Source organism: Gossypium hirsutum, chromosome D08 (assembly GCF_007990345.1).
Source record: "Gossypium hirsutum isolate 1008001.06 chromosome D08, Gossypium_hirsutum_v2.1, whole genome shotgun sequence".
Classification (NCBI taxonomy): Eukaryota; Viridiplantae; Streptophyta; class Magnoliopsida; order Malvales; family Malvaceae; genus Gossypium; species Gossypium hirsutum.
In genome coordinates this window covers 59,923,762-59,995,850 of record NC_053444.1, presented here as the reverse complement: position 1 = coordinate 59,995,850, position 72,089 = coordinate 59,923,762, and the positions used below count along the sequence as shown (strand labels likewise).

Genomic DNA, 72,089 nt, shown 5'->3' with positions numbered 1-72,089 from the left:
TGTAACACCCCAAACCCAGCCTAGACGTTATGGCTGTATCTGGCAATGTCACATGATAGTGTTTTTGAAACCTCGTTGCTACGTTGAAAACATTCCATGTTATTATCTTTAGTAAACCTTTGTTAGAACTTAGGAAGTTGTAACATCCTGAATTTTGGGCCTAGAAGAAATAGGTTTTGAACAAGGGATCAGTTAGGAGACTGCACATAATTAGTTAGTTGTGCAAGAAAGTGACATAAATGAATGTTTGCTTCAGTGGTTAAGTGATTTAGGAGTGTTTGGAAGTGTCTGAGAAGTCAGGGGGTTCAAGTCTTGGCTTTTGCAGAATTTTTAGTTTTGCTCTTAAATGAATATGGACACTGGCATATAGGCCTTATAAGTAATAGTGTTTGTTTTATATCACAAAAAGAGCTTGTGGTCAAGTGGCAAGGTGGTGTGTTGTGTAAATGTGAGGTGTAAGGTTCAAGTCTTGGGGTGTGCAATGCAGTATTTATTTTGCTGCTTGAGCTGGATAGGTGGTAGAGTTGGACTGAAACACAACTAAGGGGGAGAGTTTGAATGATGTTTGAACTAGTTATAGAGAGAATTGGGGAAGGATATTTGGAGAGATTTGGGGAGGTTGTTGTTGTGGAGAGATATATACATATCATCTCATTTGTTCCTTGTTCTAAATGGGGAGATCGGCGAGGTTTCCAAGGTTTTCGTCACTTTCTCGAACCTGTATTGCTTCCATTCCTAACTCATGGTGGTCGAGGTTGATTGGCACATTGCCTGGGAACCAAGGGTGCGATGATCATTGATTTGCGGAATAAGAGTGTCCAGATCGAAAGGAATCTGCAAATCGCATCAGGTGTGTAAACTCCCCACTGTAACTGTAGAACGACAAAAGCCAAAAAGCTGAAATATGACATTTGAGACCACACGAGCGTGCGATCGGTCGTGTGGAAAGCTGAACTTGTGAATCATGGATGATAAACTGTAGAGGCCTCCATGAGCATTTCCATGGGCTTAGGCCGTAATGGGCCACGTTGGTCCGAAATGGGCCGTGTGGATGAAATCTACGATTTGTGGCAAATATTGGACTGGGATATGTAGATCTATGATATGTATGACTATGATTGAGCATGACATATTGCATGGGGTTGGGTTGTTATATTTGGAGGAAGTGTAGTGTACTGCTAAGGTCGCACGGGTCACCCAAGACGACTGTGAACCTACTGGTGGCTTTGCCACATATACTGTTACTGGCAGCTTTGCTGCGATACTATTACTGGCAGCTTTGCTGCGATATTGGTGTGTTGGCTGGGTGGGTTGATTTTATCCCTACATGGTGTGTTGGTGGTACAGAGTGGTGTGTTGGCTGGATTGGGATATGTTGCATTATTGCACTGCATTGTTACTGTATTGGGCTAAGGCCCACACTAATTCTGTATTGGGCTAAGGCTCACACTGATTATGTATTGTGCTAAGGCCCACACTGATTCTGTATTGGGCTAAGGCCCACACTAATTCTGTATTGGGCTAAGGCCCACACAGATTCTGTATTGGGCTAAGGCCCACATTGTTACTGTATTGGGCTAAGGCCCTTAGTGTACTGTCACTGAATAGGGTTCAGGCCTAGACTGTTACTGCATATTGTTTACTATTTGACTGGCAGGGGATTACACACTGAGTTTCGTAAACTCACCCTTTCTTTTATTTACTTACAAGTAATCCTTAGCCATAGATAATTCGGTGCTGCGAGGGACTCGGAGGTGGCCACACAATTGCTGCTATTCACACTTACTTTTATTTTACTTTAAATTATAAGTTGGGTTTTTTTTTGTAATAAGGCCTTTAATTTGGTTTTAAATTTTTAATTGGGCTTTTGCTTACATATTTTATACTGCTAGTTAGGTGAAAACAAATTTTCAAAATATTACTGTTTTCAAAGACACGAGATTTAAACAACAGAGTTTCAAAAGCTTCCGCGATTTTAAATTAACTTAATATAACAATAGTAGTTAACAAGGAAAACGTTTTGACTAGTGATTTTTTAATTAATAATAAAGGGGTTTACTCAGAACTTAGAAACAAATTTTTACCGATGAGTCCGAATTTCGAAAGACACTTCATTGTGACACGTCAGATCCGACTATAACGTCTAGGCCGGGTTTGGGGTGTTATAGAAGTCGTCTTTATTCATTTAAAATATTTGTTTTGAAACATCCCTCGTTGCGGAAGTTTGAATAAAACAGTCTAAGTGATCATGTGTTTAGAAACTACTTTAACTTTTTGAAAACTAAATTTTCTACGACCAGCAAGTATAAATCCATAAAGTAAAATAAATAAATAAAAGCCCAAAATTTAAAACCAAAGTCCCAGAGGGTCCTTAAATTACAACCCAAATAATCAATAATAATTAAATCATAACACATAAATTGAAAACCATGAAGTCCAAAAAGTTTCTATGGTCACCGCTGAGTCCTCCGTCGCACAGATCCTTCTAAGTCTAGGGATTACCTAAGCACATTAAACAAAAAGGGTGAGTTTACATAAACTCAGTGTGTAATCCCGCAGAAACAAAAAAACAATTAGTATTCACAGTGCACAGTTGAACAGTCTTGGGCCTAAGCCCTTTTCAGTATCAGTGATAGTTTGAGCCTTAGCCCATCTCAGTACAGTGTCAAAAATGCAGTAGGGCCTTAACCCATCACAGTATCAGTAGCAGTAACAGTTATGCAGTAGCAAAATCCTACCCATCCAGCCTCTACACACCATCTTCGTCCAACCTTACATTCCATGTGGGGATATAATCAACCCACCCATCCTTACACTCCAAGTAGTACTGAATGCGGCACAAAACATTAGTTTGCAGCTGAGCTGCCAGTAAATTAGGCTTAAAGCCTTCCAGTACACTTCCTCCGAATAACAACCCCCAACCCAATGCAATGCAACATACAATGGATGATATGCTATTATGCAATTTCAATACATATATTCAGTTCAGATATTAACATGCTCAATACAGATATCATTCAGTCAATTTCACACATTTAGGGGTTTAAGTAGCACTTACCGACCTTATAGTAGTTTCACAGTCAACTTGGGCAACCCGTGCAACCTTAGAAACATTTCGGTAAAAATAGGCCCACACGCCTGTGTGCCTGTGTCCACTTGGCCCAAATTGGCCTTGGCCGTGTGATCCATATTTCATGTAACCCATGCTAGCTAAATATTCATATATGTTTTCACTATTTACTTATATGTTCATTCAAAGCTGTCTACTTGAGTTATTGTCCCTAAATTATTTATATCTTGAGCTACAGAATTCCAAATTAAGATCCGCTTGATGTTTTCGAAACTAGACTCAAATACCTTTCTACCATAAAATTTTTAGATTTTATATTTTATCAAATAAGTAAAGTAAAATCTTCAAATCAATCCTGATTCTGCTGTTTGATAGCTTCAACCTTTCCTTACTAAAAATTATTTATCTCTTAGTACGAAATTCAGATGATGTTTCCGTTTGTTTCTCTTGAAATTAGACTCGTTAAGGATTTAAACATATAAATTTAAGCCCCTAATTATTTTTTTACAATTTTTGATGATTTTTCCAAAGTCAGAACAGGGGAACCTGAACCCATTCTGACATTGTCTCACAAAATTCATTATATCTCATAACTTATAATTTCATTGCTTACACTATTTCTTCCATGAAAAACTAGACTCAATAAAGTTTAATTTCATGTTTTATTAAATCTCTAACTCAATTTCCACTATTTTTTTATGATTTTTCAAATTTAAACTACTGTTGCTATCCAAAACTATTTTAGTGCAGAATGTTGTTTTCCAAGTTTATAACACCCTTATTTCCTTTCTCTACAATTTTTCACATCATTTTCTCTTATTTCTCAACAACAAGAAATTTTGACTTTTGTCAAATCCCATTTTCTGCATTTTAGGTATACACCTGGTATCATTTCTAATGCGTAAGCACTCCTAAGCCTCTAGAACCTAAAAATCGACCAACAAATCTCCAGATTAATCACTTAATTCATTTTTAATCAACCAATTTTGTAAGGAACTCAACTAAAAACCTAACAAAACCCTTACCTCGCTTGAGTAACCACGACTTCGCACAATCACAGCGTTGATTCAAAACCACCAGCCCCTTGATTAACTCTTAAACACCAAAAAGGAATTCCCGTTTTAGAGATTAACCAAGAATGATTAACAATAGACAAAACCATTACTTACCGAACACATGCAACCAATGATGGACAACCAAATCAATTGGAAAATAAAGAAAGAAACGGAAGGGGAAAAATAATTGAAATTTTGGTAGTAACTAGGGGAAATAATCGGCAGAGGAGGAAAAAAGAAGAAGAAAACGTCAAAAAAAGTTTGGGTAATTAGAGAGAAAACCGAAACTCTACTTTTTTCTTTGGAACAAAAAGATAATTAGATTATTTTCTGATAATCTCTCCCCCATTATCTCCTAAAATCACTTTCTATTAACCCACTAAAACACAACTACTCAGAATTTTGCCCCAACATAACTCTTAGCCGAAATTGGAGCAAAAACACTATCTCCATGCCATCACAGAGAATTGAACACAAGACCTCCTTCACACCAACACTCCACTTATCCACCAGACCAGCAGGCTCATTCTATTAATTATTTGCCAACTTTTACTTAAAAGCCTACTGAACAAAGATTATTCATAAAAATACCAAAATTTTCACAAGTCCTGGCTTGAACTTGGGACCTCTCACACACCCAGAACACTTTACCACTGAAGCAGATACACAGTAGTGTCACACCTTCGCAAGAACAAAAATAAAAATAAAAATTCTGGGCGTTACAAGACTAGTTTGCTCCTCTCCTTCTTCGCTCATTCTTGTTGTTCCAAGGCTTCTATAAGCACTTGAATGCTGCTACCCAAGGTGGTTGAAAGACTCTTTTCTAAGAGGGAAATCGGCAAAGGAAAGTAGAAGGGAAAAAATGGGAAACAATAAGAGAAAGTGAGTGAAAGAGAGAGAGATGTGTGGGATGAGAGGTATGAGAGGTATGTTGAATGAAATAACAAAGATGGGTATTTATAGGTGGGAAGGGTTGCTAAAAATAGAAAATAATTAGTAGCCATAATCTTAATTGGCTAGCCATACCACAAGCTAAATTTAACTTGGGGCAAATCTTCAAATGCATAAAAAGTAGAGGAGTTTGAATGGAGTTTAAGGAAACTTTGAGGGCTGTTTTGCAAGTAATTAAATCAGCTAAATAAGTTGATTGGGACGGTTTTGGGCTGCCAATTTTCTTATTGGATCAGTTTTCAATGCTTAGTATACTGTCACTTTCTCCTTCAGGCTTTATATTAATTTTTAACCCAATTTAAGTTGGATAAAAATTAAATATAAAGTACGTAAAATAATCATCATTTGGACCATCCTTGGCTGAAAAAATATTCAGCCTTGCTCTTGGTTCACATGATGCAAAAATTCTCCAATGGTTCAAGCCTTTTGAGGTGTTTGCCGAGCCAACTTTCACCTTTTGCACAAAACTGTCAAAATAAACAAAATTTGTGAAAAATTATTATAAAAATAATTAAAATTCAATATGTTAATAATTTAAGTACAAATTAATTATTTTATAATTAAAGTGTGAATTTAGACAAAATTTATTATGAAACTGCATGAATTAGAGCTTAAAATGTGCTAAAAAAGTCTATATATTTTTATGTTTCTAATAGATTTTGAATCTATATGAGAAAAGAATCAAAATAGAGATTTAAAAACGGAAAAGAAGCTTGCCAAAATATGGGTTTTATCGTCGAAAGTTGAATTTAGATGAGTTTCAATGAGTTCTTGAATTTTTTCGAAGTTTTTGAGTGAAAAATTGAAGAGAAAGAATATGTTTATAATTTTTTTTAAAAAAATAAGAAAATAATGTTTAATTTTTTTTCTGATTTTTTAGTTAAAAATTGTTTCATGTTACAAATTTTTTTTTATAATGACTGAAATAATTTAATTAATGGAGTACTATAATTTAACTAAGAAAAATAGTTTAAGTATGACAAAAAAAATCAACTTAAAAGAAAGTAATTTAAGTAGGATTTTACATTTATGCCTTGGGTAAGTTACAATTGGGAAAATTTGTTTAATCCACATATATCTAGAAGGTGTGTCGTGGCAGTGATATTTTGGCTGTTGACGAAATGAACCTTTGTTGAGTACAAATGTCAATATTGGCTGCTGCATATCAAATGGTAGTGAATAGGTATGCATGGTTTTTATTTTATTGATGGAAGCTAGCATTGCTCACATTGTTTGAAAACTTGGAATGTAATATAAAATAATTGGACAATAACTTGTCATCAAGTTATTGCTCTTCAATAGATATAGATAAAAATAATTAACATGGTATTGTTAAAAGAAAATCGGGATGCCGAGGTTTATGTAGAAAAAGACCATATTTTACTTATAATATTAATCAAATATTATAGTTGTTTTTAAGGTAAATTACATTAATAGTCACTCAATTTTAGGTAAACAATAGAATTTTTGGAATTATTTGTAACGCCCCAAAATTTATAATTTCGTTATTGTGAAAATATAATACAAATATTTGTCAGTTTTAGTGGTTATGTGTTTTAAGAATATTTAAAAGGTCTCAAGTTCAAGCCTTTACTTGGGCAAATTTTGGTATTTTGAATGAATTAGGCCTTACTCTTATTCACGAGGCTTTTATTTGATTCTTGGGTAAATTACATCAAAATGGGCATGCTGGTTTGGTGGTTAAATGATATGTTTTTATGGTGGAGGTCTTGTGTTCAAATCATTACATAGCCAAGGGTATTATTTTTTTTTGCTCAGATTTCGAGATAGAGTTGTGTAATAAGGGGATTCTGAGTAGTGGATGTGTAGTGGGAATTAGGGGAGAAGATTAAGGGATTTTGGGGATTATCGGGATTTTATTTTATTTTTTCCCATAGCCGAATTTTGACTCTCTTTTCCAAAAAAAAAATAAATTCTACCGTCTATTCTTCTTTCTCCCCTATTTTTGAAATTCTCTGAGTTTTTCCATCATTCTCTTTTTTTTCTTCTTCTTGATTTTCCCTTAATCCATTTATTTTCCTTCGTTTTCGCACGCGGTTAGTGCTCGCTTAGTTTCGGTAAGTATTTCTCTTCGTTTTTGTCATGAATCTCTTAACAACTGAACATGTAATGTTTTTTCTTTGCGATTTGGGCGTAGGGGGAGGCTCAGACTGGTGAATTTGGTGTTCTCGTCTTAACAATAGTTAAACGGAGGGTTATCGTTGGTGATAAGTTGAGTTTCTGTTCGTTCTTGGTTGTCAATTCGCTTGTAAATCCATTAAATTGATGTTGAGTATCTTGATTATAGGCTTTGGAGTGCTCGGGGACTATTTTAGCATAAAAAAAACCAGGTGCGTACCCGGAATGCAAAAAAAAAAAGGATTCGGCGAAAAGCCAAAATTGCTTGTTGTTTGGACAGCGACAATAGGCTAACTTTGAAAAATCGCCATAAATAATGGAAATCAAATTAGAGGATGAATAAGATAGGGAATTAAAGCTTATTGAGGCTATTTGCTCATCGAAGAAACGGTATAAGTAATGGAGTTGTAAATCGTGAGGTTAATAAACTTTGTGAGACAATGTCAGAATGAATTCGGGTTCCCCTATTCTGACTTTGGAAAATCATCAAAAATTGGAGAAAAGTAATTAGGGGTTAAAATTTGCATGTTTAAATTATTAAATGAGTCTATTTTTAATAGAAATAAATGGAAACATCATCCAAATTTTGTACTAAGAGATAATTAATTTTTCACAAAGAAGGGATGAAGCTATCAGACAGCAGAATAGGCGTAAGTTTGAAGATTTTACTATACTTATTGGATAAACCAAAAATTCTGAAAATTTTATGGTAGAAAGGTATTTGAGTCTAATTTCAAAGAAATTAACTAGATCTTAATTCAGAATTTTGTAGCTCAAGATATAAATAATTTAGTAACAGTGACTCAAATAGACAACTTTGAAGGAACATATAAGTAAATAGTGAAAAAATATATAAATAATTAACTAGCACGGGTTACATTAAAAATATATCACGTGGCCAAGGCCAATTTCGGCCAAGTGTGTAGCACCCCTAACCCGTAACTGTCGCCGAAATAAGGTTACGAGGAATTACCGAACTAGACTTAATTTCGAACGATCATAGATATACACATGTTCAAACTCTTAAACCAACCAATTATAAACAACAATGATATATTTATGTATATAAAACTCACATTTAAAAATTTACATATTTTACATGTAACCATTATGTTATAACATGCACATAATATAAAACCTTTGTAAATACAAACAATTATATATATATTAGGCCGAATATGTCATAAGCATTTGTATACCTTCATAGTATATTCAATCATTATTAATCAAATACTCAAAACCATTTATCAAAATCGCATATAGGTATTTATCCATCAAATAACTAAAGTTACTATTCATATGGTCAATTTCTCAAGCTTTAGCCGAATACAATTATGCTTAAAACTTATGCTTTAACCAATATCAAATTCACCAATACTCAAACATTTCCATGCATAACATACTAAAGTCGATCCTATATATATATGCTAGTAATATTTATTCCCCAATGTATCAAAGGTTATTTATAAGACCAGTTCCATAAACAAAACTCATTATGCAAATTACCAATTCCAACTACCATATATTCATGGCAAATCATTATACAACTTTCACATAGCAAAAGATAATCCAAATTCAATCTCAATTACCGAATATAAAGATATATCCATCCATGATCTCAAACATAGCTTACACATATATCATATCATATCAATCAACTTTACTTGTCTATCACAACCAATATGCATAATTATCAAAACACGATATCTTCCAAAACATAACAACACTTTTTCTTTATATAACATATTAAATTAGCAACTCATTCTCATATATAATAAATCAAGTCAAAACATTTTATATTAGTCTCAACCATTTACGAAACATAGCCAAATCTTCAATCATAATATTTGATCAAAGTATGAAACTATACACAACAAAACAAACAAGCCCTTTTCGCATGGCTTATTACATATATACACATCACTCAAAATATATTAAAAAGGGTAGTATAGCCTATACATGCCATAGGTTTTAAGTTTAACTTTTATAAGTATTGATAAATGGACGATAGTGTGATTGACTTCACTGACGATCCCTGAGCCCGTAACTAGCTTAAAAAGTCTATAAAATCGAGGCAAACACAAATACACTATAAGCTATCACAGCTTAGTAAGTCATAAGCAGATAAACAATTCAATGACGTTAAAAATTCAATATAACAAAACCAAATAATGCTATCGTATTCATATATACACATTCGATCTTGCAAATTTAAATATCAAACATGTAACTATGAATCAAATTCAACTTGGCCGAATACACATGTAAATAATAACATAGTTATTTTTCACTTTCAAGTCACATACACACTATTTACCGAATGCATTCATTCATATATAAATGCATATAAATACAATTACGATATCACATATACTTACCATTTGGCCAAATATAGACTTTCGCACACACGTATACTTTCATTTGCATCATATATAATTTGTATCACAAATCAAGTAGCCAACTTACCTTGTTATCATATAGTATTTAACTTATTACATACCTGTAATAACATGTATTTACATATATCACACTTACCACTTTAGAACCCAATATATTAACTCGTTTGATCACCTTTTTATCATTTATTGGATCCACACCATTACTGCTCAATAATTAGTTGAATGCCATAATGAAATCGCACACTTAGTGCCCTCGCATTAAACCAAATTGGTCTCGATATCGCACACTTAGTGCCCGTTATTCATACATCGTCGTTTTAGTTTCACACACTTAGTGTCATTCGTATAGCCGTAGCTATTTTATATTCGCACACTAAGTGCTAAATATCAACAAATCACATTCACATCTATTTTTGCTTCTCAAACATTTACACATTCGACTACCATATATATTTTCGCATATTTCATTTCAGCAATATATAACTAATATTTATTTAAAATTTACAACGTCTATTTGCTTGTAAACTTACCTTGGACAAAGACGAACGAAACGGAATGACTAATCGACCACTTTTGATTTCCCTTGTTCCAAATCCGATTTCTGCTTTTCTTGATCTAATTCAATACAAATTTAACTTATTTAACCATATATTCATTTAAATTTACTTAAAATCTCACAAATGGGAAAATTGCATTTTAGCCCCTAACATTTCATATTCTTTTCAATTTAGTCCCTACTTCCAAAAATCACAAAATACACAAAATTCATCAAAGCTATGCCTTCGTCGAATCTTCCTATAGTCCATAGCAACCTATATTTTTCATTTATTTCACATTTAAGCCCCTGAATTTTCAAATTTCACAAATAAATCCCTAATTTGGATTTTTATCACTTAATTAAACATGAAAATCAAACATCAAAGATTTATTTTTCATCATCAAACAACAATTCTATCACATTATCAACAATGGAAATTTTCAAATTCACCAACAACTCCAAAAATTAACACATGGGCTAGGTAATATACTAAGCAACGATCTCAAAAACGTAAAAATTATCAAAACCGAGTAAAACACGTACCTAATTTGAACTTCCAAAGTGCCGAACCTAAGTTTCTTTTCTTTCTTCTTTTCTTTTTGATGTTTCGGCTATGGATGAACTATGCATGGCTTATTTTGTTTTTCATATACTTTTATTATATGTTATTTTATTATTTACTATTTTAACCTTAATTATAAAACAAAATAATAAACTAATATATGTCCATAATGGTCCACTCAAGATACTAATTGTTTAATAACATTATAAGGACCTCCCATTTAACAAACCATAGCAAATAAACACCTTTAACATATAGAATGACTCTTTTACTTTTGTAATACCCAATTTTAGCCCGGGCTCACATATGGAAACATAATTTTTGAGGATATGCAATCTTAGATATGATATGCAATCCTAGATATGATATGCAATCTTAGATATGATATAAGCAATCTTAGATATGATATGCAATCTTAGATATGATATATAATCTTAGATATGATATGCAATCTTAGAATATATGATTTTGTAATCTTAGAGATTTAATTTGTAGATACCCTTTAATCTCAGCCGTTGATGTAATTGATTTGTACCGTTGGATTTGGGGAGGCTCAACTATAAATAGAGGCCTCTCCCTTCATTGTAAAAAAAAAAAGAAGAAAAATGAGGAGGAGGAATAAAAAAGAGAACGATTGGCAGTTTTTTTAAGGTGGTTTACTATTTTTTGTTCGATTATTTTTTAATTATTTACGATTTTAAAAAAAAGAGAAGGTGATACCACTGCGAATTTTATTTATTTATTTTTATTTAGCCCCTCCGCCTTTTAATGTTTTTGTAATTAAGTTTTTTTTTATTTTTTTAATTTACCCTTTTATTTATTTTAAATTCCAATTTGGTCCATTTGAACGACGCCGTTTTAGAGGAGAAGAGAAAATTTCCCTTCCAGCCCCTCTACGTAATTCGCGCGTTCAAATTAGTCCTTTTACTTTTATTTATTTGCGGATTTATCCCAGATTTTTTAATTGCAATTCAATTTAGTTTTTTTATGTTCTTTTTATTTATTTTATTAATTCATAGTGTAATTATTATTTTTATTTCCATTTTTTAAAAAATCTATATATGTATATTTTTATGAACATACTTATTTTTTTTCAGCTAATATTTTTCTCATATTTATATATATGTATATGTATATATACATATATTTATTTTTTTTTAAAATTAATTTTGATAATGTACTCATTATTTATTTATTTTTTATCTATGTATATTCCTTTTATATGTACATGTATATATATATATTTTTTAAACGAATATTTTCCTATATTTTTTTATGAATATTTTCATATTTATATGTATATATTTACGTTTTTAAGTGATTAAATACTCACCTTTTTTTTCCTTTATTAAAATATACTTATTATTATTATTTTATATATGTATGTATAATTATTATTATTTCTTTATTTTCATAAGTCTATTATGTGTTGTATTTATATATAAATTCTATAACCTAAAATTTTATTTTTAAATTATATGTATATTTTTAATCTTCATAATTTCCATGTGTACATCTTTTGATCCTTATTTATTTGGTTGCTATCCCATCCATTGTATAATTGTGTTTACATTTAATATTTTGCATGTCATGGATTAACTTTTTTTATTTCGTTTATTCATTTGCTTATATTATTTTTTTATGTCGATGATGTCTTTATTATTGTTATTATTATTATAGCATTTGTATGTATAAAATCACATTAAATCATTTTTTTACTCAAATTTAAAGATAGAATTTTTTTTTTTAAATTGAGATAATGTTCGTATTTAGGATTTTCAAGGGAATTGAGCCCTAACGTATTGGGTTCCGATTTTCTTCGTTAAATCCGACAATCGAGCATCTCTCTTCAATCAAAAAATAAAAACTCATTATTGGGAATTCAACACGTTGTGTCCTAACGTATTGGATGTGACGCATTGATTTCTCGAAATGAAGATTTTTTAAAAATAATAAAGGAAATATTCTGAGTTTGGGATTTTAAAGGAATTGTGCCCTAACATATTGGGTGTGATTTCTTAAATCTTGGATAAGTGGATGTTCTTTTAAAGTAAAGGAAATATTCCGAGTTTGGGATTCTAGAGGAATCGTGCCCTAACGTATTGGGTGTGATTTCTTAAATCTTGGATAAGTGGATGTTCTTTTAAAGTTTTATTGTACAAGTATTTTGACCCAATTCATTTTGGGGAAAATTAGAATGCTATGCCCTAACGTATTGGGTGTGGTATCTTCTTTCTCAGAAATAATAAGGGTCTTAATACGTTGCCTTTTAAGTTTTGCTAAGGATTACGTTTTTTTCCAAATTCTCGACCTTAAGACATTAATTAATTAACTAGGTACCAATTTTTGGGCGTAATGAGGGTGCTAATCCTTCCTCATACGTAACTGACTCCCGGACCCGTTTTTCTAAAATTCATAGACCAAAGCCGTTTTTTTTAGGTGATCCAATCACACCTCAATAAAAGATTGGTGGCGACTCCTAATTTTCATTTTTTAAAGTCGACAACCTTAAAACATTTGTTTTTCAAAAAAAATGGTTTCGATAGCTTGGCGACTCCACTGAGGAATTTTTTTTTAAAAAAAAGAGAGTCGAGCCACAAAGTTGATTAATTTTTGTCTTACGGTCGAGAAAAATATTTTTTTAAAAAAATCATAACATCCTTTCGCATCCATTATCTTATTCCTTAAATATTGTTTGCATTATACATTTCATGAGTTGAACATTTTTACCCTTTTAAGTGGGAGTGAGAAGCTATGCCTTCGTGAGGTTTTCACCTCCGTGTAGGGTAGCGGACTGCTTCCGGGATACATCCGTACCTATGTCTTCGTGAGATTTTCATCTCCGTGCAGCTATAGGGAAATGTATTCGCCTGAACCGAACTTGATCCATATGAGCCTATAATGGGTGAGGATGGAGGAATCTGCTGGTTCGGGTACCTTTACCCTAGAAGCCAAACTTCATATAATGAACCTTAGGAATCCACCCTAGGTAGAACTATACTGAACCCTAGTAGACATCCGATTAGGTGTTTTACTGTTTCTTGATTATATTTTATATTATATGACACTGACCGTTTGTGTTTTATTTTGTTTGCATGACATGGCATTTCATTTCATCATAAAAGGCGTCAGTTCAAATTCGGTTGCTAGATAGAAAGCTTGACATGGAAAAAGGGTTTCTTGATAAAGTGGAGGACAATGCGGCTGTCCGAACTTGGTCTGAAACAACGCAGCAAGAAAAGGGTGATAGCCTGGCCGATGGGTATGTATCGGAATTATGGGATTTTACTCGCATCAGTGTAACTCAAAACAATTTGTAGGAGTTGAAAGAAATTTGGAATCAATGGAATAATGAGGCTAGGCAGTTATTTTACGACAATTATAGGGACTTGCCTTATTTGCTTGATGTGAAGGTAGACAAACATTTGTTTCGAGCCCTCGCCCAGTTTTGGAATCCTGCTTACAGTTGCTTCACGTTTAGGAATGTCGATTTGGTACCTACGATAGAAAAATATGTGGCTTTACTTCGATGTTTAAAGTTTCAAGTGGATAGAGTTTACTCGAGAGCGGTAAATGTGCTAACCTTTTCAAAGAAGCTGATAGGTATAATAGGGATGAGTGAGTAGTGGGTCGCTGCACGAGTTAAGCAAAAGAGGGACAGCAAGTGCATTCCTTGGAAGAGCTAAAAACGGTGTTGCAAAATTGTGAGATCCAGATCAAGCACTTGAACGCAAACGAAAGTAGTAATAATGATTATTTATACAATATAATTATGAACGAAAGAATGATGTGGAAGAAAATCAGGAATATACACAAACGAAAGAATTAATTTACATCATTCCTCAGTTAATCTGGAAACCAACCAATCAACCGAACACCGTTATAGTACCCGAGCAAAGTCAGGAGGCATGGACCAAAGATTGGAGAGAATAGAGCAAATGCAAATACAGATGCAAGGGCAATTGACTGAATTTCAACAAGAAATGAGGAATCAGATGCTAGAATACCAAATAAATATGAGCCAGCTAACCCAGTTATTGGGTAAAGGGAAAAGCCTAGTGGCTCACCTTGGGGATGATAATGAGGACCCTATATATTCTCCAGATTTTACCTTGATAAGTGTCCAGGCCCAACCAGACGCATGTCCACAAGAGGCACTCTTTACTATCAGATCCCGACAATATCTGACTGGTACATCGACAGCATCTTGCTGTCCCTCTTTTGCTATCTGACTGGTAAAATCTGCCATCTTCGATCTGCTTCGCTGTCAATGCAGGAAGGCAAGATCTGCTATCTTTAACCTGCTCCACTACAAACGAGGAAGGCAAGGCTTTGTTTTCGATCTGCTTCGCTGTCGATGTAGGAAGACAAGATGTGCTCTTTCACTGATCTGTTCTCTGGGGAGCATGACCTGTATAATGAACCTAATTATGCCTAATGATTAGAATGGCATGATCAAAAATGCATCAAATGCTCCTAACTAGACATGTATGAATGGTGCTTGCATGAATGCAAAATTTTATTTTTCCGAGAATGATCCCATTTAGGTTGTCATTACTCGAAGTTTATTAAGGCTTTGTGACTAACGTGCTACAACGCCTTCTTGCTTGACTGGCTTTCTGGAGAAACATCTAGCTAGGTTGCCCCCTACTGTGAACCTCCAAGTTTAATCCATTGGGGTGCAAAAATTCATACCATCGTTCTCCCACTGTAACCCAAGAGTATATGAATTTTCTTCAATCCTCTCCTATCACAATTCAAAGATACAAGATCTAAATCTTTCTAGTCTCTTACACCATTCCCAAGGTGTCGTACCAAAGGCTCATGTGCAACTAAAGGCTCTCTTCCCTGAGGTAACCTCTTTCTATTGCCTGGTGATCATGAATTGCTTGTTGACCTAGGCTTTGTCATCAACACGACATCCAATTTTTTGATAACAAAATTCAAAGACAAAGTCCTAGTTTAGACTGTTCCTTTTCAGATTTCCAACGTTTAAACCTGGTGTGTTCTAAATAATAGTCCTATTTCAGACTCTTGTATTATTTAGAAACTTCTAGAGTAATATGCAAAGCTTCCTTCGTGAAAGTTTTATTAGTCCATTGATCATTATTCTAATGCAACATACTTGCAAAAAGAACAAAACGATGGATGAAATAGAGATAATTCTGAGCATAGCTTGAAATAAATAAATTATCAAAGATAGTAAAGAAGAATAACAAAGAGATTAATTGGGAATACGTATCTTGGAAACGAATGAAGTGTTCCGAGAATAAAAAATTTAGTATAAATAATATGAATATTAGGTGCCTCAGATATCGCAGCTTGAACTTCTCTGTACAAACTTTCTTTTTTTTTGAAGATCCATCTGTGTTTGACATGTGTTTAGGAGATCCACAGTACTCTGCCAATGCCCCAAGATGTTGCCTACCTTTTCTTCATAATTCTGGTATAACAAGATCACCACATGCCCCAATCTGGTTAAAATTTGAGTTGCTCTAATCACCTCGTGCCCCATTCTGATCAATATTTGAGCCGCCCTTTTCGGGTTTTCAACTCAAATCCCCTTTGGTTTGAAAGAGCCCTTTGCGGGTTTTCACTTTGGCCTCTCCATTTTTCCTTTTTATTATTTTTTTTGTTTATTTTTTTTTGAATCTGAACTCATAGGATTAGACAAGTCTTCGTTATCCCTTTCGATCAGAACCAATGTAAAATCTTCTTTGTGATCAAATTTCTTTGATAGACCCTTTTGGGGCATAATTTTAACTATGACGAAAACTTTGGATCTTCCTCTTCAATTAATATGAAATCCAACAACGAGAAAAATTGACTTCATGGTAAATCCAGACCACATCCAAGAAGCATCGTCATGATGTTAATCTTGAACATACTGTAAATTTTTTTTTGATATTGCATTGTTGTTCAGATTATAATGTCAATGCACACCTAAGCATGACCATATGAAGACATCTTTGAACTCTTTGAAGTAACTCAACAAGGTTCTGCTTCATTTCTTCGGTTATGCACGTTCCCTTAAGGTCACAATCTCCATTGTCTCCTCATGAGGTAAGATTTCATTCCTGTTCAATCATCTGTAACAAGTCTGAAAATAGGCTACAATCTATGCCATCTTTAAAGTCATGAGATCCCTCTAAACACAGATCTCACTAAAAGGAACTTCTGAATCCGTAACATCATCACTCATGTCGTTGATATCTGGGGACCCATAATAGGTACCAAAGAATATACAAAAGAATGTATGAATAATCATTTGTACAATTATGAATGAATGGAATAATATGGAAGAAGATCCGAAAGAATGAAAGTATAATTATTTGAAAAGAATGAAAGAATATTGGCTTAAAAAATGAATGCAAAGATGTATTTTATTAGAATAACAACGTTCAGACATGAGCCTATTTCATAAAGGAATTCTTATTGCCTCTAGGCTGAAGGCAACAAGTGTGTTTTAAACATTACTCTGAGTAATCTCTAAATACTACAGGGGCTTCTTTTGCAGTCTAATTATTTAAAACACTCCCAAGTCTATAAGGGCAAAAATCTGACAAGGTCTCTTCTTCAGTTGTTTCATCGTGAACACTTCTCGACACCCCTTCATATTCAATCATGACTGGGTACTAGATGAACCATCTATCTTGACAATACCCATGTTGATGAATTTTTCAACTAGCTTTTTGAAAGTAATGCAATTTTCTATAGAATGCCCTGTAATTCCTGCATGATAATCACATTGTGCACTTGCATCATACCATTTGGGATACGGGGGCTGTGGAGGCTTCACATGTAAAGGAGCAACAACATGCGCATTGAATAAGCTTTGATACAGCTCCTTGTATGACATTGGAATTGGCGTGAACTGGAGCTTTTCAATACCTGGCTTCACACCTAATTCTTGTCTTGATGAACCCTGTTGGTTAGCAATCGATTTGCCATATGTATTCACGCTGTTCACCTCATTTCCCTTTTCTTTTGAGGCTTGTCTTCTGTTATTTCCTCCAGCATTAATATTTCCGCTCCTTATGGCACTTTCAATCATTTCACCATTCATGATTATGTCAGAAAAGCTTTTTGTCGCACTCCCTAACGTATGTGTGATGAACGAAGCTTTCAATGTATTTATGAATAACATTGTCATTTCCCTTTCCAAGAGCGGTGGCTGAACTTGGACGGCGACCTCCCTCCACCTCTGTACATACTGCCTGAAGCTTTCATTTGATTTCTTTTCCAAATTCTGTAAGGTGATTCTATCAGGAACCATATCTGTCATATGACTGTACTGCTTTATGAATGCCTGTGCCAAATCTCTCCATGAATTAATCTGGGTACGGTTTAATCGATTGTACCACTTGGATGCTGCCCCTGTGAGGCTATCTTAGAAGCAATGAATCAAGAGTTGGCCATTATTGAAATAACCGGTCATTCATCTGCAGAACATGGTAATATGAGCTTGGGGGCTACTGGTTCCATTATATTTCTCAAACTCTGGCATTTTGAATTTGTAAGGGAGCACTAAATCCGGAACCAGACTCAATTCTTTAGCATCCATCCCATAGTAGCCTTCTACACATTCCATCGCTCTAAATTTCTCTTCCAACCATTTGTACTTTTCCTCTAGCTGTTTTGGCAATTCATCATTCATTTTCTCCTTTCTAACCATCTCATCGAAATCAAGGGTAGCAGGATTAACAAAGTTGGCTCCGGGGTTAGAGCCTGATCCTGCTTGGAGATTCAATAGCGTTGCAGCGTCACCCGGAGGATTAATGGTAACAGAAGACCTACGCGGGTATATCTCAACTTGTTGGGGGGTAATGTCTGGAGGATAAGCAGGTCCCTCATTGTCTCCTTCTTCATTATTGAACACAGAGCCTTTTCCTTTATCAGTTCCTTTGTTAAACCATTGAGTTAACTGAGTCATCATACTCCCTTGAGATTCTATCATTTTGTCTATCATTTTTTGCTGCTCATTCATTTGCTTTTGAAGTTGCTCCTGCATTTTCTTTTGGGATTGTTCTAGTCTTTCCATCCTTTGATCCATATCCTTAGTTTTCAATCGAGTACCGTAGCGGTGTTTAGTAGGCTGGTTGGTTTCTAGATTAACTGAGGAATGATTTATATCAATTAGAATCTTTTAGTGGACTTTAATGCATATGATATCATGTAATGTGAATGCATGCAATGAATGCATAAAGAGATGTTGATTCTGATTCAATTCCATTTAAAGAAATTTACTAGAAAATAAATCTCTTTACATAAAATGAATATTTATACGGCCTTACCCTCATAGGCGAGGACATTCGATCTTCTTCTTCATTCGAGCATTAAGATAAATCTCACGAACTCTTCAAAAACATCTCTTCTATCTCCTTTTTGCGCGATCCGGGCCGCAACTTGTTGCTCGCTCATCCTCGTGATGCTTGTTGGCTTCTCTTTAAGAAGATTCAACGGTTCTCAAATAATCTTTGTCATCTTGAATTCTTGGGCAACGGAGCCATAGTCCTCCATTAAATTATCATCCTTCTCTTATCATGTGTTCTTGGACCATATTCGGACAACCATATTGTCATCCACTTTATCAAGAAACCTATTTTCTTATGACCAGCTCTCTATTTAGCAATTGAACATGAATCAACACCTCTTTTATAATGAAATGAAATGCCATGACATGTAAATAAAACACGAAAAGTCAATATCAGATAAACATAGAATATAATAGTAAAATTCCTACTCGAATATCTACTAGGGTTTAGTATAGTTCTACTTAGGGTGGATTCTTAAGGTTCATTATATGAGGTTTGGCTTCTAGAGTAAAGGTACCTGAACCAGCAGATTCCTCAACCCTCACCCATTATAGGCTCATATGGATCGAGTTCGGTTCAGGGGAATACATTTTCCTATGGCTACACGGAGATGAAAATCTCACGAAGACATAGGTACGGATGTATCCCGAAAGCAATCAACTACCCTACACGGAGGTGAAAACCTCACGAAGGCATAGCTTCTTACTCCCACTTAAAAGGGTAAAATTTTTCAACTCATGAAATGTATAATGCAAACAATATTTAAGTAATAAGATAATGAATGCGAAAGGATGTCATGAATTTTTTTTAAAAAAAATGTTTTTCTCGACCGTAAGACAAAAATTAATCAACTTTGCGGCTCGACTCTCTTTTTTAAAAAAAATGTCCCCAGTGGAGTCGCCAAGCTATCGAAACCATTTTTTTGAAAAACAAATGTTTTAAGGTTGTCGACTTTAAAAAATGAAAATTGGGAGTCGCCACCAATCTTTTATTGAGGTGTGATTGGATCACCTAAAAAAACGGCTTTGGTCTACGAATTTTAGAAAAACAAGTCCGGGAGTCGGTTACGTATGAGGAAGGATTAGCACCCTCATTACGCCTAAAAATTGGTACCTATTTAATTAATTAATGTCTTAAGGTCGAGAATTTGGAAAAAAATGTAATCCTTAGCAAAACTTAAAAGGCTACGTATTAAGACCCTTATTATTTTAGAGAAAGAAGATACCACACCCAATGCGTTAGGGCACAGCATTCTAATTTTCCCCAAAATGAATTGGGCCAAAATACTTGTACAATAAAACTTTAAAAGAACATCCACTTATCCAAGATTTAAGAAATCACACCCAATACGTTAGGGCACGATTCCTCTAGAATCCCAAACTCGGGATATTTCATTTACTTTAAAAGAACATCCACTTATCCAAGATTTAAGAAATCACACCCAATACGTTGGGGCACAATTCCTTTAAAATCCCAAACTCGGAATATTTCCTTTATTATTTTTAAAAAATCTTCATTTCGAGAAATCAATGCGTCACATCCAATATGTTAGGACACAACGTGTTTAATTCCCAATAATGAGTTTTTATTTTTTGATTGAAGAGAAATGCTCGATTGTCGAATTTAACGAAGAAAATCGGAACCCAATACGTTAGGGCTCAATTCCCTTGAAAATCCTAAATACGAACATTATCTCAATTTAAAAAAAAATTCTATCTTTAAATTTGAGTAAAAAAATGATGTAATGTGATTTTATACATACAAATGCTATAATAATAATAATAACAATAATAAATACATCATCGACATAAAAAAATAATATAAGCAAATGAATAAATGAAATAAAAAAGGTAATCCATGACATGCAAAATATTAAATGTAAACACAATTATACAATGGATGTGATAGCAAACAGATAAATAAGGATCAAAAGATGTACACATGGAAATTATGAAGATTAAAAATATACATATAATTTAAAAATAAAATTTTAAGTTATAGAATTTATATATAAATACAACACATAATATACTTATGAAAATAAAGAAAAAATAATAATTATACATACATATATAAAATAATAATAAAAATAAGTATATTTTAATAAAGAAAAAAAAGGTGAGTATTTAATCACTTAAAAACGTAAATATATACATATAAATATGAAAATATTCATAAAAAAATATAGGAAAATATTCGTTTAAAAAATATATATATATACATGTACATATAAAAGGAATATACATAGATAAAAAATAAATAAATAATGAGTACATTATCAAAATTAATTTAAAAAAATAAATATACGTATATATACATATACATATATATATAAATATGAGAAAAATATTAGCTGAAAAAAAAATAAGTATGTTCATAAAAATATACATATATAGATTTTAAAAAAATGGAAATAAAAATAATAATTACACTATTAATTAATAAAATAAATAAAAAGAACATAAAAAAAAACTAAATTGAATTGCAATTAAAAAATCTGGGGTAAATCCGCAAATAAATAAAAGTAAAAGGACTAATTTGAACGCGTGAATTGCGTAGAGGGGCTGGAAGGGAAATTTTCCCTTCTCCTCTAAAACGGCGCCGTTCAAATGGACCAAATTGGAATTTAAAATAAACAAAAGGGTAAATTAAAAAAATAAAAAAACTTAATTACAAAAACATTAAAAGGCGGAGGGGCTAAATAAAAATAAATAATAAAATTCGCAGTGGTATCACCTTCTCTTTTTTTTTTAAAATCGTAAATAAGTAAAAAATAATCGAACGAAAAATAGTAAACCACCTTAAAAAACTGCCAATCATTCTCTTTTTTTATTCCTCCTACTCCTTTTTTTTTTGAAACAATTTTGATTGAATCTGAACTCATAGGATTAGGCACGTCCTTGTTATCCCTTCTGATCAAAATCAACACTTTTTCAGATAAGGCCTTCAACATAAGGCCCTTCCCATCTTGGATAAAATTCTTTTTGTATGGGAAAGATCCCCTTCAATACCAGGTCCCTCTCCAGGAGTTCTTTAGGGCGAACCTTTTTTTGTAAGCTCGCATCATTTTTTTTTGGCGCATTTGACCATGATGGATAACTTTGAACATTCCTCTTCAATTAGATCTAAAAACTCAGAGTGACAGAATCTTGTTTTCAATAGGCAAAACCACGATGGGCCCAAGAAAAAGTCATTGCCCCAGCAGAGTAGTTTTTTTTTTGCCATCTTTTCTTTGGGCAATATGGCATTAATCGTGAACAGACTGTAAACTTTTGATATTGTGCTGTTGTTCAAATTTAGTACATTGTCAGATATGATCCTTTTGGCGTTCCATATGATTCTTCAAGAATTGACATACGAAGCAGCTTCCACACATTTAGTAAAGTAATTGACGATCACAAAGATGAATTGATGACCGTTAGACTCTTTTGGCGAGATCGACCAAATGACCTCCATGCCCCACATAAGGAGAAGTCATGTACCCTGATAATTCTTTGTAGGGTGAGATCCATTTTCCGACTTGTTCTACCATCCTTAATAGGTCCAGAAATAGGCTACCATCTATGACTTCTTCAAAGTTATGAGAACCCTCTAAACACATGTCTCGCTCAGAAGGAGATTCTGAGTCAGTAGCAGCGTCACTCATGTCATTGATATCTGAGGACCCATAGTAATTGCAAAAGAATATACAAAAGAATGTGTGAATTTACGAATGATTATTTATACAATATAATTATGAACGAAAGAATGATATGGAAGAAAATCCAAAAGAATGAAAGAATAATTACTCGCAAAGAATGAAAAAATATTGGCTCAAATGCAAAGATGTATGTTATTAGAATAATGATGTTCAGACATGAGCCTATTTCACAAAGGAATTCCTATCATTTTTAGGCTAAAAGCAACAAGAATGTTCTGAACATTACTCTAAACAAGCTCTAAAGACTACAGAGATTTCTTCCGCAATCCAATTACTTAGAACACTCCCAAATTTTATAAGGGCAGACATCTAACAAGGTCCCTTTTCAATTGTGACTCCGTATGTGAACACTTCTCAACACTCTTCATATATTGCATTTATACCATTATCAATCATGATTGGGTAGCGAATTTCCTGCATTAGATGAGTCATCCAACTTGACAATACCCATGTTGATGAATTTTTCAACTAGCTTTTTGAAGGTAATGCAATTGTCTATTGAGTGCCCCGTAATTCCTGCATGATAATCGCATTGTGCACCTATGTCGTACCATTTGGGATATGGGGGCTGTGGAGGTTTCACATGTAAAGGAGCAACAACATGCGCATTGAATAAGCTTTGATACAGCTCCTTGTACGACATTGAAATTGGCGTGAACTGGAGCTTTTCAGTACCTGGCTTCACATATGATTCTTGCTTTAAAGGAACCTGATGGCTGGTGGTTTCTGTCTTTAACCGGCCCACAGCGATTGGTCTTGAGTGACCCTTGTTATATCTGCCTTCATTTTTCCCCTTATTCCCTTTCTTCCTTGAGGCTTTTATAGTATCTGGGTGCTCTACCTTCACCTGTTTTATTTTTGATGAATTGTCCAGAGCAACAGGATTGGATTTTGAGTTTGTCAGGCGATATACTGCTGTCGATGTACCAGTCAGATATTGTCGGGATCTGATAGTAAAGAGTGCCTCTTGTGGACATGTGTCTGGTTGGGCCTGGACACTTATCAAGGTAAAATCTGGAGAATATATAGGGTCCTCATTATTATCCCCAAAGTGAGCCACTAGGCTTTTCCCTTTACCCAATAACTGGGTTAGCTGGCTCATATTTATTTCGAATTCTAGCATCTGATTCCTCATTTCTTGTTGAAATTCAGTCAATTGCTCTTGCATCTGTATTTGCATTTGCTCTATTCTCTCCAAGCTTTGGTCCATGCCTCTTGACTTTGCTCGGGTACTATAATGGTGTTCGGTTGATTGGTTGGTTTCCAGATTAACTGAGGAATGATGTAAATTAATTAGAATATTTTAATGTTTTTAAATGCATATGAAGTAATGTAATGCATGAATGCAAAAAGACGTCAATTTTGATTCAATTCCATATAAGAAAATCTTACTAGAAATCAAATTAATTTACATAAAGCGAATTACAAATAAGACTTTACCCTAGTACCCAGAACTCTGCTCTTCCTAAGTAACAAAACTAATTCTTGCCCCCGATCCGATTCTAATTCATACTTCATACTCAGCATGTCAGCATGTACTGCTAAAATCTGTATGTAATCAGCTACTCTCGAATCTAGACCACAGCTTCCTTCATAAGATGATCTCTGCTTCTAACTTGACTCTGAAAGTGGTGGAGCAGTTCATTATTACTACTTTCGTTTGCGTTCAAGTGCTTGATCTGGATCTCACAATTTTGCAGCACCATTTTTAGCTCTTCCAAGGAATGCACTTGTTGTCCCTCTTTTGCTTAACTCGTGCAGCGACCCACTACTCACTCATCCCTATTATACCTATTAGCTTCTTTGAAAAGGTTAGCACATTTACCGCTCTCGAGTAAACTCTATCCACTTGAAACTTTGAACATCAGAGTAAAGCCACATATTTTTCTATCGTAGGTACCAAATCGACATTCCCAAATGTGAAGCAACTGTAAGCAGGATTCCAAAACTGGGCGAGGGCTCAAAACAAATGTTTGTCTATCTTCACATCAAGCAAATAAGGCAAGTCCCCATAATTGTCGTAAAATAACTGCCTAGCCTCATTATTCCTTTGATTCCAAATTTCTTTCAACTCCTGCAAATTGTTTTGAGTTACACTGGTGCGAGTAAAATCCCATAATTCCGATACATACCCATCGGCCAGGCTATCACCCTTTTCTTGCTGCGTTGTTTCAGACCAAGTTCGGACAGCCGCATTGTCCTCCACTTTATCAAGAAACCCTTTTTCCATGTCAAGCTTTCTATCTAGCAACCGAATCTGAACTGACGCCTTTTATGATGAAATGAAATGCCATGTCATGCAAACAAAATAAAACATAAAAGGTCAGTGTCATATAATATTATAAAATATAATCAAGAAACAGTAAAACACCTAATCAGATGTCTACTAGGGTTCAGTATAGTTCTACCTAGGGTGGATTTCTAAGGTTTATTATATGAAGTTTGGCTTCTAGGGTAAAGGTACCCGAACCAGCAGATTCCTCCATCCTCACCCATTATAGGCTCATATAGATCAAGTTCGGTTCAGGCGAATACATTTCCCTATAGCTGCATGGAGATGAAAATCTCACGAAGACATAGGTACGGATGTATCCCGGAAGCAGTCCACTACCCTACACGGAGGTGAAAACCTCACGAAGGCATAGCTTCTCACTCCCACTTAAAAGGGTAAAAATGTTCAACTCATGAAATGTATAATGCAAACAATATTTAAGGAATAAGATAATGAATGCGAAAGGATGTTATGATTTTTTTAAAAAAAATATTTTTCTCGACCGTAAGACAAAAATTAATCAACTTTGTGGCTCGACTCTCTTCTTTTTTAAAAAAAATTTCCCCAGTGGAGTCGCCAAGCTATCGAAACTTTTTTTTTAAAAAAACAAATGTTTTAAGGTTGTCGACTTTAAAAAATGAAAATTGGGAGTCGCCACCAATCTTTTATTGAGGTGTGATTAGATCACCTAAAAAATGGCTTTGGTCTACGAATTTTAGAAAAACGGGTCCGAGAGTCGGTTACATATGAGGAAGGATTAGCACCCTCATTACGCCCAAAAATTGGTACCTAGTTAATTAATTAATGTCTTAAGGTCGAGAATTTGGAAAAAAACGTAATCCTTAGCAAAACTTAAAAGGCTACGTATTAAGACCCTTATTATTTCAGAGAAAGAAGATACCACACCCAATGCGTTAGGGCACAACATTCTAATTTTCCCCAAAATGAATTGGGCCAAATTACTTGTACAATAAAACTTTAAAAGAACATCCACTTATCCAAGATTTAAGAAATCACACCCAATACGTTAGGGCACGATTCCTCTAGAATCCCAAACTCGGAATATTTCCTTTACTTTAAAAGAACATCCACTTATCCAAGATTTAAGAAATCACACCCAATACGTTAGGGCACAATTCCTTTAAAATCCCAAACTCGGAATATTTCCTTTATTATTTTTAAAAAATCTTCATTTCGAGAAATCAATGCGTTACATCCAATACGTTAGGACACAACGTGTTGAATTCCCAATAATGAGTTTTTATTTTTTGATTGAAGAGAAATGCTCGATTGTCGGATTTAACAAAGAAAATCGGAACCCAATACGTTAGGGCTCAATTTAAAAAAAATTCTATCTTTAAATTTGAGTAAAAAAATGATGTAATGTGATTTTATACATACAAATGCTATAATAATAACAATAATAAATACATCATCGACATAAAAAAATAATATAAGCAAATGAATAAACGAAATAAAAAAGGTAATCCATGACATGCAAAATATTAAATGTAAACACAATTATACAATGGATGGGATAGCAAACAAATAAATAAGGATCAAAAGATGTACACATGGAAATTATGAAGATTAAAAATATACATATAATTTAAAAATAAAATTTTAGGTTATAGAATTTATATATAAATACAACACATAATATACTTATGAAAATAAAGGAAAAATAATAATTATACATACATATATAAAATAATAAAAAATAAGTATATTTTAATAAAGAAAAAAAAGGTGAGTATTTAATCACTTAAAAACATAAATATATACATATAAATATGAAAATATTCATAAAAAAATATAGGAAAATATTCGTTTAAAAAAATATATATATACATGTACATATAAAAGGAATATACATAGATAAAAAATAAATAAATAATGAGTACATTATCAAAATTAATTTAAAAAAATAAATATACGTATATATACATATACATATATATATAAATATGAGAAAAATATTAGCTGAAAAAAAATAAGTATGTTCATAAAAATATACATATATAGATTTTTAAAAAAATGGAAATAAAAATAATAATTACACTATTAATTAATAAAATAAATAAAAAGAACATAAAAAAACTAAATTAAATTGCAATTAAAAAATCTGGGGTAAATCCGCAAATAAATAAAAGTAAAAGGACTAATTTGAACGCGTGAATTACGTAGAGGGGCTGGAAGGGAAATTTTCCCTTCTCCTCTAAAACGGCGCCGTTCAAATGGACCAAATTGGAATTTAAAATAAACAAAAGGGTAAATTAAAAAAATAAAAAAACTTAATTACAAAAACATTAAAAGGCGGAGGGGCTAAATAAAAATAAATAAATAAAATTCGCAGTGGTATCACCTTCTCTTTTTTTTTTTTAAATCGTAAATAAGTAAAAACTAATTGAACGAAAAATAGTAAACCACCTTAAAAAAACTGCCAATCGTTCTCTTTTTTTATTCCTCCTACTTTTTCTTCTTTTTTTTTTTACAATGAAGGGAGAGGCCTCTATTTATAGTTGAGCCTTCCCAAATCCAACGGTACAAATCAATTGCATCAACGGCTGAGATTAAAGGGTATCTATAAATTAAATCTCTAAGATTACAAAATCATATATTCTAAGATTATATATCATATCTAATATTGCATATCATATCTAAGATTGCATATCATATCTAGGGTTGCATATCATATCTAAGATTGCATATCCTCAAAAATTATGTTTCCATATGCGAGCCCGGGCTAAAATTGGGTATTACAACTTTTTATGCGATTTAGCCCTTTTTTTCCAAATTAAGCACTCAAACCGATAAATTAAATTACGAAAATTTCACACATATCAAGTCACATATTATAAGCATAGAAAATAATACTAAAATATTTTTTAGACTCGAATTTTTGGTCTCGAAACCACTGTCCGACTAGGGTCTAAACAGGGCTGTTACAACTCTCCCCCAATAGGAATTTTCGTCCCCGAAAATCTTAACATTGAATAGGTTCAGATATTGCTGTCTCATAGCATTTTCGGGCTCCCACGTAGCCTCTTCAACACCGTGACGATGCCACAAGACTTTCACTAAATAAATTTTCTTATTCCTCAATTTCTTAACCTCACGATCCATAATCCGGATTGGCTCTTCTTTGTATGACATATCGGGCTTAATTTCAATTTCAGACGGTGAAATTATATGTGAGGGATCAGATCGATATCGACGAAGCATTGATACACGAAATACATTATGAATCTTTTCTAATTCAGGCGGCAACAACAATCTGTAAGCAACCGGCCCGATACGCTCAATATATCATACGGCCTGATGAACCTCGGACTTAATTTGTCTTTACGACCAAATTGAAGTGTTTTCTTCCACGGAGATACTTTTAAAAACACTTTATCCCCAATCTAAAACTCAATATTTGACTATTTCTGACGATCTGCTGCTGCTTTTAAACTTTCACGAATCACTTTTACTTTCCGTTCCGTTTCTTTGATCAAATCAACCCTGTGTAACTTATTCTCACTAAGCTCAGTCCAGTACAAAGGTGTTCAACATTTTCGTCCATACAAAGCCTCGTAAGGTGTCATTTTGATACTTGATTGAAAGCTATTATTATACGCAAATTCAATTAGTGGCAAGTATCGCTCCTACGTACCTTCAAACTCAAGAATGCAACATCTTAACATATCCTCGAGTATCTGAATTACTCGCTCGAATTGACCATTCGTATGAGGGTGAAAAATAGTACTGAAGTGTAATTTCGTACCTAATGCATCTTGCAATTTCTTCTAAAACCACGATGTGAACCTTGGATCTCTATCCGAAACAATAGAAATAGGTACTCCGTGCAATCTTACAACCTGAGAGATGTACAACTCAGCGAGCTTATCAAGCGAATAATCAGTGCGTATCGGAATAAAATGGGCTAACTTTGTTAGTCTATCAATCACAATCCAGACCGTATCTTTCTTACTCGGTGATAGAGGCAAACCTAATACAAAATCCATCGTGATTCTTTCCTATTTCCACTCTGGAATCATGATTGGCTGTAGTAACCCAGATGGTACTTGATGTTCGGCTTTGACTTGCTGACAAATTAGACATTTCAAAACAAATTCTGAGATATCTCGTCTCATTTCGGACCACCAGTATAACTGTTTCAAGTCATTATACATTTTAGTGCTACCCGGATGAACAGAAAAGCGACTACTGTGTGCTTCACTCAAAACTTTCTGAATTAGTTCGGTATCTTTAGGTATGCAAATTCTATTCTGGAAAATTAAACAATCATCAGTTTCAATACTAAATTCAGAATCAGAATTAGACTCACATTGGTTTCGTCTAGCTTGCAACTCTCTGTCATTTTTTTGAGCCTCGCAAATTTGTTGCAGAAATATCAGTCTAGCTTTTAATTCAGCTAGAATAGATCCGTCATCACATAATATCATTTGAGTGTTCATTGCCCGCAAAGCAAATAGGGACTTTCGACTCAAAGCGTCAGCTATAACATTAGCTTTTTCTAGATGATAATCAATTACAAACTCGTAATCTTTCAGTAACTCAAGCCATCTCCGTTGCCGTAAATTCAAATCTCTTTGTGACATCAAATACTTCAGGCTCTTATAATCTGTAAATATTCGGCATTTCTCACCGTACAAATAGTGTCGCCAAATTTTTAATGCGAAAACTATTGTAGCTAATTCAAGATCATGTGTCGGGTAATTCTTCTCGTGTGGTTTCAACTGTCAGGAAGCATAAGCTATAACTTTTCTGTCTTGCATCAATATACAACCCAGTCTGTTTAACGATGCATCGCTGAAGATCACAAACTCTTTACCCATTTCAGGTTGAACTAAAATCGGTGCCTCTATTAACAATGCTTTTAACTATTCGAAACTCTGTTGACACTTATCAATCCACTCGAATTTCACATCTTTTTGAAGTAATCGAGTTAACAGTACTGCAATCATCAAGAATCCTTTTACAAATCTCCGGTAGTATCTCGTTAATCCCAGGAAACTTTTGATCTCAAATACATTTTTCGGTGGTTTCCAATCCATAATTGTAGATATCTTGCTCAGATCAACTCTGATGCCTTTCGCTGAAACGATGTGACCCAGAAATCTAACTTTTCGAAGCCAGAATTCACATTTGCTGAATTTAGCATATAACTGTTTATCTCTCAAAGTCTGTAACACGGTTCTCAAATGTTTAATATGCTCCGTCTCATCACCAGAATAGATTAGAATGTCGTCAATGAACACAACAACGAATTTGTCTAAATACGATCTGAAAATACGATTCGTTAAATCCATAAATACCGCAGGAGCGTTAGTCAAACCAAAAGGCATAACTAAAAATTCATAATGACCGTACTGTGTTCTAAAAGCAGTCTTCGGTATATCTGAATCTCTAACTCGCAACTGATAGTAGCCTGATCTCAAATCAATCTTTTAAAATACGGTAGCCCCTTTCAACTGATCAAATAAGTCGTTAATCCTAGGCAGGGGATATTTGTTCTTTATAGTCACTTTGTTCAACTGATGATAATCAATACACATTCTCATCATGCCATATTTCTTTCTCACAAACAAAATTGGAGCACCCCAATGCGAGAAACTAGCTCTAGCAAACCCTCTATTTTTCAATTCTTGTAACTGAGACTTTAACTCTTTCAATTCTGTCGGAGCTATTCTATACGGAGCTATTGAAATCAGAATTGTCCCAGGCACTAATTAAATACCAAACTCAACCTCTCGGATCGGCGGCAAACCCGGTAACTCTTTCGGAAACATATTAGGAAACTCATAAACAACAGGCACTGATTCTAATTTCTTATCTATCACATTCGAATCGATCACATAAGCAAAATAGGCTTCGCATTTTCACATAATTCAGAGCTTTCATTGCAGATATCACTAATGGAAACCCGTTCAGATCACTGGACTCAATTTGGATTATCTCGCCATTCTTGCATCTCAAATCAATAGTTTTCCGTTTGCAATTCACAATAGCATCGTGCAAAGTTAGTCAATCCATACTCAGAATTATATCAAATTCATCGAATGGTAACAACATCAAATCAGCTGAAAAACATAAATCTCGAATCATCAACGAATAATTCTTGCATACTTTATCAACCAAGACACACCGGCCCAAGGGGTTCAATACTTTAATTACAAACTCAGTAGACTCTACAGGCAAAGTCTTACTGGATACTAAAGTCTCACATACATAAGAATGAGTCAATCTGGGATCAATCAATGCAACAATAGTAATATCATAGAGAGTGAATATACCATTAATAACATTTCGGGATGAAGCCTCCTCGCGAGCGCGAATAGCATATGCTCTGGCAGGTGCGCAAGCCTCAGATCCAACTGCTGTGTCCGTAGTCCCTCTCTGAGTACCACTCTTAACTCACCTCACACTCTGAACATTATGTTTCTTAACTAGCTCTGGACAATCCCGAATGAAATAATCTCGTGAACCACATTTGTAACAAAACTCTGTTGTTAAACTTGCCCCAGCATTCACCAACATGCCGTCTTCCACACTGTCGACACTCAGGTCGATCAGAGCGAACATTTCCAACACTTGCAATTGAAGTAGTAGGAGCTTTGAAGCTCGAATGCAATCTAGCACGATCTCGAATGTCCCACATTAGCCTTTGAATGGCTATAATCATCTCGGAATTTCTTTGATGCAGACTAAAATGGTTTACTCGAAGATCTCTTTCTTACATTTCTAGCTTCAGAATCAGCTCTTCTTTTCTCTTTACCGAGTTCCTCGGCTTTGCATGCTCGATCAAAAAGCACAACAAACTCTTTGATCTCTAAAATCCCGACTAGCAGACGAATATCTTTATTTAAACCATCTTCAAATCTTTTGCACATTATTTCTTCTGTGGATACACATTCTCGTGCATACCTGCTCAAGCAAACAAATTCTCTCTCATATTCCATTACGGACATACGGCCCTGTTTAAGCTCATGAAAATCTTTTCTCTTTTGATAAATAAATCTCTGGCTAATGTATTTCTTCTAGAATTCAGATTGAAAGAAATCTCAGGTAATTCGCTCTTTCAGAACAATAGAAATCAGAGTTTTCCACCATTGATTGGTTGCATCTCTCAACAAAGAAATGACACATTTAACACATTCGTCGGGAGTACAAGATATTTCATCGAATACTCGGATGGTATTCTCGAGCAAAAATTCGGCTCTCTCAGCATCATCATCATTGGTGGCCCTGAACTCTTCGGCCTTATATTTTTGAATTTTATCGACATGAGGCTTATTCGTCGAAATCGGATTCATAACAGGAGCTACAACAGAAGTCTGAAGGGGATTAGGCGGGGGTGGAGGTCATTGAGCAGCCGGTTTCGTACGAACGAACTCCGTGAACCACTCGTTCATCATTTGGAAGAAGGCTTGTTTAGCCTCTCCCTCTTGGTTACTTGCAGAAAGTCTAGAATCAGACTGCACTGCCCCTTGAATGGGAGCAGGTGCACAACTTTCCACATCATCTTCTACGACTCTATCGGGATCCATTTACTATACGAAAAAACATTTGTAAATGTCAGTAATCATCACACTATTGCAGTAAAAAATGGCATGTATAACTAGACTCATACGCGCTACGTTAGTTCGAGAATCGACTAAACCGTAGCTCTAATACCAATCAAATGTAACACTCTTAACCCGTAACCGTCGTCAGAATAGGGTTACGAGGAATTACCGAACTAGACTTAATTTCGAACGATCATAGATATACACATGTTCAAACTCTTAAACCAACCAATTATAAACAACAATGATATATTTATGTATATAAAACTCACATTTAAAAATTTACATATTTTACATGTAACCATTATGTTATAACATGCACATAATATAAAACCTTTGTAAATACAAACAATTATATATATATTAGGCCGAATATGTCATAAGCATTTGTATACCTTCATAGTATATTCAATCATTATTAATCAAATACTCAAAACCATTTATCAAAATCGCTTGTAGGTATTTATTCATCAAATAACTAAAGTTACTATTCATATGGTCAAATTCTCAAGCTTTAGCCGAATACAATTATGCTTAAAACTTATGCTTTAACCAATGTCAAATTCAACAATACTCAAACATTTCCATGCATAACATACTAAAGCCGATCCTATATATATATATGCTAGTAATATTTATTCCCCAATGTATCAAAGGTCATTTATAATACCAGTTCCATAAACAAAACTCATTATGCAAATTACCAATTCCAACTACCATATATTCATGGCAAATCATTGTACAACTTTCACATAGCAAAAGATAATCCAAATTCAATCTCAATTACTGAATATAAAGATATATCCATCCATGATCTCAAAAATAGCTCACACTTATATCATATCATATCAATCAACTTTACTTGTCTATCACAACCAATATGCATAATTATCAAAACACGATATCTTCCAAAACATAACAACACTTTTTCTTTATATAACATATTAAATTAGCAACTCATTCTCATATATAATAAATCAAGTCAAAGCATTTTATATTAGTCTCAACCATTTACGAAACATAGCCAAATCTTCAATCATAATATTTGATCAAAGTATGAAACTATACACAACAAAACAAACAAGCCCTTTTCGCATGGCTTATTACATATATACACATCACTCAAAATATATTAAAAAGGGTAGTATAGCCTATACATGCCATAGGTTTTAAGTTTAACTTTTATAAGTATTGATAAACGGACGATAGTGTGATTGACTTCGTTGACGATCCCTGAGCCCGTAACTAGCTTCAAAAATTTATAAAATCGAGGCAAACACAAATACACTATAAGCTATCACAGCTTAGTAAGTCATAAGCAAATAAACAATTCAATGACGTTAATAATTCAATATAACAAAACCGAATAATGCTATCGTATTCATATATACACATTCGATCTTGCAAAATTTAAATATCAAACATGTAACTATGAATCAAATTCAACTTGGCCGAATACACATGTAAATAATAACATAGTTATTTTTCACTTTCAAGTCACATACACACTCTTTACCGAATGCATTCATTCATATACAAATGCATATAAATACAATTACGATATCACATATACTTACCATTTGGCCAAATATAGACTTTCGTACACATGTATACTTTCATTTGCATCATATATAATTTGTATCACAAATCAAGTAGCCAACTTACCTTGTTATCATATAGTATTTAACTTATTACATACCTATAATAACATGTATTTACATATATCACACTTACCACTTTAGAACCCAATATATTAACTCGTTTGATCACCTTTTTATCATTTATTGGATCTGCACCATTAGTGCTCAATAATTAGCTGAATGCCATAATGAAATCTCACAATTAGTGCCCTCGCATTAAACCAAATTGGTCTCGATATCGCACACTTAGTGCCCGTTATTCATACATCATCGTTTTAGTTTCGCACACTCAGTGCTAAATATCAACAAATCACATTCACATCCATTTCTACTTCTCAAACATATACACATTCATCTACCATATATATATTTGCATATTTCATTTCAGCAATATATAACTAATATTTATTTAAAATTTACAATGTCTATTTGCTTGTAAACTTACCTCAGACAAAGACGAACTAAACGGAACGATTACTCGACCACTTTTGATTTCCCTCGTTCCAAATCCGATTTTTACTTTTCTTGATCTAATTCAATACAAATTTAACTTATTTAACCATATATTCATTCAAATTTACTTAAAATCTCATAAATGGGAAAATTGAATTTTAGCCCTAACATTTCACATTTTTTCAATTTAGTCCCTATTTCCAAAAATCACAAAATACACAAAATTCATCAAAGTTATGTCTTAGCCGAATCTTCCTATAGTCCATAGCAACCTATATTTTTCATTTATTTCACATTTAAGCCCCTAAATTTTCAAATTTCACAAATAAATCCCTAATTTAGATTTTTATCAAAAATCACTTAATTAAACATGAAAATCAAACATCAAAGATTTATTTTTCATCATCAAACAACAATTCTATCACATTATCAACAATGGAAAATTTCAAATTCATCAACAACTCCAAAAATTAAAACATGGGCTAGGTAATATATTAAGCAACGATCTCAAAAACGTAAAAATTATCAAAAACCGAGTAAAGCACATACCTAATTTGAACTTCCAAAGTGCCGAACTTAAGTTTATTTTCTTTCTTCTTTTCTTTTTGATGTTTCGGCTATGGATGAACTATGCATAGCTTATTTTGTTTTTCATATACTTTTATTATATGTTATTTTATTATTTACTATTTTAACCTTAATTATAAAACATAATAATAAACTAAAATATGTCCATAATGGCCCACTCAAGATACTAATTGTTTAATAACATTATAAGGACCTATTTAACAAATCATAGCAAATAAACACCTTTAACATATAGAATGCCTCTTTTACCTTTTATGTGATTTAGCCCTTTTTTTTCAAATTAAGCACTCCAACAAATAAATTAAATTACGAAAATTTCACACATATCAATTCACATATTATAAGAACAGAAAATAATATTAAAATATTTTTTAGACTTGAATTTGTGGTCCCGAAACCACTGTCCGACTAGGGTCTAAACGGGACTGTTATAGAGTGGGCCACATGGGCGTGTGAGCCCATTTTTCTGAAAAGTTCTGTAAGGTTGCACGGGTCACTCAAGTCGACTGTGGACCTACTGTAGGGTCGGTAAGCTTTACTTAGACCCCTATATGTGTGATTTGTTTGTTTGATTTCTATACTGAGCATGACTTATGATATCTGAATGTATGTACTATTAATTGCACAATGGCATGACATATTTTGTATGTTGCATTGTATCAGGGTGGGTTGATGATATTTGGAGGAAGTGTTTGAAAGGCTATTAAGTCTGTTATCTGGCAGCTCAGCTGCAACCTTCTGATTATGTGCCGCATTTCGGTACAGCATGGTGTGTAGGGATGAGTGAGTTGATTTAATCCCGACATGGTGTGTTTGGACGGAGATGGTGTGTAGAGGCTGGTGGGTAGGATTCTGACTTACTGTATCTGTATTCTGTATCTGATATGGGCCAAGGCCCTAATGTTTTTCTGAGACTGTATCTAAATGGGCCAAGGCCCAAACTGATTATGTGATGGGCATAGGCCCCAGACCGTATCTAACTGAATTCTGTTAATTATCTGTATGCATGTTTTCTGTGGGGATTACACACTGAGTTTGCGAAAACTCACCCTTTCCCTATTTAATATGTACAGGTAATCCCTAGACTTGACGGGTCGGTGCAGCGAAGGACTCGACGGTGGCCAAACATAAATTTTAGACTGTTTTCTGTTAATGCCTAGAATTTATTACTTATTTGGGGGTTTTTGATGCATCTTTTGGACTATGGACTGGTTAGTTTTAAATTTGAGACTTTATATTATTTTTTATGAATTTTTTTAAAAACTGTAACTCCACCAAACATAGTTTTTTTTTCTAAAAACTAAGTTTTTTCGTAAATAGAAACGATTTTCTCTAAATTAATTGGTTACAAAAGCTTCCGCTAAGAGACAAGTTTTAAAGCAAATTAACTATTTTTTTCGAATTAAATAAAAGCTAACTTACTGTAACGGTTTTTAAACTCAACAATCTTGTCTTCAAATCCCTTTCCATGTGAAATCGCCAGATTCGACCTTAACGTCTGGGCCGGGTTTGGGGTGTTACATTATTGCTATCTTAAAGCTTATTCTCTATGTTCCAATTATTTCTCTTCAATCCAACACAATATTGTTAAATTGAACGTGAGATAACTCTTAATCGTCAAGCTTTCTCTAGAACAAGATTACATGTATCATCCATGTTTAAACTTTTAAGTGTAACTCCATCTTCAAGTTCCAGTCGAATGAATAAATAAGTGTACCCAACGTTAAGTGCAACATTCTCATGGCTAGTGGCAATCCAGGGCAAATTCGTCGTCCACTCCCAAATGGAATGAGTCCAAAGTCCCTTCCTTTAACATCAATTGTTGATCTTATGAACCTCTCTGGAAGAAACAAGTCAGGTTCCTCCCAAAAATTAGGATCTCTACCTATAGCCCATGCGTTGATCAACAGTCGTGCACCCTTTGGAACCACGAAATTATGAATCTCAATATCTTCTTGAGCTTTTCGAGGAAGTAACAAAGGAATTGGAGGATGCAATCTCATCGTTTCCTTAACAACTGCTTGCAAATAAGGTAAACAAGTAACGTGGGATTCCTCCACTAGGTTCCCTTCGCCAATTACTTGTTGCAGTTCTCTTCGAGCTTTCCTTAAAGCTTTTGGGTTATGGAATAATTCTTCCATTGCCCACTCCAAAGTACTGGAAGTACTATTCGTCCCCGCTATCAACAAATCCTGTTTCAAAACAATTTCTTATTACCAAGTTATGAACTTAAATAATAAAAGACAGAAAGGAGATGAAGTTAAAACCAGAATCAAATGCTTTATCAAATTTCTGTCGAGCTCTTCGTTGTTATCTTGTTCACTGTGTTGGAGAAGAATATCCAATAAATCATTAGTTGATATATAATCATCCATCTTTTTCAACTCCAACCGCTCATCGATCAGTTTATCGAAAATATTCATCAACTTCCCAAAATGAATCGACATCCGCCTCCTTATTCCTTGCAAGTCAAGATTATCAAGAAGAGTAGGGAAATAATCACCAAAATTGGGTTTTCCTAACTCTTCCCTGACACCTAGCACAATTTTTTGGTATTCCAGAGCACTATCGAAAGAGTCTGCTAAATCGATAGAGAAAATAGTATTGGACAAAAGATTAAGCGTACTTTTGAAAACAACTGTGGATATCTCGATCGCTTCCCCTACGCGTGAACTATCACGAACATCAGCAAGGAGTTGTTCTATTTTGCTACGCCGCAAGTGTTGGTTAGCGTCAAGTTTGTGACTAGCGAAAATGTGCAAATTGCAGATTTTCCTAAGATTTCTCCATGTGGTTGAAACAGGCATCCAAGGCAATCCGGTTTCGTGGTGTTGAAGGGCACGAAGGGCACCTGGAACGGTTCGGTTACAAGATATGGCATCGTGCGTTTGGAGGATTTCTTTGGCCATGGCTGCAGACGAAAGAACTAGCGTAGTTGTTTGGCCAAGTTTCAAAGTCATGATGTCCCCATGAATGTTGGCAAGTTTGGCAAGGGCCCTATGGGGTTCATCACCAAGCTGAAAGAGGTTCCCGAAGATTGGAATTGTTGGTGGACCGGGCGGAAGCTTGTGGGTTCTTCCCAATTTCCTTCTTGTGATCAAATGGAAAGCTTGAAACAAGATCAAGTAAAAAACAAAGTACACTAAGCAACTCAAGAAATCCATATTAATTGCTTGCTGTTATACACAATAGAAAGTACCTCTTCCCGTATATAAGGAATACCAATTCTTTGTTTTGAATGAGGCAATAATTTTATAGCAATTTATATTACGTTACGCAAATTTAAAAGGCTTTCATTGTCAAATGGCACAGGCTCAAAATGCTAGTAACCAACTGCACAGAGGCTTCACCACCCTAAAATTTGAGATCTATTGTAGCTACTACTATTACGAGAAGGATGAAACTGTCCTTTCCCCTACTATAACATATCTGATGTACCATGCATTTTTATTTTATATTATTGTTTAATCAACATTCATAATTAGTACCTAACACCTTAATACTTTGAACCATTAATTAAATCAACAATTACAAAGATAGAATCAAGCAAATATGATACATACGTTACACGAAAATAATCGGCTCCCACGAAACGTAAACAATGGAATTTTTCGGCTTATCAAATTTTATATAACAATTACAAGGCGCTCGAGAAGCTTAAATATTCATGAACATGGCTTCGCGCGTAAGTTTTTATGCACCTTTCATCTAATATATGTTTAGTTATTTTGGATAATTTTGTTGTTTAATTAATGAGATAATATTAAGATTTGTTGAAAAATAATTTTTTATTTGTATAGTTTATTGATTAATCTTTTATATAATTGATGAATATTTCATACTTGAAATTTATTTAATATTTTTATATACATATATTAAATATTTTTTTAAAAATGTCAATAAATTTAAAACGATTATCAAAATAAATTAATATTGATATATACTGATTTTGATAATAATAAAAAATGATAGGACCACAAATGCAATACAATATTACTTTGCATGAGAGTCATCCTCTTCCCTATCTAACTATTTACCCATGCACTATATTTATTGTGGCAGTAGTAAAAGCATTTTAATTTCCAGTTTTTTTTAGCCTTTCAACTTGGAGTACTTAATTTATACCTAATTTCTCTTAGTTTATACCTAATTTTTAGGTACTTGGCTGGTGCCATTAAATTTTATAATTTTATGCTGGAAACCAATACAATATTCACATGTGTCTTAAATATATCTATTTCTTTAAAGAAACTTAGAAATCTTAGGATTTCTATTTTTGTAATTTCATGTGCATAATGAATCACAACAAATAATTGTTTAGGTTAATTCTAAACATGTATTTCTAATAGTTTTATAATTTCAAAAAATAATAACATAAAAAGTATTACTATAAAATAAACTATAGGTATTTTAGAAAATCTTTAATTTTTTTTAAAACTTTTATATTTTTTTTATTTCCCGTGTAAAATGAACTTAAACAGAACTATTAATTTAGATAACAATGTGTCCATGTTCATTCTAAACATATATATATCTAGGAATTTTATTTTTTCATAATTTTAAAAAGAATAATATAAATAAAAAAATGAATTCCAAAATTTTTTTTATAATAAATTCGAGTGGGATTTTTATAATTAAATAAAATTTTGGTTAATTAGAGAATTCATAAAACGTTCTCAAACTATGTCCCTCATTTTAAATTGGTTCTCAAACTCCAAAACATTCTAGTTACATCCTAGAATTATCGATATTATATTAATTGTGTTCTTTCCTTATTAAAACTGTTAATTTAACCGTTAAATGACACATTAAATTTTACATAGCTAAATTTAAAATAAAATTTTTGAAGAAATAGAACATTGCTGCATAAAAGTAAAAAAAAAGGGAAAGAAAGAAGGTAAAACTGAAACAAGTGAACGGTAAAGTTTTTGTAAAAGTTTTGAAAACCTCAAAATTAAGATTTCAAAACATCATTTTGCAATATTTATTTTTTTCTTAAAGTTTTCATTTAAATTATGTGGCATAAGATTTGATGTGTCATTTAACATAATTAAATTAATGATTTTAGTAACAAAAGAACCTAATTGATATAAATTCAATAGTTTACGGATGTAATTAGAATATTTTAAAGTTTAGGGACTAATTTAAAATAAAAATCATAGTTTGGGGATATTTGGTGCAAATGACTCTTAAATTAATAAAGTAATAATAGTGGATTATTATTTAAAGATTTAGTATTTGAAACAGAATGTAATTTTTTTTTAATCTCACGAATAAACTTAGAAAATTATCATCTGTTAAATATTTTATATATTTAATTTTTCATATTTATCATATAGGATACTTGTATCCCCCAATTCTACTTAAAATAAACTACCAGTATATTTGATATATCCATGCTTTAATTATTTTCTAAAGGCTTTTATTTTATTTATTTATTGTTGTATAGCATATTAACCAATAATTTCTTGAAGATTAAATCAAAATTTTATCATTTTTAGGGAGTTAAAATATAATTTAACTTTTATTAATTTTAAAATTTTTAAAAGGTTAAAATGAAAATTTTTCTAGGCGGTTAAAATGAAAAGTTACCGAGTTGTTTTTAGCCGGTTTCTCAACTGATGATTTCTCAATTTCTAATTTTGTTGTATTTTTTATTATACAAATCAACAATTAAATTATAATTGTGTATCAAACACAAATTTATCAATTAAATTAAAACCCTTATAAATTTATCATTAAGTCAATGGTGTGATTAGCAATTTATTGTACTAGTTATTAGCTTTTTTCTTCAAGATACTAATAAATTAACTCTTTACTTCATTAATGGTGTACGAGACTCATATACCGACTCTACTTGTGTATCTTACATGTGTCCCATATTTTTGTTTTATTTTTTTACTTTTCCGGTGGGAGAGAGAAAGAGAGAAAGGGAATAAAGAGATAGAGTGTGCTTAATTTTGTCTGAATTGTTTTATCATATTATTTATTATTGTATTCTGACATGATTTGTATGCTACTATTATTTTTTGTTTGTATTTAATTTAGAGAATAATTATTTTATTTTAAGATTTTATTATTTATTTAGATAGTGATAGGCGTCGAAACCACCAAATAAAAATTTCTACGATAAAATAACTCTAAATAGTAGTAAAGAGTAGTAAGGTCGAGTCCACAGGGCTTGGTAATTCTGATCAACATTCGTGTTTTTCTTGTGAGCAAAATTTCTTTCGTGTTGATAATCGTGGCAATAGTCATGCCCACGACTCCAAACGGACCTGCTAAAAAAGAAATAAATTAAATTAGGGGAGTTGAAAATGTCTAGAAATTAAATAAGTGAGATAGCAGAAATTAACAATCATGTAAATCGAAAATAAAATAAAATTAGAAAATGAATTTGAATTCTGTAAACAGAATTATAAAGCCTTATTCCTAGACTTGGTGAATTCCGGTTTCTAAATCGATCTTCGAGAATGAGTTTTCTCCTCCAAACAATAAGCTAGTTACAGTGGCTAAGAACATCCTAACCGTAAATTCTTCTTTTCATAGTTGATTTTGGTACGACATGCAAACCAACCCTTATCGATTGTCTAACCACAATACACGCGTTCGCAATTCAAGATCCCGATTGTAACACCCCTTACCCGTATTCCTTGACGGAATAGAGTATGAGGTATTACTATTTTTTTTATAAAATTTCAGCAGCATTTCTACTTATTTTTACAGAAAATCCCTTGCAAATTTTCATATCACAATTTCAAACGATTTCAACATTTCAACCAAATACAGTTATATATGTGCATACACAATCTATCCAACAATAAACACCAACATTTTAAACCGAACAATATTTTATATACATACTCATACCACATCACAGTAAGTCATCTATACATGCCATGTTTCAAAAGTGTTGGTTACAAAATACCCAAAAGATGATGATAGTGTGGATGATGTTCTGACTTCGTCCAATTTCCGGGCTGATCGATGTCACTATAATCAAGGGAAAATAAAGAAGAGTAAACATATAACTTAGTAAGTAAACATTTGAAAAATAAATAAATTTCTCACATGATTACAAAGTAACATAATTTTAACCACACATAAATTTCATTGTTTGCTCAACTTCTAGCAAGCTGTTTTTCTGCGTCACAGTCACCAATTTATTTTTATCTGGAGATACAGGGCTCCAAATTAAGTTCTGTAAATTTTCCCCAAAACTAGACTCATATATCTTTCTTCCATAAAATTTTAAGAATTTTTGGCTTGGCTAATTAGTACAGTTTATTCTCTAAATATTCCCTTATTTCACTACTCGATAGTTCTGACCTCTCCTTACTAAAATTTACTTATCTCCCTGTACAAAATTCAAACAATGTTCTCGTTTCTTTCTCTTAAAAATAGACTCATTAAGGAATTCAATAATGTAATTTTCAAGCCATTATTTTTTTTTTACAATTTTTGGTGATTTTCAAAAGTTAGAACAGATGATTTCAAAATCAATCCAACCCTGTCTCAATAAAATTTAAATGTCCCCAAATATACAACTCCTTTGCTTGCTCTGTTCCTTTCATATGAAAATAGACTCATTCAGATTCAATTTCATATATTATTCAGCCTCTAATTCATTTTCCACCATTTATGGTGATTTTTCAAAGTTTCCCAACTGTTGTTATACAAAACAGTTTTATATTTAAATTTGCTCTTTTGAAGTTTTGGTATTTCCTTTCACCTTACACATGGGTTAATTAAGTATCAAACCCAATATTCCTCACATAACCTTTTCCACCATATATAAATATTCACCTTTCCAATTTTCCAGTTGAACACTCGGAATGTTATCCGTTATCGGTGGATTCAGCACTTAGCAACCACCAATGATTCGGGGAATCAGCACTTAGCAACCACCAATGAATTGGGGAATCAACACTTAGCAACCCCTTTCACATTTAAGATACGGTGGGATCAGCACTTAGCAACCACCAATGATTCGGGGAATCAGCACTTAGCAACCCCTTGGGGCAATCAGCACTTAGCAACCCCTTGGGGGAATCAACACTTAGCAACCCCCTTCACATTTAAGATACGGTGGGATCAGCACTTAGCAACCACCAATGAATCGGGGAATTAGCACTTAGCAAACCCTTTTATATTCAATATACTCCGGCTTATTCCGAGTGTTTAACCGGAAACCTCGTTTTCCATCACTTTACCACCTTTCCTAACTTAACCACATTTTTATTTTCTATACCAAGTATTTATTCTATGTTCAATTAAATCTCAACATATATTAGATAATATCAAAATAATGCATTAATTCACATGTTTACTTACCTCGGTGCAAAATATCGTAATTTTGCAATTTACTCCACTATCTTCTCTTTTTCCCGTTTGAGGTAGTCTTCTCGTCTTTCTTGATCTATAATAGCAAATTTAACTCTTTTAATGTTCACATTTAATAAAATGCGAAGAACATTAAAAACGGGGCTAGGATGCACTTACTATGAGCTTGAGAAAGTGAAGAAACCCTAGCTATGGAGTCCTTCTAAATTTGGCAGCAAGCTATGAAGAAGATGATGATTTTTGCCATATTTTTCCCTTTTTATTCTTTTTATTTCCAAATGACTAAAATGCCCCCATTTAAAAAAAATCTATTTCACCCATTTCTTATGTCTATTTTTGTCCATCAATTAACTAATGGTCTAATTACCATATAAGGGCCCCCAATTTATAATTTCATAATAATTAGACACTTCTAATATGTAGAACTCAACTTTTGCACTTTTTATAATTTAGTCCTTTTGACTAAATTAAGTGCCGAAACGTCAAAAATTTCGAACGAAATTTTCACGAAATTTCCCTTGAAATTTTAGACCATAAAAATATGATGATAATCTTATTTTCCCTTGTCAGATTTGTGGTCCCGAAACCACTGTTTCGACTAGGCCTAGAATCGGGCTGTTACACTGATAGTCTTGCATTTTGAAGAATGCAACTCGAATAAATGGCCTTAACCGTGTGGGAAATTTAAATCTGATCATTATCTCCATTTATTCGTTCGCGACAAGTCGAATACAGCATGGCCAACTCATCTCTCCAACTATCCGCCAAAACAACTCCAACCCAACACGCTTTTTGAATTGAAATTGAGTTAACTTTAAGGGATGAATTTTTCAATCCCGGTATTCAGGAAAGATGATGAATACCGGTTTGAAGGATTTTTAGTGTGGATACGTTTCTCACGATTCCTGACTAGAAAGAATATCAGCCTAAAGCCAAGTAAAGATTTAGTGCAGTACTAACCACTTGTATGGTGCCATGTGTCGTCCTCTTTGTACCTTTTTTTTTTCATTTTCCCTCATTTTCTTCCTTTTATTTTTCTTTTCCCTACCCTGGCCACACTGTCTTCTTCATCTTTCTTCTTCATCTCTCATTCCTCTTTTCTTCATCACAATTCCATTCCTCTTTTCCTTTTTTTTATTTATTTCGTTTCTTCTCCTTTCTATCTTCTCTTCTTCTCCCTATTCCTTTTCTTCTAACCCTAGTTGTCATCGCCATGAGTCGCCACCATTCATGGCCTTCTCCGGCCGATTCGACTATCAAAACACTTCTTTCTTCCTTGTCTTCTCAAATCTTGCCTTGTATTTCCAAGAAAATCTCTTTAAAGATGAAAAAAAAATCAAAACTTGATCCTTGGGCTTTTGAAATTATACTCTCCACCTGCTGATGAAAGGCTAAGGAGGCTTTTGGTGAGGCTAAGAGTGAGTTGAGGAGCCAAAGGAAGTAGTAGCAATGTCGCTGCCAAGGCAACAGTTGAGAATCAGTTTTCTTGGAGCCTAGTAGAAGTTCTTCAGGTCATGGAGTTAAAGATTAACAAATTCAAGGGAGGAATTGCCCCTATTGTTCATTGGATTCAAATATTTTTAGGGTTTTCTAAATTCTTGTATTTCATTTATTTTTTCTGAGTTCTTGCTCTCTTTTTTGTTGTAAATTTCTTATTCTCAAATAATTTTAAATTCTTGTAATTCTTTAGGTTGTTGCTCTTATTTTGGGTTCTTGCTATTATATTAGGTTGTTAACTTTTTTTTTTCTAGTTGAAATGATTTTGGGTTGAAAATGTTAAGGTCTTTGTTTGTTATTGAGATTGAAATTGAGAATATATTGGGTTCTTTTTTTTTTCTTTAAGATTTTGGGTTCTTTGTTTGTTATTTGTTCTTTGGATGTGTTGGGTTTTTTATTGTTTGTTATTTGTTCTTTGAATGTGTTGGATTTTTTATTGTTTGTTATTTGTTCTTTGAATGTGTTGGGTTCTTTGTTTTGAAAAATATGGTTATAAAACCTTTTTTGAGCACTTGATTTTCTGTTTGTTGAAAAAGACATTTTCGCTTGTTTTCTTCCTTTAAAAGATGTTTTATGAATAGGTAAAACCAAAGAGATAGAAAGTGAAGAGATCACGTAGAAAACAAAACAGATAGTGAAAGGAAAAATGAAAAACCGAAAGAGATAAAAGTGAGGTAGAAGACGAAGAGGTAGAATATGATACTGAAAGGAAAAAAAATTAAAGGAATAATTTTTAAAGGAAAACGAAAGGAAAAATAATTAAAGGGGGTTCGATTTGCAGCCAAAGAGGATGATACGTGGCAACACGCGAATGGCTAGCGCTGCCACATCAACAAAAAAGTAACGTAGTTAGGCTTGGGTACTAATATAGTGGACGGAAAAACAGTTTGGGTATCAATCTAGGACAAAAAAAATTATAAGTACCAATATGGGAAAAGTGGACAAGTTCAAGTACCATTTTTATATTTAACCTTTTTTTTAAATTATAAAAATATAAAATTACTAGAAAGACATTTTCAAATGAACTTAACATTTGGAATATTTTGTTTTTGAGCAGGAGAGCCATTTTCAAATAGTGTTTGATTGATTACATATTAATCAATATTCGATTGATTGATCTGAAGTTATTGACAAAAAATATTATTTGAGGCACTCCGATTTTATTGTCCAAATTACTTAGACAAATAGTTGTTAATGTAATTTTTCCAGGTTGGAATAAAAGAAATTCCTAAAATTCTTAGTTTTATTTTTTATTTTTAATTTTCAAAAAATATTTTTTAAGACGTGTGTTAGTATAAAATTTAGCATAGTCAACCAAATATTTAAAAAAAATTATCAATTCAGTTCAGATGAAATTAGAAAAAAGTTTAAGTATTATTAATTTCCAAAGTTGAAGGGACATATTAACCCTTTTTTCCTAAGACTTGCTGAGAAAAATTTAATCTTCTTCTGTTGTGTCCTCCATTTGAATAATACAGAACACAAAGAGGACCAATTGGTAAAAGCTTTTAGATAGATTGAGAGAGAAAGAAAGGAAGGAGAAAGTAAAGAGATGGGTTAGGGCGGGGATTTGAAGCTATGGAGGAGCCTTCTAGTGCATGGATCCTTTGTGATGATGGAACTAGAAACATTGAATGGCAGGGCCGACCGTTTCAGTTTTCAATGAAAGCTTGCAGAGGGTAAAGAAGCAATAAACCGATGTCCGCCATTAAAGCTGCAATTTGGAATTCAAGTCATCGGCAATATCTTCAAGAGATTGAATCTAAACAACAACAGCGTTTGTATGCAATTCTGGAAACTCAACTACTTCAACAGCACCTACAAACATCCAAGCTTGCTTCAAAGTTAACCCAACATGCAAGAAAAATGGGAGAAAGCAATCACCAAGCTGCAAAATCCTCAAGATCGGGGGGTTAAGGCACAGTGGTGGCAAGATCGTTGAGGTTCAAAGCGGTCACATTGAAACCCTTACCGTTTTCTAGTTGGTCAACATCTAAGCTCTTTTTGAAGCACACTTCATACTTCAAGGATGAAGCTCAACGAAATTATTTGCCTTAGAATTGACATTTAGTGCCATCTTAGTTTTATATTATATAATCAACATTCGAAGATAGAAAGTATATTAATTTTCATACCTAACGTATTTTATTAACCTTTTATCATTCATTAAATTAAGAATGACAGAGATAGAAAAATCAGAATCAAATACATATATTATGAATTACTTATATAAGCTTTCCAGGAATAATCTGTATCCCATTGGTTCCCATGAAAATAAAAATGGTAAAATATTCACATCTTCGAGGGATACCAATTTCTCTCTTCCATTGAAATCCTTTATCATTTCTCCACCTATTTTTAATTGTGATGTCAAAAGTTGTGATTGATGGCAAATAAAGTATCTATCCGTCCATTCTTCATCTAAATCATCTTCAACCAATAACCACATGTTCTTAACTTTTTCTAGCTTATAAGCTACGTTTTACCAATAGAAAATTTGGACACCTACTTCATATCAATTAACTCGATTTTTTTAATTTATTTTCTTTCATTGGAGTGTAGCATCACGATTTCTAATCTTTTTTTTTTTTACCTTAAGCCTTGTTTGATGAAGTGTTGAAAAAATTCCAATCAACTTAAAAGTTAATATTTTTAACAATTTAATTTTTTAAACAAGTTAGATTAGCCATCATGAAAACTACTAGATAGATTTTTTAGTAAACTACCTAATTGGTCACCCAACTCTTTGGGTGCTTTCATTTTGATCATCCAAATAAAAATACTTGCAATTTGGTCACCATCGTTAGAGAAAATTTTCATTTTAGTCACCCAAATGTTAAATCTCTAACGCCGGTTGATTATGCACACCACATTATCATTTTTTATAAACTTTTTGCCCTATTACTAATGTTCATCATCTTCTTCCCCTCCACACCACCCCCTATTTCCACTATTCTTCTTTTGCTCCCTACTTTGAGTAGAGAACTCAATGAGGAAACAAACACGAGTTAGAAAAAAGGCTTTAAAGCATCTTCAAGAGCAGGGTGGGGTGGGGTAAGAATGGGTGCATCTAATATCCATAGAGATGGTAATAATTTTCAATATTATATATCCATAGTGAAGCAAGACAGATGGTGAAGTAGAGCATGATAACTGTAGAGCGGTGATGAATTTAACAGTATCCACCCTGTCCCGCTCCATTGTCTTCCCTATTCAGAACCTAGACAAATTTATCAGCCCATTTGTTGTATAATTTGATTATAAACTTAGCAAGGTTAATCCCACCTACCCACTAATTACATGAAATAAAATATGAGATTTTCTTTTTTTAATTTGACTTTTACAAGGTCAAAAATTTAATTAGCGCTTAAATGTCTTTAAATTTTTGATTAGGCCCATCTTCTATCGTTCATGCTCCAAAGATCAAAAACAAAGAAAATTTGTGTTGAAAGATGAAAAACAGAAGCAAAAGATGAATTCTGTTGAGAGAAAAATGATAATTCTCATTACTAGTTTTTTTTTTTGGTGAAAAGATAATTCTCATTATTATCAAACATAATTGATATAAACTCAAGAGTTTACTAATGTAATTAGAATGTTTTAAAATTTAAAGACCAATTTAGAACGAAAATCATTGTTTGAGAATATTTGATGCAATTAACTCTTAAATTAATAAAGTAATAGTAGTGAATTATTATTTAAAAATTTAATATTTGAAAACAGAATATATTTTTTTAAAACTCACTAATAAACTTAAAAAATTATCATGTGTTAAATTTTTTATATATTTATTTTATCATATTTTATTATATCTTATATTATCATCCCAATTCTACTTAAAATAAACTACCATGCCAGTATATTTGGTATATCCATGCTTTAATTATTTTCTAAAGGCTTTTATTTTATTTATTTATTGTTGTATCGTATATTAACCAATAATTTCTTGAAGGCTTGAAAGAAGAGCAAGAACAAAACACGGCACACTAACCAAGTCAAGAAATTCATCATATTTCCTTAATATTAGTATCCTATTAAATAAATAAAAAAATATATATTTAGGTACAGTAAAGTCATTTTATTTTACAGCAATTCTAAGCAGTAAAGTCCTATTAACCTTATTTAACTTTTATTAATTTTAAAAATTTTAAAAGGTTAAAATAAAAAATTTTCTACGCCCCTAGATTCGCAGCTGCTTATTTGGAAGTTGAAACCGAACGCGGTCTCCATTTCTGACTAAAGTAGCAGCGTGGTTTGGGAGTTGAAACTGAAGACCCCATTATCGAAGGGTGTAAATAAGCAGCTTTGTGGGATTAACTGCTTCAACTTTGCCTGCTAATTCTTAGGATTGTAGACACAAGTCTTTCAAATTCAATTACACAAAATCAATGAAAATACGAGGTTTAAGGGAAAGCACTCAAAAACACAAATGTATCAACGTTCCATATATTTTCCATAAAAGTTGCTCTTTACCAGTTACCAAGTTGTTTTTACGCGGTTTCTCAACGGATGATTTTGTTGCATTTTTTATTATACAAATTAACAATTAAATTAAAACTCACATAAATTTATCACTGAGCCAATGACATGATTAACAATTTATTAAACTAGTTATTAGCTTTTTTCTTCAAGATACTAATAAATTAACTTTTCACTTCATTAATGGTGTACGAGACTCATATACTGACTCTACTTATGTATCTTACATGTGTTCCATATTTTTATTTTATTTTTTTACTTTTCCGGTTGGAGAGAGAAAGAGAGAAAGGGAATAAAAATATAAAGTTTGCTTAATTTTGTATTTTTTGTATGAATTGTTTTATCATATTATTTATTATTGTATCTTGACATGATTTGTATGTTGATATTATTTTTTATTTGTATTTAATTTAGAGAAAGAATATTTTCTTTTAAATTTTTATTATTTATTTAGATGGTAATGACCGTCGAAATCACTAAATAAAAATTCTTACGATAAAATAATTCTAAACAGTAGTAAAGAATAATAGGGTCGAGTCCACAGGGATTGATAATTATGATCAACTTTCGTGTTTTTCTAATGAACAAAATTTCCTTCGTGGCAATAGTCGTGCACACGACTCAAAACGGACATGTTAAAAAATAAATAAAATAAATTAGGGAAGTTAAAAAAATATAGAAATTAAATAAGTGAGATAGCATAAATTAACAATTATGTAAATTGAAAATAAAATAAATTAGAAAATGATTTTGAATTCTTAAACAGAATTATAAAGCCTTAGCCCTAGACTCAGTGAATTTTAGTTTCTAAATCGATCCTCAAAAATGAGTTTTCTCCTTCAAACAATAAGCTAATTATAGCGGCTAAAAATGTCCTAACCGTCAATTCTTCCTTTTGTAGTTGATTTCGGTATGACCTGCAAACTAACCCTTATTGATTGTCTAACTGCGATACACGCGTTCGCAATTCAAGACCCGGATAGTCTTGCATTTTGAAGGATCCAACTCGGATCAATGCCCTTAACCGCCCTTGATTTGCTCGCGAAAATCCAAATACAGCATGGTCGACTCATCTTTCCAACTATCCGCCAAAACGACTCCAACCCAGCACGCTTTTTGAATTAAAATTAAGTTAACTTTAAGAGATGCATTTGTCAATCCCGATATTCCAGAAAGATGGTGAATACCGATTTGAAGGATTTTTAGTGTGGATATGTGTCTCACGATTCCTAACTGGAAATAATATCGACCTAAAGCTAAGTAAAGATTTAGTAAACCATGATTTGGTTGGTTATGGTAGTGAATTTGAATGGAAATGATGGTTGGTGAAAGGGGAAGGGCTCGGGAAACAATTAAGCCAAAATAAACAAAAGTTCGCAGAATGCCACTCTTTCATGTAAAGTAAGAACGAAAATAAATTGATTTTTTTTTTCTATTCAATTGCCAGGCAAATTAAGGAGTCTTTTCAAGTTCACCATAGACCTTATTTATATACAAATCATATACTAAAATTAGGCTAATCCCACCTGCCCACTAATTACATGAAATAAAATATCAAATTTTCTTTTTTAAATTTGACTTTTTCAAGGTCAAAATTAATTAGCTCTTAAATGTTTCTAAATTTCTGATTTGGCCCATCTTCCTCCAAAGATCAAAAACAAAGAAAATTTGTGTTGAAAGATGAAAAACAGAAGCAAAAGATGAATTCTGTTGAGAGAAAAATGATAATTCTCACTATTACTAGTTTTTTTTTGGTGAAAAGATAATTCTCATTACTAGTTTTAGTAACAATACAATATGCATAAATAGCTCCATAACATTGGAAGAAAACAAACGTAACTTGTGCTTGTATCCAAGCTGTAAAATCAACTTAATAATAACCTAAAAAGCTACTAAATCAGCTAAGTAGCTCACTAACCTTAGTAAAAACAAAATTACAACCAAACTAAACTTAGTTTACATATTACAAAAAGTTCCAACAACCAAATTACACACTGAATATTTCCTTGCTGCTGCATTGTTGCCAACATTCAACAAATATTCAACAGAATATTTTTAGACTGAATGTGCGATGATTTTTAATGGTTGAGCTTTCTGTAAAATAAGACCGTAAGTTTCATCCATGTTTAAGCTTTCAGGTGTGATTCCATCTTCAAGTTCCCAAACAAATGAATGAATAAGTCTACCCAGCATTAAGTGCAACATTCTTATGGCTAACGGCAATCCAGGACAAATTCGTCGCCCAGCTCCAAATGGAATCAGACCGAAGTTCCTTCCTTTAACATCTATATCTGATCCTATGAACCTTTCTGGATGAAACAAGTCAGGTTCTTCCCAGATACTGGGATCTCTGCCTATAGCCCATGCATTGATCAACACTTGTGCGTCTTTTGGAACCACAAAGTTGTGAATCTCAATATCTGCTTCAACTTTTCTAGGAAGTAAGAAAGGAACCGGAGGATGCAATCTCAACGTTTCCTTTACAATTGCTTGCAAATAAGGTAAACGAGTAACATCAGATTCCTCCACTACGTTCCCTTTGCCAATTATTTGTTGTAGTTCTCTCCGGGCTTCTAGTAAAGATTTTGGGTTACAAAGTAATTCTGCCATTGCCCATTCAAGTGTACTTGTAGCTGTATCCGTTCCTGCGGTGAACAAATCCTGTTTCACAAATTCTTACCAAGTTATGGACTGAAACTTCAAAAAATAATAATAATAATAAATTGAGAAACTAAAAGGAAACAAAGTTACTACAAAAATCAAATGTTTTATCAGATTTCTATCGAGCTCTTCATTGTCATCTTGACTGATTTGGAGAAGAATATCCAAGAAATCATTAGTTGGTATATAATCATTCATCTTTCTCAACTCCAACCGCTTTTCAATCTCTTTATCGAAGAGCTTCATAATCTTCTCAAAAAGAATTGTCACCCGACGCCTTATGCCTTGCAAGTCTAGCTTAGCAAGAAGAGTAGGAAAAAAATCACTAAAATTGGGTTTCCCAAACTCCTCCTTGAAAGCCTGCATGGTTTCTCTGAATTCCAGAGCAGTATGAGAAGAAGAGTCGGCAAAATCGATGGAGAAAACAGTATTGGACAAAAGATTAAGCGAAGTTTTGAAAACAGCTGTGGATATCTCTATCGCTTCCCCAATTCGGGAACTATGACGAACATCAGTAAGGAGTTGTTCTACTTTGCTTCGCCGTAAGTGTTGGTTAGCGTCAAGTTTCTGACTAGCGAAAATGTGCAAATTGCAGATTTTCCTAAGACTTTTCCATGTGGTTGAAACAGGCATCCAAGCCAATCCAGCTTCGTGATGTTGAAGGGCACGAAGGGCATCTGGAACGGTTCGGTTACAAGATATTGCATCGTGTGTTTGGAGGATTTCTTTGGCCATGGTTTCAGATGACAAAACTATAGTAGTTGTTTGACCAAGTTTCACAGTCATGATGTCCCCATGAATCTTGGCAAGATTGGCAAGAGACTTATGGGGTTTATCACCAAGCTGAAAGAGGTTTCCGAAGATCGGAATTGCGGGTGGGCCTGGTGGAAGCTTGTCGGTTCTTTTCAATTTCCTTGAGGCTTGAAACGAGACCAAGAACAAAACAAGGCACACTGACACTAACCAACTAAAAAAAACCATCTTAGTTGCTCTTGCTCTTACACATTTAAATTGTAAAGTGAAGTTGTTTTATAGCAATTTTAAGCAACATGCCTTGAATGTCTTGCTGTTGAGTAGCCTCATTGGAAAGTTGAAACTGTTGATGAATACTGAATAAATTAGTTTACTGACATTGGTTTTGACTGTTTGACCCAATTATTGAAGGACGGAAATATTAAGACGCTACTATAAAATATATAAATCAAATTTATTGTAAGTGAAAGTAAATTATGGAAATTATTCGAGTAAAGACTTCTTAAATAAAAATAATAATTCTAAATTTTTAATAAAAAAGGCTTAATATAAAATTTGGTACTTAAATTTAGTATATTTTTCTAATTCGGTACCTAATTTTTTTTTTTTACAATTTAATATTTATTATTGCGCACAAAATACTCCAAAGCGCTAACGGTGTTAATACTTTTATGAGATGGCACACATATCCACTGTCTGGCTGACACATGGCATATGAAACCGTCACAATTTTAGATATGGAAAATACATAAAAATTTTAAATTTTAATTTCTTAATTAAAGATTAATCTCTTTTTTTTTTGGAAAACTCTTTGCTAAAACTTAATCGCATTTTCTTTCAAAAGCTAAACCCTAAACCATATAAAAACTTGTTCAGATTTTCTTTTCAATCAAAGAAAGAAATTAATATCAAGATTTGTATTTTATCTTGAGTGGGTCTACTGATTTTTTTTATTTGAAATTCTGTTTTCTTTTTATAAGCCCTTTTTCTAATTTTTATTTATGATTTTTTTTGTTAACTAAATTGTGTTTTACTATTGAAATATTAGGTTTTCAATATTTAAAACTTGAAATATGTTGTTATTTTAAGCTGTGTTTTGTATTTAGGTTAGGTTTTTTTTTATTTGCTTTAAGGAATTTGATAATTGATTAAGAATTATTTTTGGATTTTCTTTGAAAATTATTTTATGAGTATTCAAAACTATTTTGAGGGTTCAAAATAAGTATCTAACTTGGGAAATCAAGTTGAGAGATTTCGAATTTTAGTTCATGCTCTGATAGGTTTTCCTTCATATGGTTTAAAGTTATAATATGATTAGAAACTCATTTTGATTTTGAATAATTAATTTTTTAAAAATTTTTTGATAGCACATAGTGAAGCAAACAGATGGTGAAGTAGAGCATGATAACTGTAGAGAGGTGATGAATTTAACAACATCCACCTTTGTCATCCCTATTCAGAACCTAGACAAATTTATCATTGTCACTCCTATTTATAATGGTAATCTATTGGTGTATGTACCATTTACAATGAACTGAGCATTTCTTTAAAAACTACAAGAGTTGTCACTAGTAAGGTCTGAGGGTTTGTCGAAATTGATATATGTACTTGTAGATACACTGATTACCTTGGTACCAGGATTCTTGTCTACACAGTTTCTCGGAACGATCTTAGAAACAAAGGTGAAACTCTTTCCAATTAAATGGATGAGCACTAAGCTTCAAGGAACGATGAAAAAAGCTACTTATTCCATGTATTTTGAAGATGTATTGCGGCAGTATTTTTTGGTTGTAGATTAAATGAACCTTCGTTAAAGTTCAAATGTTAATATTAGCTGCACATTACTCGGTTCCTTTTGATAGATTTATATGATTTTTATTTGATTGGCAGAATGATAGAAAACATGAAATTTACGACACAATAACTTGTCGTTAGCTAAGTTTCACTTATTACACGTCAATAGTTATAGATAAAATAACCAACACTATATTGTTAATTTGAAATCGGGATGATTCTTAATGGTTGAGCTTTATGCAGAAAAAGACCATACTTATCCTTCATATCTAAACTCCCTGGTGTGATGTTATTTTCAAGTTTCCAATCAAATGAATGAATGAGTCCACCCAACATTAAGTGCAACATTCTCATGGCCAATGGTAATCCAGGGCAAATTCGTCGCCCACCTCCAAACGGAATCAGTCCAAAATCCCTTCCTTTAACATCCATTTCTGATCTTATGAACCTCTCTGGACGAAACAAGTCAGGCTCGTCCCAGAACTTAGGATCTCTGCCTATAGCCCATGCGTTGATCAACAGTTGTGTACCTTTTGGAATGACGAAGCTGTGAATCTCGATATCTGCTTCAGCTTTTCTGGGGAGTAACAAAGGAAACGATGGATGCAACCTCATCGTTTCCTTGACAATTGCTTGCAAATAAGGTAAACAAGTAATGTTAGATTCCTCCACCAAGTTCCCCTCGCCAATTATTTGCTTCAGTTCTCCTCGGGCTTCCTGCAAAACTTTTGGGTTTTGGAGTAATTCCGCCATTGCCCATTCCAAAGTACTTGTAGTTGTCTCGATTGCGCCTACAACCAAATCCTGTTTCACAATTTCTTACCAAGTTGAATAACTTATACAACTTAAATAACAAATGACTGAAAAGAGATTAAGTTACAACCAATATCAAATGTTTGATAAGATTTCTGTCGAGCTTTTCGCTGTTTCCTTGGTGGCTGAGTTGGAGAAGGATATCCAAGAAATCATCAGTTGATATATAATCATTCATCCTTCTCAACTCCATCCGCTCATCGACCATTTTATCGAAAAGATCCATCATCTTTCTAAAAAGAATTGCCACTCGACGCCTGATGCCCTGCAAGTCAAGATTAGCAATAGGGAAATAATCACCAAAGTTGGGTTTTCCCAACTCTTCCATGATACCCTGCACAATTTCTCGGAACTCCTCAGAAGTATGAGTAGAGTCGGCTAAATCAATGGAGAAAATAGTATTTGATATGAGACTAAGCGTAGTTTTGAAAGCAGCTTGACGTATCTCAATCGCTTCTCCTATGAGGGAACTTTCACGAACACCAGCAAGGAGTTGTTCTACTTTGCTGCGCCTCAAGTATTGATTGGCGTCAAGTTTCGGAGTAGCGAAAATATGCAAATTGCAGATTTTCCTAAGATTTCTCCATGTGGTTGAAACAGGCATCCAAGGCAATCCGGCTTCGTGATGTTGAAGGGCACGAAGGGCATCGGGAATGGTTCGGTTACAAGATACGGCATCATGCTTTTGGAGGATTTCTTTGGCCATTGTTGCAGATGAAAAAACTACGGTAGTAGTGTGGCCAAGTTTCAGAGTCATGATGTCCCCATGAATCTTGGCAAGTTTGGCAAGGAACCTATGGGGTTTATCACCAACCTGGAAAAGGTTCCCGAAGATCGGAATTGTTGGTGGACCGGGCGGAAGCTTATGGGATCTTACCAATTTCCTTCTTGTGATCAAAAGGAAAGCTTGAAACAATATCAAGTAGAAAACAAAGTACATTAACCAATTCAGGAAATCCATATCAATTGCTGCTTGTTATACACAATAGAAAGTACCTCTTATTTTTTATAACACTGTTAAGCTCTGAAAGAATCTAGCTAGGCTTCAGCAAAATTTGATTTTTTTTACCTAATTGATGAAAATTAATTAATTATTTGGGAAAATTACATAAGCCAAAATTTATGTACGAAAATGACTCATTTTTTATAATGTCTGCACACACCGGCGGCACTACTCTAAATGATGATCCAATCATCAACTTTAAAAAAATGTAATTTTGTGTAACTACCATCAATATGTCAAGCGGCACCAAATTTTATTTTTCAAAATACTTGTTAAAAATATGAAGAATCAGAGAGAAATAAAAAAGAAAAATATATTTTTTAACGAGTGTCGTCAATTTGTCAGGCAACACTGAAGAATTTTTTTTAAAAAAATTGTGTATCAATATGTTAGGCGACACCGATAAATATTTTTAAAAAATAATTTTTTAGGTGTCATCGTTATGTCAGTCGGCACTGATGATATTTAAAAAATATATTATAAAAAGAATAGTTTGAAGCTTTAATCATTATTTTAAAAGATTTAGAGCCGACTGTTAGGAGATTTGAATCGTAGAAATAAAAAGAAGAGGAAGAAATCTCTTTTTTTGTTGTCAAAATTGACACGAAAGGCAACCGTAAATAGCGAAAATCAAATGGACTCTTTTTTGGGTGAATAAATCAATGAATTCCATACCCATATCCATATCCATATCCATTGTTTCTGTACTGCCATTGGAGACAATCTTTTGGCTTTTTTCTTTCCTCATCCATATCCATAGTTCCTACAAAACGACGACACGTATACGAATTGCTATCACTCAACATGTGGTCAATATCTAGGATAAGCTTTTCGTTATCTAAAATGTTAAATTCAAAATACAAATAAATATAACAATAAATTTACATCTTACTATTAATAGAAAATAAACAATATATGTTTATTATTTATTTTAAATTAAATTAAATTATTTAAAATTTAAACTTAAATAAGGAGACATATCATTTATGAATTATATTAACTCTAATTAATTTAAATTAATTAATAGATAAAAACATCTTCTGATCTCTAAAATAATTAGTCTTCATAGAGGGTAAAACGGGACATGGAAAAACTTTAATTATACCTAAAAAATTACTTTCAATTAAATTAAGAGTTAATTGCACTAGACATTCCCAAACTATGTCTCTCATTTTAAATTGGCTCTCAAACTTCAAAACATTCTAGTTATATTCCAAAATAATCGATGTTATATTAATTGTGATCTTTCTTTATTAAAACTATTAATTTAACCGTTAAATGACACATCAAATTTTTACGTAGCTAAATTTAAAATAAAAAATTTGAAGACATAGAACATTGCTGCATAAAAGAAAAAAAAGAAGAAGGTAAAACTAAAAAAAAAATGAACGGTAAAGTTTTTGTAAATGACAAAAATATAATGTCGGTAATGACAATATATCGCAAAAAAATAGAAAAATAAAGTACACACAGATTTTACGTGGAAACCCTTTCGGGAAAAAACCACGGACAGAGGAGAAGAAAATTCACTATGTCGAATTCGAATTATTTACAAGAGGAGTAGACTATGCCTATTTATAGGCTTGTAAACCTTATTCTAATAGGAGTGAAACTCATTATTCTAATCAATATCATATACATGGAGTTTAATAAGATTTAAAAAACCTTATTCTAAAATAAAATAAAAGAAATATAATTCTATAGGGATTTTACTTTTATTTTATTTTACCACTGTATTTTATTTAAATAAGGATTCGAGTCACTTAATTCTAACAATCTCCACCTTGACACGAATTCTTAATAAACAAGTTCTTCATCGCGAACTTTCAATGAACAAGTTCTCCACCTCTTCCATAAAACCCCTTAAGGGTTTATCTTCAACAATGAACACCAACCAAGTCTAAACAATGCTCAAACTTGGTTATAGGAAGTGACTTAGTCATCATATCTGCAGGATTTTTATGAGTACTAATTTTGCTCACAACAATATCACCACGAGTAATAATATCACGAACAAAATGATACTAACATCAATGTGTTTTGTTCTCTCATGAAACATTTGATCTTTTGTAAGGAAGATGGAACTTTGACTATCACAAAATGCTGTATTGATTTGAAGGTCTTTATTGAGTTCACTAAAGAGTCCCTTCAACCAAATAGCTTCTTTACAAGCCTCAGTAATCGCCATGTACTCAGCTTCAGTGGTAGACAAAGTGACTGTAGTTTGAAAAGTGGCTTTCCAACTGATTGCGCAACCTTCGATTGTAAAGACATAACCTGTGAAAGATCTTCTTCTGTCGAGGTCTCCAGCAAAATCAGCATCAACATACCCGATGACTCTATCTCTAGTTCTTCCAAACTGTAAGCAAACGTCGGTAGTATCTCGTAAGTATCTTAAAACCCACTGAACTACTTTCCAATGTTCTTTACCGGGATTCGCCATGTATCTGCTAACTGCACTAACTGTATATGATAAATCTGGACGTGAACAAACCATGACATACATGAGAGATCCCACTGCACTAGAGTATGGAACATGTGACATGTACTCAATCTCATCATTTGATTGTGGAGACAAAGCCGATGAAAGTCTGAAATGGGCTGCTAAAGGAGTACTAACAGGCTTAGCATTCTGCATATTGAATCTGCAAAGAACTTTCTCAATGTACCCCTTCTGACTTAGGTACAATTTACTTGCTTTTCTATCTCTGAGAATCTCCATACCAAGTATCTTCTTTGCTGGTCCCAAGTCTTTCATCTCAAATTCTTCACTTAGTTGGGCTTTGACCTTCCTTATCTCTCCTTTATCTTTCGCTGCTATCAACATGTCATCAAAAAAAAGGAGTAGATACACAAAAGAACCATCACTGTTTTTCTTAAAATAAACACAACTGTCAAAGCTACTTTTTTTAAAATCATGAGAAGTCATAAAGGAATCAAACCTCTTATACCATTGTCTTGGTGACTGTTTCAAACCATAAAGGGACTTTTTCAGCAAGCAAACATAGTCCTCTTTTTCTGAGACTGTAAAACCCTCTGGTTGTTGCATGTAAATATCCTCCTCAAGTTCTCCATGCAAAAATACAGTTTTTACATCTAACTGCTCAAGCTCCAAATCATGCATGGCCATAATACCAAGCAAAACTCAAATCGAACTATGCTTCACAACTGGAGAGAACACATCTATGAAGTCCACTCCTAGAATTTAACTGTAACCCTTTGCAACAAGCCTTGCCTTATATCTGGGTTCTTCGACTCTTGGAGTTTCGTTTTTCTTCTTAAACACCCATTTAAAACGAACAACCTTTTTACCTTTAGGAAGTTTCACAAGATCCCATGTTTGATTTTTGTGTAGTGATTCCATCTCCTCTTGCATAGCAAACATCCAATTTTCTGAGTCTTCACAACTAACCGCCTCAGAATAATTAGATGGCTCTTGGTTTGCATCTATATCTTCAGCCACATTTAAAGCATAAGCAACTAGATCAGCCTCGGCATACTTCTTTGGAGGTTTAATTTCTCTTCTAGTTCTGTTTTTGGCGATAGAGTATTGTGGTGAAGAAGCAACTCTATTTTGAATTTTTGTACTGGCTTTAGTAGCCGACTCTGTTGTAGATTCTAGATTAATCTGATGCTCCACCTGCTTTTGATTTTCTTTATTGGAAGAGTCTTTAAGAGATAAGTTAGGTAGCATAGCAGTTTCATCAAAAACAACATCTCTGCTAATCACAACTTTTCTATTTTCAGGACACCATAACTTATACCCTTTTACACCAGCTTTATAACCAAGAAAAACACATTTAATGGATCTCGGTTCCAATTTTCCATTATCAACATGAGCATACGCAGGACAACCAAAGATCTTTATATCAGAATAGTTAGCAGGATTACCAGACCATACCTCTTGTGGAGTCTTTTTCTCAATGGCAACAGATAGAGATCTGTTGATCAAAAAACATGCAGTAGAGGCTGCTTCTGTGACAGCCTGATTTTGACCCTAATCGGAATAGTGGTTTCGGGACCACAAATCCGAGTCTGAAAAATATTTTAATATTATTTTTTTTGTTAATTATGTGTGAATTTACATATGTGAAAGTTTCGTGAATTTATTTTATTGTTTGTCTTCTAAATTTGAAAAAGGGGCTTAATCGCGTAAAATAAAAATTTAATGGTTATATATGAAAGTGCCTAATTGTTGTTGTCTTTATAATTTGGGAGGTTCTATGATGCAATTAGCCCACTATATAAGTTAGTGGATGAAAATGGTCAAGAATGACCTTATATTATATGTTATATATATTAACTTATAAAGGTTAAATTAGTAAATAAAATATTATAATGTATTTATAATAAAACAAAACATAAATTAAAAGTATTATCATGTTCATCTTGACGAAATTTGCTAAAGAAAAAGAAAAGAAAAGAGCTTTGAAGAATTCGGCCATTACTAAGCTCAATCAAGGTATATTTCGGTTTCGATTTTTGATGATTTTTATGTTTTTGAGATCGTTGCTTCGAGTACTACAAAGCCCATGCTTGAATTTTTGAATTGGTTGTGTATTTTGTGACATGCCATTGAAGAGAGCTTGTTGTTTTTGTTGTTAGATGATGGAAAATAAATATATGTTGTTAGATTTTCATGTTTTAATTAGTAATTTTTGATAAAAATGTGTATTAAGGACTAAATTAAGAAAAGTGTAAATTGAGAGGTCAAAATGTGAAATAAATGAAATGTGTGGACTTAGATGGACTATAGGAATATTCGGCCCTAGCATGATAAATGCAAATTTTGTGTATTTTGTGTTTTATGCAATAGGGACTAAATTGTAAAAAATGTAAAATGCCAGGGGCAAAATGGTAATTTGCCTATTTATGTGTTTTTGGATTAAATTGAATGGAATTATGTTTAAATAAGTTTAATTTGAATATGTTTAAATCATGAACCAAAGAAAATGGATTTAGATCGGGGAAAAACAAAAATAATCGAATAGTCATCTATTCCGTCCGTCGATACCCGAGGTAAGTTTATAAGCAAATAGATGTTATAATTTTTAATTAAATGTGAATTATATGTGCTGAAATGAATATGTGAATGAATATATGTATTAGCCGAATGTGTACAAGCTTGGCAGCTATGTTTATGAATTCGTTTCGACTGAGTTACAACGTCTGAAAGCCCCGTTTGAGCCTTAGGAATAGTTAGGATACATATGTCATGACTTAGGATTTCGATATGTATTTTCGTGTAAGACCACGTCTGGGACGTTGGCATCGAATTGTGTATACGTGTAAGACCATGTCTGGGACATTGGCATCGTATTTGATTTGTGTAAGACCCTGTCTGGGACAGTGGCATCGATATGTGATTACATGTAAGACCAAGTCTGGGACGTTGGCATTGTACGAGCCTTCCGACTATCCAAATATCCTTTTTAATTCCGAATGGTTCAACGGGTAAAGATAAGTTGTGTACGAATGTTTAAATCAGGCTAAGTGACCAGGTATGTGATAATTGATTATCTATTTGAAAATAAGGTAAGTTGTATACTTGAATTGATGATATGAAGTTATGTGAAATATGAATTATGTGGTTGCATATTTGAATATATATGTATTCGGCCTTTGATGTATATGTGTATTGAGGAAAGTGATGATTAGTTATATTATCAATTGATTATTTGGTAAAGAGGGAAGTTATTACAAATTATATAACTTTTGATATATAAGTTGATAAATTGAATTATATGTGAAATTATAATGGTTTATTACTAATTGTCTAGCTTAATGTACGTAAATGATTAAATGTTTATTTGCTTATGACTTACTAAGCTTTGATAGCTTACTGTGTGTAATCGCTTTCTATTTTATAGATTTGGAAGTTGGTTATAAGCTCGGCGATCGTCAGAGAAGTGTATCACACTATCGAGTACTGTTTTCGGTATTTTACTAAGTTTGAAATTGAACTTATGGCATGTATATTCTAGTTAATATGTTTGATTTCGGGTATGTTAATATGAGCCATGCGAAAATGGCTTATTTATTTTGTTAAGCATGGTTTTTATGCTTTTGAACAAGTGTTGGATATGTTGATTTTGGTATCTCGGCTATGGAATATTTATTTATGTGAATTATGTTTGATATGTTTTGTTAAGAATGTGGTAAATAATTCGGCATAGGTGAGCTTAGATGAAGCATATAAGTGAAGTGAGTTTGGTATATATATGTTATGGTGTTTTAGTCACGTGCTTCGGCAATGAGGTAAATGATATTCAAGCTTAATTAATCTTGGTTATGTGTTATATATATTTATATATGATATGTGTGATATGTTTGGTTTTGGTATTGGTGTTTCGACTATGGTTTATTTATAAGTAAATATATGTGAATCTTGTTTGATATGCTTTGTTAAGGTATTGTTATGTAATTTAGTAATTAAGAGAACTCGGTTATGGCATATAGGTGAAATGCTAAGTAAATCATAGATGAAATGATAGTTAAATTTGGTTTGTAAGAGTATATTTACATTAATAAATTGATTTGAAAGAAACTAGTAATGTGCATGTGTATGTACGGTTATAAGGTATGGAAGAACATGTGTATATTTGGTCATGATCTAGACTTATTTTGGAAGTATGTTTTATGCTATAAATTGGTGTATGGATATAGGTTTGGAAAATGTGAAGTGATATGTATGATTTTATTATTTGAATCGATATGGGTTGATTAGGAAATGACATATTTTGACTTATGATTTAATGGCTAAATCTTGTACAATTTATGAGGTTATTTATGGATGCCAATTTGTTATGAAATAAATTAGGAATGTGGAGTATTTAATAAAGTTACGATTTGCTCATGCAAGTGGACTTAATATTCGATTTTGTATTTGTAAAATGATATGAATTGTATGGATTTTTGGATATGGCTAAAATGGTGTATTCATTATCATTACTGTGTATCTTCTCAAGCTCTAACAGCTTAGCTTCAAGAACATCTCGTATCCAATGGTACCTCACATCAATATGCTTAGATCTAGCATGAAAAGTTGAGTTCTTACCAAGATGAATAGCACTCTGGCTATCACAGTACAGGACATACTTCTCCTGAGTAAAACCAAGCTCATGCACAAACTTCTTCATCCAAAGCATCTCCTTACACGCTTCGGTTGCTGCAATGAACTCTGATTCGGTGGTGGACAATGCAACACACTTTTGTAGTCTCGATTGCCATGCCACAGCTCCCCCTGCATAAGTGATTAAGTAACCTGAAGTAGATCTCCTCGAGTCAATGTCTCCGGCCATGTCTGAATCTGTATACCCAAGAAGAACAGGTTTCTCATTGCCGAAACAAAGTTTCATGTTGGAAGTGCCACGAAGATATCTCATAATCCACTTCACTGCATTCCAATGCTTTCTGCCTGGATTAGAAAGAAACCGACTAACTGTACCAACGGCATAAGCCAAGTCTGGTCTCGTGCAAACCATTGCGTACATCAAACTACCCACGGCTGAAGAGTAAGGAATTTTCTACATCTCTTCCTTCTCCTTTTCTGTGGAAGGACTATGCTTAACACTCAATCTAAAGTGCATAGCAAAGGGAGTATTCACCGCTTTAGCTTTGTCCATACTAAACCTTTGAAGTACTTTCTCAACGTACCTATCTTGTGATAACCATAATTTGTTGGCCTTTCTATCACGTGTCAGTCTTATGCCAAGAATTTGTTTTGCTGGCCCCAAATCCTTCATTGCAAAGGATTTACTCAATTCTAGAAGCATTCTGACCAACAATAAGCATATCATCAACATAGAGCAAAAGAATAATAAAATCATCACCAAATAATCTCTTAACAAACACACAATGATCAGAAGTAGTCTTCTTGTAGCCTTGCTCCCCCATAACAGACTCAAACTTCTTGTACCATTGCCTTGGAGCTTGCTTCAAACCATACAAGCTCTTCTTCAATCTGCACACATAGTCCTCTTTCCCTTGTGCAACAAAACCCTCTGGCTGCTCCATGTAAAGCTCTTCTTCCAAGTCACCATGAAGAAAAGCAGTTTTCACATCCATTTGTTCAACCTCTAGGTCATAACAAGCTACCAAACTCAGTATAGTTCTGATAGAGGACATCTTCACAACCGGAGAAAATATTTTTTCAAAATCAACCCCTTTTTCTGAGTATAACCCTTGACGACCAATCTAGCTTTGTATCGTGGAGATGAAGACTTCTCTTCTTGCTTCAACCTGTAAACCCACCGATTATTCAAAGCTCTTTTGCCCTTAGGCAGTTTCACCAATTCAAAAGTATGGTTCTCATGCAAGGATTGAAGTTCGTCTTTCATCGCTTCAACCTACTGATCTTTGCATTCACTCTCCATAGCCTCTTCATAACATTCAAGTTCTCCCTCGTTAGTCAAAAGAACATATTCATCAGGAGAATACCTGACAGAAGATCGTCGATCTCTGGAAGACCTTCGAAGTGGAACTGCTGGTGGAGCTATAGGTGCTTGTTGTTGATCATTCACAACATCATCCATGGGAGTATCAAAGTCACCTATAGTCTGATGGTCACCACTAACATCACCATGCACATCATCCTGGATAGGATCTGGTGAAGAGTCTAGGGGAACCGGATTCACATCGATCAAGTCACCACTACCTTGTGAATCCACTTTCTCCGTCTTATCAATGTCATCAATGGTCTGATCCTCAATGAAGACAACATCTCTGCTTCTCACGAGTTTCTTCTGAACTGGATCATAGAGTCTATAACCAAACTCACCATTTAGACCATAACCAATAAAAATGTATTGTCGAGCCTTGGCATCCAACTTGGATCTTTCATCCTTTGGAACATGAACAAATGCTTTACAACCGAACACACGTAGGTGATCATATGACACGTCTTTACCAAACCAAACTCTATCTGTCACTGTATTCAAAGCTTCAGCCCAAAATGATCTTGGTAACTTTGCATCTGACAACAAAAATCTGACTCTCTCAATCAATGTTCGGTTCATTCTTTCAGCTAACCCATTTAACTGTGGAGTCTTTGGTGGTGTTCTCTGATGTCTGATTCCCTGTCGTAGACAATACTCATAAAACGACCCTGTGTACTCGCCACCATTATCAGTACGAATGCACTTCAACTTCTTCCCAGTTTCCCTTTCAACTGATGCTTGAAACTGTTTAAACACCTCAAAGTCTTGATTTTTAGACTTCAAAGTGTAAACCCGTAGCTTTCTTGAACAATCATCAATGAAAGTCACAAAGTAAAGTGCACCACCACGTGATCTTACTTCTATCGGACCACAAACATCTGAATGGACCAACTCTAGCAACTCTAATTTCCTATGAGGAGGATGGCTTCTAAATGAAACTCTTCTCTGCTTTCCTGCTAGACAATGAGCACAATTCTTCAGTGTAGCATTCTTTAAACCCGAAAGTTGATTCTTCTTCGCTAAACAGCTAAGCCCCTTCTCACTCATGTGACTGAGTCGTTTATGCCACAACTCAATTGAGCTGTCATTCAGTGTCACATTCACCGTCTCTCGAGAAGTCAAAGCTTGCAATCTCAACGTTTCCTTTACAATTGCTTGCAAATAAGGTAAACGAGTAACATCAGATTCCTCCACTACGTTCCCTTTGCCAATTATTTGTTGTAGTTCTCTCCGGGCTTCTAGTAAAGATTTTGGGTTACAAAGTAATGTTGGGAAGGAACCGAACAACCGAAACAAAGCGAAAGCACAACCGGTGTTCTTTCTCTCCTTATAACTCCTGTCAAAAATTATGGCAAGCACAATAGCACAAGATATGTTCTCTAGCAACCTTAATCAACCACAAATCAACTAATGCAACCACAACAAAAATAAATAGAGACACCGTTATTTTTACGTGGAAAACCCCTCTAAATCAACGGTAAAAACCACGGGACTTTAGAGTCCGATCAAGAGTTCCACTATCATCAAATGTTCAACTACAAGATCACAATATCAAGCCTACAACAAGCATTCAACTCCGACAAGGCTAACAATATGTAATCTTTAGCAAAAGAGAGAAAAATGAGAGAACATCACCAAAAACGTAGCTGCTGAAAAATGGGTATTTCCAACGCTACAAGACTCGGATGAAAAATTCGACCGTACAAAGTCAAGAACACCTTATCGCCTAGCTGCTGTCCAAAAATCAGCTCAATCGAACCACGGATGAACACCTTATCGCCTAGCTGCTGTCCCGCTCCATTGTCTTCCCTATTCAGAACCTAGACAAATTTATCAGCCCATTTGTTGTATAATTTGATTATAAACTTAGCAAGGTTAATCCCACCTACCCACTAATTACATGAAATAAAATATGAGATTTTCTTTTTTTAATTTGACTTTTACAAGGTCAAAAATTTAATTAGCGCTTAAATGTCTTTAAATTTTTGATTAGGCCCATCTTCTATCGTTCATGCTCCAAAGATCAAAAACAAAGAAAATTTGTGTTGAAAGATGAAAAACAGAAGCAAAAGATGAATTCTGTTGAGAGAAAAATGATAATTCTCATTACTAGTTTTTTTTTTTTGGTGAAAAGATAATTCTCATTATTATCAAACATAATTGATATAAACTCAAGAGTTTACTAATGTAATTAGAATGTTTTAAAATTTAAAGACCAATTTAGAACGAAAATCATTGTTTGAGAATATTTGATGCAATTAACTCTTAAATTAATAAAGTAATAGTAGTGAATTATTATTTAAAAATTTAATATTTGAAAACAGAATATATTTTTTTAAAACTCACTAATAAACTTAAAAAATTATCATGTGTTAAATTTTTTATATATTTATTTTATCATATTTTATTATATCTTATATTATCATCCCAATTCTACTTAAAATAAACTACCATGCCAGTATATTTGGTATATCCATGCTTTAATTATTTTCTAAAGGCTTTTATTTTATTTATTTATTGTTGTATCGTATATTAACCAATAATTTCTTGAAGGCTTGAAAGAAGAGCAAGAACAAAACACGGCACACTAACCAAGTCAAGAAATTCATCATATTTCCTTAATATTAGTATCCTATTAAATAAATAAAAAAATATATATTTAGGTACAGTAAAGTCATTTTATTTTACAGCAATTCTAAGCAGTAAAGTCCTATTAACCTTATTTAACTTTTATTAATTTTAAAAATTTTAAAAGGTTAAAATAAAAAATTTTCTACGCCCCTAGATTCGCAGCTGCTTATTTGGAAGTTGAAACCGAACGCGGTCTCCATTTCTGACTAAAGTAGCAGCGTGGTTTGGGAGTTGAAACTGAAGACCCCATTATCGAAGGGTGTAAATAAGCAGCTTTGTGGGATTAACTGCTTCAACTTTGCCTGCTAATTCTTAGGATTGTAGACACAAGTCTTTCAAATTCAATTACACAAAATCAATGAAAATACGAGGTTTAAGGGAAAGCACTCAAAAACACAAATGTATCAACGTTCCATATATTTTCCATAAAAGTTGCTCTTTACCAGTTACCAAGTTGTTTTTACGCGGTTTCTCAACGGATGATTTTGTTGCATTTTTTATTATACAAATTAACAATTAAATTAAAACTCACATAAATTTATCACTGAGCCAATGACATGATTAACAATTTATTAAACTAGTTATTAGCTTTTTTCTTCAAGATACTAATAAATTAACTTTTCACTTCATTAATGGTGTACGAGACTCATATACTGACTCTACTTATGTATCTTACATGTGTTCCATATTTTTATTTTATTTTTTTACTTTTCCGGTTGGAGAGAGAAAGAGAGAAAGGGAATAAAAATATAAAGTTTGCTTAATTTTGTATTTTTTGTATGAATTGTTTTATCATATTATTTATTATTGTATCTTGACATGATTTGTATGTTGATATTATTTTTTATTTGTATTTAATTTAGAGAAAGAATATTTTCTTTTAAATTTTTATTATTTATTTAGATGGTAATGACCGTCGAAATCACTAAATAAAAATTCTTACGATAAAATAATTCTAAACAGTAGTAAAGAATAATAGGGTCGAGTCCACAGGGATTGATAATTATGATCAACTTTCGTGTTTTTCTAATGAACAAAATTTCCTTCGTGGCAATAGTCGTGCACACGACTCAAAACGGACATGTTAAAAAATAAATAAAATAAATTAGGGAAGTTAAAAAATATAGAAATTAAATAAGTGAGATAGCATAAATTAACAATTATGTAAATTGAAAATAAAATAAATTAGAAAATGATTTTGAATTCTTAAACAGAATTATAAAGCCTTAGCCCTAGACTCAGTGAATTTTAGTTTCTAAATCGATCCTCAAAAATGAGTTTTCTCCTTCAAACAATAAGCTAATTATAGCGGCTAAAAATGTCCTAACCGTCAATTCTTCCTTTTGTAGTTGATTTCGGTATGACCTGCAAACTAACCCTTATTGATTGTCTAACTGCGATACACGCGTTCGCAATTCAAGACCCGGATAGTCTTGCATTTTGAAGGATCCAACTCGGATCAATGCCCTTAACCGCCCTTGATTTGCTCGCGAAAATCCAAATACAGCATGGTCGACTCATCTTTCCAACTATCCGCCAAAACGACTCCAACCCAGCACGCTTTTTGAATTAAAATTAAGTTAACTTTAAGAGATGCATTTGTCAATCCCGATATTCCAGAAAGATGGTGAATACCGATTTGAAGGATTTTTAGTGTGGATATGTGTCTCACGATTCCTAACTGGAAATAATATCGACCTAAAGCTAAGTAAAGATTTAGTAAACCATGATTTGGTTGGTTATGGTAGTGAATTTGAATGGAAATGATGGTTGGTGAAAGGGGAAGGGCTCGGGAAACAATTAAGCCAAAATAAACAAAAGTTCGCAGAATGCCACTCTTTCATGTAAAGTAAGAACGAAAATAAATTGATTTTTTTTTTCTATTCAATTGCCAGGCAAATTAAGGAGTCTTTTCAAGTTCACCATAGACCTTATTTATATACAAATCATATACTAAAATTAGGCTAATCCCACCTGCCCACTAATTACATGAAATAAAATATCAAATTTTCTTTTTTAAATTTGACTTTTTCAAGGTCAAAAATTAATTAGCTCTTAAATGTTTCTAAATTTCTGATTTGGCCCATCTTCCTCCAAAGATCAAAAACAAAGAAAATTTGTGTTGAAAGATGAAAAACAGAAGCAAAAGATGAATTCTGTTGAGAGAAAAATGATAATTCTCACTATTACTAGTTTTTTTTTGGTGAAAAGATAATTCTCATTACTAGTTTTAGTAACAATACAATATGCATAAATAGCTCCATAACATTGGAAGAAAACAAACGTAACTTGTGCTTGTATCCAAGCTGTAAAATCAACTTAATAATAACCTAAAAAGCTACTAAATCAGCTAAGTAGCTCACTAACCTTAGTAAAAACAAAATTACAACCAAACTAAACTTAGTTTACATATTACAAAAAGTTCCAACAACCAAATTACACACTGAATATTTCCTTGCTGCTGCATTGTTGCCAACATTCAACAAATATTCAACAGAATATTTTTAGACTGAATGTGCGATGATTTTTAATGGTTGAGCTTTCTGTAAAATAAGACCGTAAGTTTCATCCATGTTTAAGCTTTCAGGTGTGATTCCATCTTCAAGTTCCCAAACAAATGAATGAATAAGTCTACCCAGCATTAAGTGCAACATTCTTATGGCTAACGGCAATCCAGGACAAATTCGTCGCCCAGCTCCAAATGGAATCAGACCGAAGTTCCTTCCTTTAACATCTATATCTGATCCTATGAACCTTTCTGGATGAAACAAGTCAGGTTCTTCCCAGATACTGGGATCTCTGCCTATAGCCCATGCATTGATCAACACTTGTGCGTCTTTTGGAACCACAAAGTTGTGAATCTCAATATCTGCTTCAACTTTTCTAGGAAGTAAGAAAGGAACCGGAGGATGCAATCTCAACGTTTCCTTTACAATTGCTTGCAAATAAGGTAAACGAGTAACATCAGATTCCTCCACTACGTTCCCTTTGCCAATTATTTGTTGTAGTTCTCTCCGGGCTTCTAGTAAAGATTTTGGGTTACAAAGTAATTCTGCCATTGCCCATTCAAGTGTACTTGTAGCTGTATCCGTTCCTGCGGTGAACAAATCCTGTTTCACAAATTCTTACCAAGTTATGGACTGAAACTTCAAAAAATAATAATAATAATAAATTGAGAAACTAAAAGGAAACAAAGTTACTACAAAAATCAAATGTTTTATCAGATTTCTATCGAGCTCTTCATTGTCATCTTGACTGATTTGGAGAAGAATATCCAAGAAATCATTAGTTGGTATATAATCATTCATCTTTCTCAACTCCAACCGCTTTTCAATCTCTTTATCGAAGAGCTTCATAATCTTCTCAAAAAGAATTGTCACCCGACGCCTTATGCCTTGCAAGTCTAGCTTAGCAAGAAGAGTAGGAAAAAAATCACTAAAATTGGGTTTCCCAAACTCCTCCTTGAAAGCCTGCATGGTTTCTCTGAATTCCAGAGCAGTATGAGAAGAAGAGTCGGCAAAATCGATGGAGAAAACAGTATTGGACAAAAGATTAAGCGAAGTTTTGAAAACAGCTGTGGATATCTCTATCGCTTCCCCAATTCGGGAACTATGACGAACATCAGTAAGGAGTTGTTCTACTTTGCTTTGCCGTAAGTGTTGGTTAGCGTCAAGTTTCTGACTAGCGAAAATGTGCAAATTGCAGATTTTCCTAAGACTTTTCCATGTGGTTGAAACAGGCATCCAAGCCAATCCAGCTTCGTGATGTTGAAGGGCACGAAGGGCATCTGGAACGGTTCGGTTACAAGATATTGCATCGTGTGTTTGGAGGAGTTCTTTGGCCATGGTTTCAGATGACAAAACTATAGTAGTTGTTTGACCAAGTTTCACAGTCATGATTCCCCATGAATCTTGGCAAGATTGGCAAGAGACTTATGGGGTTTATCACCAAGCTGAAAGAGGTTTCCGAAGATCGGAATTGCGGGTGGGCCTGGTGGAAGCTTGTCGGTTCTTTTCAATTTCCTTGAGGCTTGAAACGAGACCAAGAACAAAACAAGGCACACTGACACTAACCAACTAAAAAAAACCATCTTAGTTGCTCTTGCTCTTACACATTTAAATTGTAAAGTGAAGTTGTTTTATAGCAATTTTAAGCAACATGCCTTGAATGTCTTGCTGTTGAGTAGCCTCATTGGAAAGTTGAAACTGTTGATGAATACTGAATAAATTAGTTTACTGACATTGGTTTTGACTGTTTGACCCAATTATTGAAGGACGGAAATATTAAGACGCTACTATAAAATATATAAATCAAATTTATTGTAAGTGAAAGTAAATTATGGAAATTATTCGAGTAAAGACTTCTTAAATAAAAATAATAATTCTAAATTTTTAATAAAAAAGGCTTAATATAAAATTTGG

General features: G+C 33.2%; 2 protein-coding genes and 2 pseudogenes across 2 annotated transcripts; all 4 read right to left on the bottom strand.

Moving 5' to 3' along the window:
• Nucleotides 1–36,668: 36,668 nt before the first annotated feature.
• LOC107930003 (geraniol 8-hydroxylase-like) lies at nucleotides 36,669–38,510 on the bottom strand (annotated as a pseudogene).
• Nucleotides 38,511–51,373: 12,863 nt separating this feature from the next.
• On the bottom strand, nucleotides 51,374–53,467 carry LOC107930050 (geraniol 8-hydroxylase). Its single transcript, XM_041098618.1, has 2 exons — nucleotides 52,330–53,467; nucleotides 51,374–52,236 (listed from the first exon to the last, which is right to left on the bottom strand). Exons 1-2 carry the CDS (start codon nucleotides 53,215–53,217, stop codon nucleotides 51,631–51,633), a joined length of 1,494 nt encoding a protein of 497 aa, XP_040954552.1. The 5' UTR covers nucleotides 53,218–53,467; the 3' UTR covers nucleotides 51,374–51,630.
• A 1,375-nt stretch (nucleotides 53,468–54,842) lies between these two features.
• LOC107930049 (geraniol 8-hydroxylase) lies at nucleotides 54,843–57,308 on the bottom strand. Its single transcript, XM_016861611.2, has 2 exons — nucleotides 55,667–57,308; nucleotides 54,843–55,587 (listed from the first exon to the last, which is right to left on the bottom strand). Exons 1-2 carry the CDS (start codon nucleotides 56,555–56,557, stop codon nucleotides 54,982–54,984), a joined length of 1,497 nt encoding a protein of 498 aa, XP_016717100.1. The 5' UTR covers nucleotides 56,558–57,308; the 3' UTR covers nucleotides 54,843–54,981.
• Nucleotides 57,309–69,915: 12,607 nt separating this feature from the next.
• Nucleotides 69,916–71,875, bottom strand: LOC107930052 (geraniol 8-hydroxylase-like; annotated as a pseudogene).
• Nucleotides 71,876–72,089: the final 214 nt, after the last annotated feature.

Excerpts from the sequence above, each read along its gene's own strand:
- LOC107930049 (XM_016861611.2), bottom strand. The coding sequence starts at position 56,557 with ATGGATTTCCTGAATTGGTTAATGTACTTTGTTTTCTACTTGATATTG. Across the intron at positions 55,588-55,666 it reads TTATCAAACATTTGATATTG|GATTTGGTTGTAGGCGCAAT; the intron begins GTTGTAACTTAA and ends ATTGTGAAACAG.
- LOC107930050 (XM_041098618.1), bottom strand. The coding sequence starts at position 53,217 with ATGGTTTTTTTTAGTTGGTTAGTGTCAGTGTGCCTTGTTTTGTTCTTG. Across the intron at positions 52,237-52,329 it reads TGATAAAACATTTGATTTTT|GATTTGTTCACCGCAGGAAC; the intron begins GTAGTAACTTTG and ends TTTGTGAAACAG.